At 42.6% G+C, this 70,759-nt stretch overlaps 5 protein-coding genes and 1 pseudogene across 6 annotated transcripts; 1 reads left to right on the top strand and 5 right to left on the bottom strand.

Moving 5' to 3' along the window:
* Positions 1–73: 73 nt before the first annotated feature.
* On the bottom strand, positions 74–3,130 carry LOC106598410 (L-rhamnose-binding lectin CSL3-like). Its single transcript, XM_045705685.2, has 9 exons — positions 3,063–3,130; positions 2,716–2,751; positions 2,588–2,632; positions 2,334–2,469; positions 2,088–2,206; positions 746–790; positions 500–635; positions 315–422; positions 74–243 (listed from the first exon to the last, which is right to left on the bottom strand). The coding sequence occupies exons 1-8, from the start codon at positions 3,091–3,093 to the stop codon at positions 317–319; spliced, it is 654 nt and encodes a 217-aa protein (XP_045561641.1). The 5' UTR covers positions 3,094–3,130; the 3' UTR covers positions 74–243; positions 315–316.
* Positions 3,131–14,357: 11,227 nt separating this feature from the next.
* On the top strand, positions 14,358–20,289 carry LOC123729699 (L-rhamnose-binding lectin CSL3-like; annotated as a pseudogene).
* A 5,225-nt stretch (positions 20,290–25,514) lies between these two features.
* On the bottom strand, positions 25,515–28,543 carry LOC145862652 (L-rhamnose-binding lectin CSL3-like). The gene is made up of 9 exons (XM_082967708.1): positions 28,476–28,543; positions 28,129–28,164; positions 28,001–28,045; positions 27,747–27,882; positions 27,501–27,619; positions 26,159–26,203; positions 25,914–26,048; positions 25,756–25,864; positions 25,515–25,684 (listed from the first exon to the last, which is right to left on the bottom strand). The coding sequence occupies exons 1-8, from the start codon at positions 28,504–28,506 to the stop codon at positions 25,758–25,760; spliced, it is 654 nt and encodes a 217-aa protein (XP_082823834.1). The 5' UTR covers positions 28,507–28,543; the 3' UTR covers positions 25,515–25,684; positions 25,756–25,757.
* Positions 28,544–39,563: 11,020 nt separating this feature from the next.
* Positions 39,564–42,595, bottom strand: LOC123729682 (L-rhamnose-binding lectin CSL3-like). Its single transcript, XM_082967707.1, has 9 exons — positions 42,530–42,595; positions 42,196–42,231; positions 42,071–42,115; positions 41,795–41,930; positions 41,534–41,652; positions 40,233–40,277; positions 39,987–40,122; positions 39,802–39,909; positions 39,564–39,730 (listed from the first exon to the last, which is right to left on the bottom strand). Exons 1-8 carry the CDS (start codon positions 42,558–42,560, stop codon positions 39,804–39,806), a joined length of 654 nt encoding a protein of 217 aa, XP_082823833.1. The 5' UTR covers positions 42,561–42,595; the 3' UTR covers positions 39,564–39,730; positions 39,802–39,803.
* Positions 42,596–51,169: 8,574 nt separating this feature from the next.
* LOC106597995 (L-rhamnose-binding lectin CSL3-like) lies at positions 51,170–54,196 on the bottom strand. The gene is made up of 9 exons (XM_045705322.2): positions 54,131–54,196; positions 53,797–53,832; positions 53,672–53,716; positions 53,396–53,531; positions 53,135–53,253; positions 51,834–51,878; positions 51,588–51,723; positions 51,403–51,510; positions 51,170–51,331 (listed from the first exon to the last, which is right to left on the bottom strand). Exons 1-8 carry the CDS (start codon positions 54,159–54,161, stop codon positions 51,405–51,407), a joined length of 654 nt encoding a protein of 217 aa, XP_045561278.2. The 5' UTR covers positions 54,162–54,196; the 3' UTR covers positions 51,170–51,331; positions 51,403–51,404.
* Positions 54,197–66,862: 12,666 nt separating this feature from the next.
* LOC106583761 (L-rhamnose-binding lectin CSL3) lies at positions 66,863–69,924 on the bottom strand. 2 transcript variants are annotated; one of them, XM_045705497.2, is made up of 9 exons: positions 69,859–69,920; positions 69,514–69,549; positions 69,377–69,421; positions 69,123–69,258; positions 68,877–68,995; positions 67,535–67,579; positions 67,289–67,424; positions 67,104–67,211; positions 66,863–67,032 (listed from the first exon to the last, which is right to left on the bottom strand). In XM_045705497.2, the coding sequence occupies exons 1-8, from the start codon at positions 69,887–69,889 to the stop codon at positions 67,106–67,108; spliced, it is 654 nt and encodes a 217-aa protein (XP_045561453.2). In that variant the 5' UTR covers positions 69,890–69,920; the 3' UTR covers positions 66,863–67,032; positions 67,104–67,105. The 2 variants fall into 2 exon arrangements, with proteins under 2 accessions (XP_045561453.2, XP_082823932.1); XM_082967806.1 differs by lacking the exon at positions 69,514–69,549 and having other exon boundaries at positions 69,859–69,924.
* Positions 69,925–70,759: the final 835 nt, after the last annotated feature.

Here is a 70,759-nt window from a genome sequence, read left to right as displayed (position 1 = left end):
TGAAAGGCAAGAATAAAGGACACATGTTCAGAAATATTGGTGTGACATTTAGTAACATACAAGAGGCAACCAGTCTCGTCTTTGACACTTCGTTTAATTCAGACCAACCACAGTTCAGAAATGCTTCCACACAAAATACACAGGTTCACAATGGTCATTGAAGTTGATTTGGCAGAAAACAGCACAACCTGATGAAGATATCCCAGAAGCCTTGTACATCTTCAGGTTCCACAGGAAGATATTCTGCAAGACAAAACGTCAGCACCAGCATTCTAGTTCCCAGTCAGGCGTGCATGCACATATATAAAACTCACATTTAGTCACAGGTGTAAGCCACATCCAAGTACTTATAAGTTCCAACACAGGGGTCGCCGAACACGTAGTTGGATACCTTGACGATACACTGGCGCTCTCCGTCACACCTGTGTGTCAACAGGTAGAGGTTAACACCACAGCCAATGAGTGCCTACAGGTAAATGCACACTGAAGGTTTCAGTACCTTTCTGCCATTGTGCTGGTGGTGGATTGGTTGATGCAGTTGGTGTTTTTGAGTTGTTTGCGTGGGCGCCCAATGGAACACACATCGTGTTGACGACGACCATAGTTGGCACGCAGAATATGGATCTCACCCCGATCTGAGGAAGAGAAAGAAGAAAAGGATGGCCAAATCTGGGTGTTTGTGTGGGCTAGTGACTAATATATATCACCACATGATTATACCGTACGGGAGTGCTAACCAGCTTACCACATAGTAGTTGGGAATCAGAGCCTTCACATATGATGCTGCTTACTGCAAGGACAACACAGGAGTTACACCACACTGGCCAGACAAATTAAGACATACGTTAGCCTGGTGAAGTGTTAGGGATGGGAACTAACAGGGAATGTTGATTTCAGGCTCATTTGTTTAAAGTCATTATAAAATGTGTTGGCGTGAACTAAAGTATAAACAGTTTGACACGTCATCTTCCACCGTTCCCTTGTAGTTCCACTTCCTTATGAGCAGTCCTCAAAATGCTAACATTTTAAGTAAACTGGCTGGCTAGATCTAAGCTGGTGAAAAATTAGGTCGACCCACTACACCACATCTGTATTTCTATGCCGTATACACTACAAATCTGTGGGAGTAGCGCTAGGTAGTTACCATTCAGTCTTAAAACCAGATTAAGTACGCACAAGCAAGCTTCAGCCACTTTCCTGCAATGTTCTTGCTTGCTAATTGAGCTAGATATGTACATATAACAAGGAACAGCATATGTCAAAAAAGTATTTGCAAAAAAAAAAAGCTATGCAGATAGTCAGGGGTAGTCATTCAGCAGTTATGGCTTGGGGGAAGTAGAAGCCGTTCAGGGTCCTGTTGGTTACTGACTTGGTGCAGCCGTACCATTTGTCATGGAGTAACAGGACAGTATGACTTGGGTGGCTTGAGGCATTGACAATGTAGGGCCTTCCGACACACGTGGTGTCGAGGTCCTGATGGCAGGGAGCGCGGCCTCAGTAATGTACTGGGCCGTACGCACTACTCTCTAGCACCTTGCGGACAGATGCCATACCTAGTGGTGATGCAGCCAGTCAAAAAGCGCTCAATAGTGCAGCTGTAGAATTGAGGATCGGAGGGCTGATAAATATTTTTAGCCTCCTGGTAGGGAGGGGCTTGGCCCTCCAATACCTGTAGTCCACAGTCAGTTCCTTTGTCCATCTTGGCACCACACTGCCAGGTCTCCGACCTCCCTACAGGCTACGCTAACTAAAGTTGTTGCCGGATACATTGCTCCATAAGCACAGCTTGTGTTAGTTAGCAGGTGAGGGTGGTTTACACTTGGAGAAACAAATGCATGTATGAAACACGTTGTGGCCATAAGGCAGCATTTAATAAAACAAAATTAACAAGCTGGTACCATAGGGGAACCAACCCATTCTATTCCTTTTCTAGCTATCAGCAGAGTGCACGCTTTTACAAAAGAGTCAAATGGGTAGGAGTATTAAACAATATCCCAACATGCCACAGTCATACCGATAGTACATTGAATTAAATTATGGCTATTGGTGCCCACCACTAACTATTACTAGCACACATTGAGACTTACTTGTTTCGGGCTGTTGGACACAGGAGTATTTGGTGTCCAGGTACTTGTAAGTCCCAACACAGGGGTCCCCAAAAACCAAATTGGATGCCGGGACAACACACTGGCTCTTTCCATCGCACCTGGGTGTTTCAAAGACAGGTAGAGGTCATGAGTTCCCACAGGTAAACACTACAGGTTCTTGCTGCTGGTGGTTGTTAACACCACAGCCAAGGAGTTCCTACAGGTAAACACCACAGGTTCTAGTACCTTTCTGCCATCTTGCTGGTGGTGGATTGGCTGAGGCAGTTGGTGTCGGTGAGTTGGTTATCGGGGCGCCCAATGGAACACACATCGTGTTTACAACGACCATAGTTGGCACGCTTGATTTGAATCTTACCTCCATCTGAGGGAAGAGAGACAAAGAAAAGGAGAAAGGTGAGGGACGAAGGAGAGCAAAGACTGTGGGCCAGTGACGCTAATCTACAGTAGAAAATATCATAGGTGGTCGGTGACTAGCTTACCACATTGCAGTAAAGCATCAGAGCCTTCACACGTGATGCTGATTGCTGCCAGGACAAATAAACAGGAATTACACACCACTCACATTAGCTTGGTTAAGTAGTATCATCATCATTACTACATACAGTACCTCCATCTGTTAGTGTACAGCAAGCTGCAGCCAGCACTGAAACAACACACAGCTAATTCAGCAACATTCCACATCATATGCACTTGGACCATGAAGCTAGAATTTAGCATTTGACTCTATACTCCAGCATTTGAGTTATACTAAGTGTACTGTAGTCATCAAGTTCAGAATTGTCTCTTATTCCATGCATGCAATGTGACAGTTTGTTAGACAACTTTGTTTTGAACAATAGAAATGTAATGTCCCGCAAGTCATATGATATGTACTTCCATTACTCTCAAATACAAACATTTGGTCATATATATTTATATTCTAATCTGCATCAGATACAGATTTTATATACTCACATGTGACCACCGTCAGTCTGACCATGTGCATGATGCCGGGTACAGGAGTGGTAGTAATAGAGAAAATGCAACTGATGCTAATTAGACCCAATACACCTGGTATTTATGTTATGTGACATGTCTTAATTAACCCAGGTGTATCTATTTGTCTCCAGGTGCACCTCATTGCAATTAGGGGCCGGCGTTTGCTGGTCTATACCTCGCTATTGGTTCAGTCTCATGGAGTTAGATAGAGGACTCTAGATGGATAAAATCAATTTTGACATTAACATTGCCATTGAGGGCTTCCAACATTTTAAAGTAGCCATCTAGGTGGGGCTTCTTCGTTAAGGAAGAATCACACGGGCCACGTTCAGTCGCAAAACCTTCGAGCGTTGCAGGTTTCCATTTCATGAATAGAGACAACGTATTTCCTTATTCTACATGTCGGAGAGACATATTTGTTCAACATAGCATATTTTTATCTGAACCTTTCCAAAACGTTGCATCCTGCTGATCGCACCCTATTATTCAATCTACTTTAATAAAATGAATATTGCCTCTGTTGTCTCAAATGTAATTACATTTGTTATTTGATTTGCATGTCCGTGCGCTCACGGACACCATAATGGAACACATATAAAGATGATATCCTGTGTCCATCATTCTCTATGGTCAGATCCCCATGATGTGTTGTTCTGGTGGCTGAATATGTGTCCTCTTCCTCTCACCTTTCCATTCTCAGGGCTGCTGAACAGGTGCCTTGTCCTTCAACTTGCGAGCCCTTTGGGTGTTGCACTTATCAGGCTTCACCGCCGCGGTACGGAAAGGCTGGTCCGAGTGATTTTGTGCATTTATATGTTCCCAGTTGCCACTCCTGTGAAGGGAGACCACTGAGCTTGAAGGCAGTTTGGTGACCACAGAACCCACAATACAGGTACTCTACTGTAAATATTATTAAAGTGAACCGTGTTGAATGACTATGTACAGTCGTGGCCAAAGGTTTTGTATGATGGTAATTTGCATATACTCTAGAATGTTATGAAGAGTGATCAGATGAATTGCAATTAATTGCAAAGACCCTCTTTGCCATGCAAATGAACTGAATCCCCCCAAAAAATGTCCACTGCATTTCAGCCCTGCCACAAAAGGACCAGCTGATATCATGTCAGTGATTCTCTTGTTAACACAGGTGTGAGTGTTGACGAGGATAAGGCTGGAGATCACTCTTTCATGCTGATTGAGTTCGAATAACAGACTGGAAGCTTCAAAAGGAGGGTGGTGCTTGGAATCATTGTTCTTCCTCTGTCAACCATGCTTACCTGTAAAGGAAACATGTATTGTCATCATAGCTTTGCACAAAAAGGGCTTCATAGCCAAGGATATTGCTGCCAGTAAGATTGAACCTAAATCAACCATTTATCAAATCATCAAGAACTTCAAGGAGAGCGGTTCAATTGTTGTGAAGAAGGCTTCAGGGCGCCCAAGAAAGTTCAGCAAGCACCAGGACCGTCTCCTAAAGTTGATTCAGCTGCTGGATCGGGGCACCATCAGTACAGAGCTTGCTCAGGAATGGCAGCAGGCAGGTGTGAGTGCATCTGGGGTAAAGTCATTTTCTCTGATGAATCCCGTTTCCGATTGTTTGGGGCATATGGAAAAAAGCTTGTCCAGAGAAGACAAGGTGAGCGCCACCATCAGTCCTGTGTCATGCCAACAGTAAAGCATCCTGAGACCATCCATGTGTGGGGTTGCTTCTCAGCCAAAGGAGTGGGCTCACTCACAATTTTGCATAAGAACGCAGCCATGAATAAAGAATGGAACCAACACATCTTCCGAGAGCAACTTCTCCCAACCATCCAGGAACAGTTTGGTGAAGAACAATGCCTTTTCCAGCATGATGGAGCACCTTACCATAAGGCAAAAGTGATAACTAAGTGGCTCGGCGAACAAATCATCGATATTTTGGAGATAGAAAACTTCTATCTCCAGTTTCTCAGTCTCTTGGTCACAGCTTTGATGCTCCTGTACTTTCACCTCCTTCTAGATGGTAGCGGGGAGAACAGGCCATGGCTCCGAGTAAGTTAAAGATTTTCATCCTTTCCAATGCGGCCCCATAGACGTGGATGGGGACTAGCTCTCTGCTGTCTACTGTAGTCCACGATCATCTCATTTGTTTTGTTGACATTGAGGGAGAGGTTATTTTCCTGGCATCATTCCGTCAGGGCCCTCAACTCCTCACTGTAGGCCGTCTCGACATTGTTGGTAATCAGGCATACCACTGTTGTCAGCAAACTTGATGATTGAGTTGCCACACAGTCATGGGTGAACAGGGAGTACAGGAGGAGGCTGAGCACACACCGTTGTGGGGCCCCAGTCTTGAGGATCAGCGTGGCGGAGGTGTTGTTGCCTACCTTCACACCTGAGGTCGGCCCGTCGGCCCAGCTGCACCGGGCGGGGTTGAGACCAAGGGCCCAAGCTTAGTGATGTGGCATGATTGCTATTTTCTTTCGTTTTTGAACCAGAACCCCCAACAGAAGCTAGCCAGCTAACTAGCTACAAGCTAGCAGTCAGCTAGCCACTGCTAGCGGTCACCAGCTACCTTTAGCCCAGAATACTCTTGCCAGTTTGCACAGCACGAATCAAACCAGAGCAAATCTGACTTATTTTTCTCCATATCTCCCAATTCCCACTTCAAGCTCTAAACCTTTACAACTGGATCATCGCAGCTAGCTGCTATCCGATTGGCTTCTCCTGGCTAACGTCTCTGTCCCGAAGCAAGCACCTATTAGCCTGGACCTATTTCATGCTAGGCCCATCTGTGTGTCCAGCTCGCCAAGCTACTCACTGCAGCCAATGATGATCACTCTGTTTCGCATGCCTCTCCCTAATGTCAATGTGCCTCGTCCATTGCTGTTTTGGGCCACGTTCAGTCGCAAAACCTTCGAGCATTGCAGATTTCCATGTCATGAATAGAGACAACGTATTTCCTTATTCTAAATGTCGGAGACATATTTGTTCAACATAGCATATTTTTATCTGAACCTTCCAAAACGTTGCATCCTGCTGAACGCACCCTATTATTCAATCCGGGTCATCAGGAGGGATCAGCCAATTAATTATACTCTTGAGCAACCATTGCATAACTGTAGGTGGCAGTAAATTGCCAGCTTTGCCTTCAAATAGTACCTTTTCAAACAACACACTCTGTGGTGGTGTGCAGCCTTTTAGATTGTTTGCCAACTCATAGAAATTATAGAAGAAAATTGACTACTTTAATAAAATGAATATTGCCTCTATTGTCTCAAATGTAATTGTTCTGGTGGCTATGTGTCCTCCTCCTCTCAACTTTCGATTCTCAGGGCTGCTGGACAGGTGCCTTGCTCTTCAACGTGCGAGCCCTTTGGGTGTTAAACTTATCAGGCTTCACCGCCGCGGTCCGGAAATGCTGGTCCCAGTGATTTTGTGCATTTATATGTTCCCAGTTGCCACTCCTGTGAAGGGAGACCACTGAGCTTGAAGGCAGTTTGGTGACCACAGAACCCACAGTACAGGTACTCTACTGTGAACATTATTAAAGTGAACCGTGTTGAATGACTATGTACAGTCGTGGCCAAAAGTTTTGTATGATTGCAATTTGCATATACTCCAGATCAGATGAATTGCAATTAATTGCAAAGTCCCTCTTTGCCATGCAAATGAACTGAATCCCCCCAAAACATTTTCACTGCATTTCAGCCCTGCCACAAAAGGACCAGCTGATATCATGTCAGTGATTATCTCGTTAACACACGTGTGAGTGTTGACGAGGATAAGGCTGGAGATCACTCTTTCATGCTGATTGAGTTCGCATAACAGACTGGAAGCTTCAAAAGGAGGGTGGTGCTTGGAATCATTGTTCTTCCTCTGTCAACCATGCTTACCTGCAAGGAAACATGTGCCGTCATCAGTGCTTTGCACAAAAAGGGCTTCACAGGCAAGGATATTGCTGCCAGTAAGATTGCACCTAAATCAACCATTTATCGGATCATCAAGAACTTCAAGGAGAGCGCTTCAATTGTTGTGAAGAAGGCTTCAGGGCGCCCAAGAGAGTTCCTCAAGCACCAGGACCGTCTCCTAAAGTTGATTCAGCTCCTGACTCAGGGCACCATCAGTACAGAGCTTGCTCATGAATGGCAGCAGGCAGGTGTGAGTGCATCTGCACGCACAATGAGGCGAAGACTTTTGGAGGATGGCCTGGTGTCAAGAAGGGCAGCAAAGAAGCCGCTTCTCACCAGGAAAAACATCAGGGACAGACTGATATTCTGAAAAAGGTACAGGGATTGGACTGTCATTTTCCTCAGCAGCCCGCTACCTGTCTGAATCGTCGTGTCTCCAGCTCGACAGGCTACTCACTGGACCCAATGATGATCACTCGGTTACGCATGCCTCTCCATAATGTCAATGTGCCTCGTCCATTGCTGTTTTGGTTAGTAATTATTGCCTTATTTCATTGTAGAGTCTCTAGCCCTGCTCAATACGCCTTAGCTAACCCTTTAGTTCCACCTTCCAAACATGCGGTGACCTCACCTGCTTGAAATGATGTTTCTAGAGACAATATCTCTGTCATCGTCACTCAATGCATAGGTTTACCTCCACTGTATTCACATCCTACCATACCTTTGTCTGTACATTATGCCTTGAATCTATTCTACCGTGCCCAGAAACCTGCTCCTTTTACTCTCTGTTCCGAACGTACTAGATGACCAGTTGTTATAGCCTTTAGCAGTACACATATCCTACTTCTAATCTGTTCCTCTGTTGATGTAGAGGCTACACCAGGCCCTGCAGTGCCTAGCTCCACTCCCATTCCCCAGGCGCTCTCATTTGTTGACTTCTCTAACCGTAAAAGCCTTGGTTTCATGCATGTTAACATTAGAAGCCCCCTCCCTAAGTTTATTTTATTCACTGCTTTAGCACACTCTGCCAACCCGGTTGTCCTAGCCGTGTCTGAATCCTGGTTTAGGAGGACCACCAAAACCCCTGAAATGTCCATTCCTAACTATAACATTTTCCGACAAGATAGAACTGCCAAAGGAGGCGGAGTTGCAATCTACTGCAGCGTTAGCCTGCAGAGTTCTGTCTTACTATCCAGGTCAAAGAATTTGACCTTGTACTTTTAAAAATCAACCTTTCCAGAAACAAATCTCTGGCCGTTGCCACTTGCTATAGACCACCTTCTGTGCCCTGGACACCATATGTGAACTGATTGCCCCCCATCTATCTTCAGAGCTCGTGCTGTTAGGTGACCTATACTGGGATATGCTTAACACCCCAGCCATCATACAATCTAAGATTGATGCCCTCAATCTCACACAAATTATCAATGAACCTACCAGGTACAACCCCAAATCCGTAAACACGGGCACCTCATATATATCATCCTAACCAACGTGCCCTCCAAATACACCTCTGCAGTCTTCAACCAGGATGTCAGCGATCACTGCCAAATTGCCTGCGTCCGTAATGGGTCTGCGGTCAAACAACCACCTCTCATCATGTTCAAATGCTTCCTAAAACACTTCAGCGAGCAAACCGTTCTAATCGACCAGGCCCGGGTATCCTGGAAGGATTTTGACCTCATTCCGACAATAGAGGATGCCTGGTTATTCATTAAAAGTGCTTTCCTCACCATCTTAAATAAGCATGCCCCATTCAAAAAATGTAGAACCAGGAACAGATATGGACCTTGGTTCACTCCAGACCTGACTGCTCTTGACCAGCACAAAAACATCCTGTGGCGCACTGCATTAGCATTGAATAGCCCCCGTGATACGCAACTTTTCAGGGAAGTTAGGAAAGCAAAGGCTAGCTTTTTCAAACGGAAATTTTCATCCTGCAACACGAACTCCAAAAAGTTCTGGGACACTGTCACCACCGATAAATCCATGATAACTGAGAATTTCAATAAGCATTTTTCTATGGCTGGCTGTGCTTTCCACCTGGCTACCCCTACCCAGGTCAACAGCCCTGCACCCCCCACATCAACATGCCAAAGCCTCCCCATCCTTCACCCAAATACAGATTGCTGATGTTCTAATAGTGCTGCAAAACCTGGACCCCTACAACTCAGCCTGGCTAGACAATCTGGACCGTCTCTTTCTAAAATTATCAGCCGAAATTGTTGAAACCCCTATTATTAGCCTGTTCAACCCCTCTTTCGCATTGTCTGAGATCCCCAAAGATTGGAAAGCTGTCATCCCCCTCTTCAAGGTCATCACCCTCTTCAAAGGGGGAGACACTCTAGACCCAAATTGCTACAGATCTATATCTATCCTACCCTGCCTTTCTAAGGTCTTTGAAAGCCAAGTTAACAAACAGATCACTGACCGTTTCGAATCCCACCGTAATTTCTCCGCTATGCAATCTGGTTTCCTAGTTGGTCGTGGGTGTACCTCAGCCACGCTCAAGTTCCTAAAATATATCATAACCGCCATCGATTAGAGACAATACTGTGCAGCTGTATTCATCGACCTGGCCAAGGCTTTCGACTCTGTCAATCACCACATTCTTATCGGCAGACTCAACAACCTTGGTTTCTCAAATGACTGCCTAGCCTGGTTCACCAACTTCTTCTCAGACAGAGTTCAGTGGGTCAAATCGGAGGGCCTGTTGTCCGGACCTCTGGCAGTCTCTATGGGGGTGCCACAGGGTTCAATTCTCGGGCCGACTCTTTTCTCTGTATACATCAATGATGTTGCTCTTGCTGCTGGTGATTCTCTGATCCACCTCTACGCAGATGACACCATTTTGTTTACTTCTGGCCCTTCTTTGGACACTGTGTTAACTAACCTCCAGACGAGCTTCAATGCCATACAACTCTCCTTCCGTGGCCTCCAACTGCTCTTAAATGCAAGTAAAACTAAGTTTATGCTCTTCAACCGATCGCTGCCCACACCTGTACAGCATCACTAGTATGGACGGTTCTGAATTAGAATATGTGGACAACTACAAATACCTAGGTGTCTGGTTAGACTGTAAACTCTCCTTCCAGACTCACATTAAGCCTCTCCAATGCAAAATTAAACCTAGAATCGGCTTCCTATTTCGCAACAAAGCATCCTTCACTCATGCTGCCAAACATACCCACGTAAAACTGACAATCCTACCTATCCTTGAAATCGACGATGTCATTTACAAAATAGCCTCCAACACTCTACTCAACAAATTTATTGCAGTCTATCGCAGTGCCATCCGTTTTGTCACCAAAGCCCCATATACTACCCCCACTGCGACCTGCATGCTCTCGTTGGCTGGCCCTCGCTTCATATTCGTCGCCAAACCAGGTCATCTATAAGTCTTTGCTAGGTAAAGTGCCAGTAATTTATTTTATTTATTTTGCTCCTTTGCACCCCAGTATCTCTACTTGCACACTCATCATATGCACATCTATTACTCTAGTGTTTATTTGCTGTACTGTAATTATTTAGCCACTATGGCCTATTTATTGCCTTACCTCCCTTATTCTACCTCGTTTGAACATGCAGTATATTGTATTATTGACTGCATGTTTGTTTATTCCATGTTTAACTCTGTGTTGTTGTTTGTGTCGCACTGCTTTGCTTTATCTTGGCCAGGTCGCAGTTGTAAATGAGAACTTGTTCTCAACTGGCCTACCTGGTTAAGTAACGGTGAAATAAAAAATGTAAAAAATGTAAAAAGTGATGAGATTGGAGGGCACTATGGTGTTGAAGGCTAAACCAATCACTGTTACATTGAACTGGTGTTATGAGAATTTTGTTCCCGATGTACATAAACTGAACTTCAATTAAACAACTCAGCCTGCACTCAGAGCACTCAGAGTTTGTAAGATTCTGGTTCAATGACACAGACGGAGGCCCAGCCTACAATAGTCAACAATGTTTATTCATGAGGGCTCTGAATATCATACAATGTACACAGCCTTTTATACCTAACCTTTGGTCATACCATATGTCATACCCCTTACAAATGCCCCTCCTCTTCTTTAACCTGTTGGGTCTAGGGGGCAGCATTTGCACGTCTGGATAAAAAAAATGTACCCGATTTAATCTGGTTACTAATCCTACCCAGTAACTAGAATATGCATATACTTATTATATATGGATAGAAAACACTCTAAAGTTTCCAAAACTGTTTGAATGGTGTCTGTGAGTATAACAGAACTCATTTGGCAGGCAAAACCCTGAGACATTTTCTGACAGGAAGTGGATACCTGATGTGTTGTATTGACTTTAAACCTATCCCATTGAAAAACACAGGGGTTTAGGAATATTTTGGCACTTCCTATTGCTTCCACTAGATGTCACCAGCCTTTACAAAGTGTTTTGAGTCTTCTGGAGGGAGATCTGACCGAACAAGAGCCATGGAACGATGATGTCCCATTAGACACCTGGCGCGCTAGTTCATGTTGGGTACCCTCGTTCCAATACGTTATAAAAGAGTATGCATTCGTCCACCTTGAATATTATTCATGTTCTGGTTAAAAAAGGCCCTAATGATTTATGCTATACAACGTTTGACATGTTTGAACGAACGGAAATATATTTTTTCCCCTCGTTCATGACGAGAAGTCCGGCTGGCTTACATCATGTGCTAACGAGACGGAGATTTTTGGACATAAATGATGAGCTTTTTTGAACAAAACTACATTCGTTATGGACCTGTGATACCTGGAAGTGACATCTGATGAAGAGAATCAAAGGTAATGGATTATTTGCATAGTATTTTCGATTTTAGATCTCCCCAACATGACGTCTAGTCTGTATCGCAACGCGTATTTTTCTGGGCGCAGTGCTCAGATTATTGCAAAGTGTGATTTCCCAGTAAGGTTATTTTTAAATCTGGCAAGTTGATTGCGTTCAAGAGATGTAAATCTATAATTCTTTAAATGACAATATAATATTTTACCAATGTTTTCTAATTTTAATTATTTAATTTGTGACGCTGACTTGACTGCCGGTTATTGGAGGGAAACGATTTCCTCAACATCAATGCCATAGTAAAACGCTGTTTTTGGATATAAATATGAACTTGATAGAACTAAAAATGCATGCATTGTCTAACATAATGTCCTAGGAGTGTCATCTGATGGAGATTGTAAAAGGTTAGTGCATCATTTTAGCTGGTTTTATGGTTTTGGTGACCCTGTCTTTGAATTGACAAAACATTACACACAACTCTTGTAAATGTACTGTCCTAACATACTCTAAATTTATGCTTTCGCCGTAAAACCTTTTTGAAATCGTAAAACGTGGTTAGATTAAGGAGATGTTTATCTTTCAAAGGGTGTAAAATAGTTGTATGTTTGAAAAATTTGAATTTTGACATTTATTTGGATTCAAATTTGCCGCTCTTGAAATGCACCTGCTGTTGATGGAGTGCACCACGGGTGGCACGCTAGCGTCCCACCTAGCCCCAAGACTGTCAATGCTTATTTACAAGTCTTCTCCATCACATACATTGCTTATCATATCCTGCCCCATGTTACATAATCTACTGCAAGCCTAAAGGTTGGGAGACCTTCTTCCTGTTATCAGTTTCACAGTGGTCACAAGTTGTCTGCTGTCTGTTAACCTGTTCAGGTATAGGGGGCAGTATTTTCCCTTTTGGATGAAAAGCGTGCCCAGAGTAAACTGCCTAATACTCGGGCCCAGAGTCAAATATTTGCATATCATTAGTAGATTTGAATAGAAAACACTTTAAAGTTTCAAAAACTTTTTGAATGATGTCTGTGAATATAACAGAACTCATATGGCAGGCAAAAACCTAAGAGGTATCCAACCAGGAAGTGGGAACTCTGAGGCTTGTAGTCTTTTGAAATGATTGTCTATCCAAACTAGTGTCTGTGATGTCATATTGCACTTCCTAAGGCTTCCACTAGATGTCAACAGTCATTAGAACCTTGTTTGAGGCTTCTACTATGCAATTTGATTGAATAACAACCGGAACAATAAGTGGTCTGGCTGGGGTCGCTTAGTTACCTCATGCGCGGTCACGCAGGGCTAGCCATTTTTATTTTTCTTCTGTAATGAATACGCTAATGTCCGGTTGGAATATTATCAAAGTTTTATGTTAAAAACACCATAAAGATTGATTGTGAACATGGTTTGACATGTTTCTACAAACGCTAAGGGAACTTTATAACTTTTCGTCTATGATGGATGTACGCGCATCATGCCTTTTGGAATAGTGATCTGGACGCCCGAACAAAATTGATTTATTTGGACATAAATGATGGACTTTATCGAACAAATGAACATTTCTTGTGGAAGTGGGAGTCCTTCCGGGTGCATTCCGGCAAAGATCAGCAAAAGTAAGAAAATATTTATAACAGTATTTTAGAGTTTTGACGACGCCGTGGCTTGACGGCTAACTGTATAGCTTGCATTGATGGCCGAGCTCTGTACTCAGAATATTGACCAATGTGCTTTCTCCGTAAAGCCTTTTTGAAATCGGACAATGTGGTTGGATTAAGGAGAGGGTTATCTTTCAAATGGTGTAAAATAGTTGTTTTGAATTTGGCGCCCTGATATTTCACTGGCTGTTGAATAGTGTGAACTGTGGGTGGGACGGTAGCGTACCACGCAGCCCCGAGAAGTTAACAGTTCCCCTTTTCCTTGAATGTCTTACTTCCATTGCCAAATAGTAAAGTCTTAGCTTGTCCTATGCACACACATTTATAGAATTAGTCTTCTAATCATTCAGTTATACATTTTAGGAGTGAATCATTTAGTCAAAACCTTAATCATATAAATTCTATTAACCTGTCTGGGCTAGGGGGCAGTATTGTCACGGCCGGATAAAAAACGTACCCGATTTAAACTGGTTACTACTCTTTCCCAGAAACGATAATATGCATATTATTAGTAGATTGGATAGAAAACACTCTGAAGTTTATAAAACTGTTGAATGGTGTCTGTGAGTATAACAGAACTCATATGGCAAATCTGCAACACTCAAAGGTTTTAAGACTGATCGTGGCCGTGTGATTCTTCCTTAACGAAGAAGCCCCACCTAGATGGCTACTTTAAAATGTTGAAAGCCCTCAATGCTAATGTTAATGTCAAAATTGATTTTATCCATCTAGAGTCCTCTATCTAACTCCATGAGATGAGACTGAACCAATAGCCAGGAATAGACCAGCAAACGCTGGCCCCTAATTGCAATGAGGTGTACCTGGAGACAAATAGATACACCTGGGTTAATTAAGACATGTCACATAACATAAATACCAGGTGTATTGGTCTACTTAGCATCAGTTGCATTTTCTCTGTTACTGCCACTCCTGTACCCGGCATCATGCGCATGTTCAGACTGACGGTGGTCACATGTGCGTATACAAAATCTGTATCTGATGCAGATTAGAATTTAAATATATATGACCAAATGTTTGTATTGAGAGTAATGGAATTATGTGTCATGTATGACTTGCGGACATTACATTTATATTGTTCAAAACAAAGTTGTCTAACAAACTGCCACATTGCATGCATGGAATAAGAGACCAAATTCTGAACTTGATGACTACAGTACACTTAGTATAACTCAAATGCTGGAGTATAGAGTCAAATGCTAAATTCTAGCTTCATGGTCCAAGTGCATATGATGTGGAATGTTGCTGAATTAGCTGTGTGATCGTTTCAGTGCTGGCTGCAGCTTGCTGTACACTAACAGATGGAGGTACTGTATGTAATAATGATGATACTACTTAACCAAGCTAATGTGAGTGGTGTGTAATTCCTGTTATTTGTCCTGGCAGCAATCAGCATCACGTGTTAACCTGTTAGGGCTAAGGGGCAGTATTTGCACGGCTGGATAAAAAGATTTACCCGATTTAATCTGGTTACCAATCCTACCCAGTAACTAGAATATGCATATACTTATTATATATGGATAGAAAACACCCTAAAGTTTCTAAAACTGTTTGAATGGTGTCTGTGAGTATAACAGAACTCATTTGGCAGGCAAAACCCTGAGACAGATTCTGACAGGAAGTGGATATCTGATGTGTTGTATTACCTTTAAACCTATGCCATTGAAAAACACAGGGGCTGAGGAATATTTTGGCACTTCCTATTGCTTCCACTAGATGTCACCAGCCTTTACAAAGTGTTTTGAGTCTTCTGGAGGAAGATCTGACCGAACAAGAGCCATGGAACGATGATGGCCCATTAGACACCTGGCGCGCGAGTTCATGTTGGGTACCCTCGTTCCAATACGTTATAAAAGAGAATGCATTCGTCACCTTGAATATTATTCATGTTCTGGTTAAAAAAGGCCCTAATGATTTATGCTATACAACGTTTGACATGTTTGAACGAAGGTAAATATATTTTTTCCCCTCGTTCATGACGAGAAGTCCGGCTTGGCTTAGATCATGTGCTAACAAGACGGAGATTTTTGGGACATAAATGATGAGCTTTTTTGAAACAAAACTACATTCGTTATGGACCTGTGATACCTGGAAGTGACATCTGATGAAGAGAATCAAGGTAATGGATTATTTACATAGTATTTTCGATTTTAGATCTCCCCAACATGACGTCTAGTCTGTATCGCAACGCGTATTTTTCTGGCGCAGTGCTCAGATTATTGCAAAGTGTGATTTCCCAGTAAGGTTATTTTTAAATCTGGCAAGTTGATTGCGTTCAAGAGATGTAAATCTATAATTCTTTAAATGACAATATAATATTTTACAATGTTTTCTAATTTTAATTATTTAATTTGTGACGCTGACTTGACTTGCCGGTTATTGGAGGGAAACGATTTCCTCAACATCAATGCCATAGTAAAACGCTGTTTTTGGATATAAATATGAACTTGATAGAACTAAAAATGCATGCATTGTCTAACATAATGTCCTAGGAGTGTCATCTGATGGAGATTGTAAAAGGTTAGTGCATCATTTTAGCTGGTTTATGGTTTTGGTGACCCTGTCTTTGAATTGACAAAACATTACACACAACTCTTGTAAATGTCTGTCCTAACATACTCTAAATTTATGCTTTCGCCGTAAAACCTGTTTGAAATCGTAAAACGTGGTTAGATTAAGGAGATGTTTTATCTTTCAAGGGTGTAAAATAGTTGTATGTTTAAAAAATTGAATTTTGACATTTATTTGGATTCAAATTGCCGCTCTTGAAATGCACCTGCTGTTGCTGGAGTGCACCACGGGTGGACGCTTGCGTCCCACCTAGCCCATAGAGGTTAAGGCTCTGATGCTTTACTGCAATGTGGTAGCTAGTCACCGACCACCTATGATATTTTCTACTGTAGATTAGCGTCACTGGCCCACACCAGTCTTCGCTCTCCTTCGTCCCTCACCTTCTCCTTTTCTTGATCTTTTCCCCCCATCTACCTCAGATGGAGGTCAGATTCAAATCAAAGCGTGCCAACTATGGTCGTCGTAAACACGATGTGTGTTCCATTGGGCGCCCTTATAACCAACTCACCGACACCAACTACTCAGCACCAACCTCCACCAGCAAGATGGCAGTGAAGGTACTAGAACCTGTGGTGTTTACCTGTAGGAACTCCTGGCTGTAGTGGTAACAACCACCAGCAAGATGGTAAAAAGATACTAGAACCTGAAGTGTTTACCTGTGGGAACTCATGACCTCTACCTGTCTTTGACACAAACAGGTGCGGTGGGAAGAGCCAGTGTGTTGTCCCGGCATCCAATTTTGTTTTTGGAGACCCCTGTGTTGGGACTTACAAGTACCTGGACACCAAATACTCCTGTGTCCAACAGCACGAAACAAGTCAGTCTCTGAATGTGTGCTAATAATAGTTAGTGGTGGGCACCAATAGCCATAATTTAATTCAATGTAATATCGGTATGACTGTGGCATGTTGGGATATTGTTTAATACTCCTAGCCATTTTACTCTTTTGTAAAAGAGTGCACTCTGCTGATTGCTAGAAAAGGAATAGAATGGGTTGGTTCCCCTAGGGTACCAGCTTGCTAACTTTGTTTTAATAAATGCTGCCTTATGGCCACAACATGTTTCATACATGCATTTGTTTCTCCAAGTGTATACCACCCTCACCTGCTAACGAACACTAGCTGGCACACAAGCTGTGGTTACGGAACAATGTAGCCGGCAACAACTTTAGTTATCGTAGCCTGTAGGGAGGTCGGAGACCAGGCAGGTGTGGTGCCAAGACGGACAAAGGAACTGATCGTGGACTACAGGAAACGGAGGGCCAAGCCCCTCCCTACCAGGAGGCTAAAAATATTTATCAGCCCTCCGATCCTCAATTCTACAGCTGCACCATTGAGAACTTTTTGACTGGCTGCATCACCACTAGGTATGGCATCTGTCCGCAAGGTGCTACAGAGTAGTGCGTACATCACTGAGGCCGCGCTCCCTGCCATCAGGACCTCGACACGACGTGTGTCAGAAGGCCCTACATTGTCAATGCCTCAAGCCACCCAAGTCATACTGTCCTGTTGCTCCATGACAAATTGTACGGCTGCACCAAGTCTGGAACCAACAGGACCCTGAACGGCTTCTACTTCCCCCCCAAGCCATAAAACTGCTGAGTGACAACCCCTGACTATCTGCATTGACTTTTTTTTTTTTTTGCAATTACTTTTTTGACATCTGCTGCTGCTGTTCCTTGTTATATGTACATATCGAGCTCAAGTAGCCAGCAAGATCATTGAAGGAAAGTGGCTGAAGCTTACTTGATGCTTGTGCACACTTAATCTGGATTAACCTCTTGGGGCTAGGTGGGACGCTAGCGTGCCACCCGTGGTGCACTCCATCAACAGCAGGTGCATTTCAAGAGCGGCAAATTTGAATCCAAATAAATGTCAAAATTCAAATTTTTCAAAATACAACTATGTTACACCATTTGAAAGATAAACATCTCCTTAATCTAACCACGTTTTACGATTTCAAAAAGGTTTTACGGCGAAAGCATAAATTTAGAGTATGTTAGGACAAGAGTTGTGTGTAATGTTTTGTCAAGTCAAAGACAGGGTCACCAAAACCATAAAACCAGCTAAAATGATGCACTAACCTTTTACAATCTCCATCAGATGACACTCCTAGGACATTATGTTAGACAATGCATGCATTTTTAGTTCTATCAAGTTCATATTTATATCCAAAAACAGCGTTTTACTATGGCATTGATGTTGAGGAAATCGTTTCCCTCCAATAACCGGCAGTCAAGTCAGCGTCAGAAATTAAATAATTAAAATTAGAAAACATTGGTAAAATATTATATTGTCATTTAAAGAATTATAGATTTACATCTCTTGAACGCAATCAACTTGCCAGATTTAAAAATAACCTTACTGGGAAATCACACTTTGCAATAATCTGAGCACTGCGCCCAGAAAAATACGCGTTGCGATACAGACTAGACGTCATGTTGGGGAGATCTAAAATCGAAAATACTATGTAAATAATCCATTACCTTTGATTCTCTTCATCAGATGTCACTTCCAGGTATCACAGGTCCATAACGAATGTAGTTTTGTTCAAAAAAGCTCATCATTTATGTCCAAAAATCTCCGTCTCGTTAGCACATGATGTAAGCCAGCCGGACTTCTCGTCATGAACGAGGGGAAAAAATATATTTCCGTTCGTTCAAACATGTCAAACGTTGTATAGCATAAATCATTAGGGCCTTTTTTAACCAGAACATGAATAATATTCAAGGTGGACGAATGCATACTCTTTTATAACGTATTGGAACGAGGGTACCCAACATGAACTAGCGCGCCAGGTGTCTAATGGGACATCACCGTTCCATGGCTCTTGTTCGGTCAGATCTCCCTCCAGAAGACTCAAAACACTTTGTAAAGGCTGGTGACATCTAGTGGAAGCAATAGGAAGTGCCAAAATATTCCTAAACCCCTGTGTTTTTCAATGGGATAGGTTTAAAGTCAATACAACACATCAGGTATCCACTTCCTGTCAGAAAATGTCTCAGGGTTTTGCCTGCCAAATGAGTTCTGTTATACTCACAGACACCATTCAAACAGTTTTGGAAACTTTAGAGTGTTTTCTATCCATATATAATAAGTATATGCATATTCTAGTTACTGGGTAGGATTAGTAACCAGATTAAATCGGGTACATTTTATCCAGACGTGCAAATGCTGCCCCCTAGACCCAACAGGTTAAGACTGAATATGTATCAGTGAACGGTAACTAGCTAGCGCTACTCTCACAGATTTGTAGGGTATACAGCTAATATGGCACAGCATAGAAATACAGATTTGGTGTAGCGGGTCGACTTTATTTTTCACCAGTCTAGGTCTAGCCTGTTTGCTTAATGTTAGCCATTTGAGTCCTGCTCATAAGGAAGTGGAACTACAAGGTAACGGTGGAAGATGACGCGCTTAACTTTTTATACTTTAGTACATGCCAACAAGTTTAAGATGACTTAAAAAATTCACCTGAAATCAACATTCCCTGTTAGTGCCCATCCCTAACACTTCACCAGGCTAATGTGTCTTAATTTGTCTGGCCAGTGTGGTGTAACTCCTGTGTTGTCCTTGCAGCATCATATGTGAAGGCTCTGATTCCCAACTACTATGTGGTAAGCTGGTTAGCACTATCGTACGGTATAATCATGTGGTGACGTATATTAGTCACTAGCCCACACACCAAGATTTGGCCATCCTTTTCTTCTTTCTCTTAGATCGGGGTGAGATCCATATTCAGCGTGCCAACTATGGTCGTTGTCAACACGATGTGTGTTCCATTAGGCACCCACAGGAACAACTCAAAAACACCAACTGCCTCAGCCAATCTAGCACCAGCACAATGGCAGAAAGGTAGTGAAACCTTTAGTGTGCATTTACCTGTAGGCACTCATTGGCTGTGGTGTTAACCTCTACCTGTTGACACACAGGTGTGACGGAGAGCGCCAGTGTATCGTCAAGGTATCCAACTCTGTGTTCGGCGACCCCTGTGTTGGAACTTATAAGTACTTGGATGTGGCTTACACCTGTGACTGAATGTGAGTTTTATATATGTGCATGCACACATGACTGGGAACTAGAATGCTGACGGTTTGTCTTGCAGAATATCTTCCTGTGGAACCTGAAGATGTACAAGGCTTCTGGGATATCTTCATCAGGTTGTGCTGTTTTCCTCCAACTGCCAAATCAACTTCAATGACCATTGTAAACCTGTCTATTTTGTGTGGAAGTGTTTCTGAACTGTGGTTGGTCTGAATTAAATGAAGTGTCAGAAAGACAAGACTGGTTGCCTCTTGTATATTACTAAATGTCACACCAATATTTCTGAACATGTGTCCTTTATTCTCGCCATTCACCGGACTCATTTGTACCTGGCGCTAATGTGCCTTTGTCTTACTGTCTGTATTCTGTGCCCACCGTTAGGCAGTTGTTAAATGCTCTGGATGGTCAAACTATATTTAAATCAATTGTACCTGCCTCTCAAATCACTGACAAGTAGTACTTATGACATCAGCAGGCTTACTTGACCTAATCTGTATGCATCAACAGCTAATCTGGTGACAAAGCAGACCTGGACAGGTTATACAATGTGTAGACCCTACAAATGTACATCAGTAAGTGATTGGCTCAGATCATGAACCAAATGTTACCGTAACGTGTAAATTGATCTAGAGGCTGTTTCTTCTCTTAAACATACTTGCAGGGAAGCTGCCCAACTACATCACATTAGTCATCTAACAGCCTCTGATCCAGAGACACACACACACGCAAACAGGGTCAACGCCCTGCTAAAGCGCACATCGACAGATCTCCACAATGTCAAAAACGTAGTCCAACACAGTTCCAAGAGCAGCCCTTCAACCATCAGATTCCAGCCAGAGAATAAATAGAATTCCATTCCCTGCACCACAAACAAAACAACCATAAAAACATCCAGGACAATACAACAGCAAGGCCAATGTTTGAGTGCATGTATGGCACCATGTCCATCTTGGTGCATTTGAATGAGTGTATGCATTTGTACAAACACCTGCATGGCATCAGCCTCAACTATATCAACACAGCCCCTCAGTGTCAATGTATTTACCTTTTATATATAATTTAGATCTGTCATTCTATCCTTTGCCCAGCAACTCCTCCCACTTTGTCTCCAATTCCACATCACAGTCCTCAGCTTCCCTTAGCCCATCCCGCCTGTCTCTGCTGGCAACCCTTCGGATTTCTATGCAGCATATCTTTCAACGATACAGTTTATCTAATTGAATAGACTCTAGACTGAGTTAAACTTTTACTATGAGCGTTGGTAATTGACTGACAAGATCTCAAGTATTTCTAGGGTCCATTTTAGATCTATGCTATGCATTTTCAGCCATTCCTGACAGGCTGCTTGAAGACAATACCAAAATAAAAGGTCAATTCTGTATCCTCACAAAATCTGCAGAACTTTGATGATTGTATGCCCCAAATATTTAGCATTTTGTTGGCAAGAAATCTATAAAATTTTTGCTGAAAAGCACAAGTCTTGAATCAACTCGTACACCCCGTACCATTGAATCGGTAAATCAAAAATTTCTTCCCAACAATTTTGCAGTCTGTATGGCATAGATGTCAACATCCTGGTCCTCAAATGAAACTGGTATACATTCCTATTTATGCTATTTTTTTTCCTCTGCAAGTTTTGGTCCTTTATATTGGACAGACAGACCAGTTCCCTACCTCCTCCTGCTGCCACCTGTCTCCGTTGTTGGGGTAATGTAATCAACTGGTTATAATCTTGGATTGAGCAGACCTTTCCATGTAATTCTGATAACTCCATGAAAGACAATTCTACCATTCCAATTGACAATATCATTTAAAAACAAATAGCCTTCTCAAACTTTTTTCCCATAAATATTGGTCTTTTATAAACCGTCACATTTGAGTAGTGCCATAATATTTGTAATATTTGTTCTATCCTTTCAGGGGGATGAAATTGAAATTGTAGCCAGTTCTGCAATGCTTGTTTGAAAAAGAGAAATACTTTGAAAAAAGTATCATTTGAAATTAATCAAAATGAGACATGGAAATCTGTACACAGGCCAAAAAGTCTATTTTAGACAATGGATTAGCTTTTTTTAGTAATCTACTTGAGAAACATTTAGGGTTCAAGTAGAACTTTTGAATAAGTGAAGCTTTTAGAGAGAAGTTTAGTGCTTTTATATTTAATAATCTCAACACACCCAATTCATATTCATTATATAGCGAGCTAGGCCTGCATACCACCCTGCATCTTACTGCTGCTTTGCTTCTTAAGCTAAGCAGGATTGGTCCTGGTCAGTCCTTGGATGGGAGAACAGATGCTTCTCAAAGTGGTGTTGGAGGGCCAGTAGGAGGCACCCTTCTGTCTTGTCTAAAAAATATCCCATTGACCCAGGGCAGTAGGGTGCCGTCTTTTGGATGGGACGTTAAATGGGTGTCCTGACTCTCTGTGATCACTAACGATCCCATGGCACTGATCGCAAGAGTAGGGGTGTTAACCCCAGTGTCCTGGCTAAATTCCCAAATTGTCCTTCTTACCATCATGGCCACCTAATCATCGCTGGTGTACAATTAGCTACTTCATCTCCCCTCCTCTCCCCTGTAACTATTCCCCAGGTTGTTGCTGTAAATGAGAATGTGTTCTCAGTCAACTTACCTGGTTAAATAAAATAAACACATTCATAAATATAGATAGGCACACTGTATCTTGTCTGGTTTAGCGTCCCAAATTAAGATAAATATTTTTTGCTCATATGAATTGAAAAACAAATCATCAGGAGTATGCAGCGCCATATGAAAGTAAGTAAACTGTGATATGACTAAGGAGTTAATCAGGGCAAATTTTCTATAAATAGACAGGAATTGACCTCTCCATGGTTGCAGGATCTTGTCTGTTTTCTATTGAAATTAATTTTGTAGGGCTCATGTAATATTTTTTTATATGAATACCAAGTATGTCTACTTCACCATCAGACAATTTTAAAGATAAACTGCATATTAATGTAAAAGTTGTATTTTTTAAAGATCCAATACCTAACATTGTACACAGGTTTTAGTCCAGAGAGTCCAGAAAACGTATCTAGATCTTCAATGAGACATTGCAGGGATCTAGCTTGCGGACTTAATAAAAAACTTGAGTCATCGGCATACATGGACACCTTTGTTTTTAAACCTTGGATTTCTAATCCTCTAATGTTGTTATTTGATCTGATTTTAGTAGCTAGCATTTCGATGGCCATAATGAATAGATATGGTGACAGCGGACACCCTTGTTTAAGTCCTCTTGACGATTCAAAACTCTCTGAAAAGTAGCCGCTATTTACTATTTTACACCTATACAGTACTTTTACCCATTTTAAAAGAGAATCACCAAAATTGTAAAAATCCAGGCATTTTATGAACAAATTTGTAGTCCGTAATTTCCTGTAGACCCTGCCACATACGTCTCGTGTCTTGGCCGTTGAATTGCAACTCCATTTTCTCCCTATACCGACATTCTGCTTGTTTGATTGCCTTGCGGAGGGAATAACTACACTGTTTATATTCAGCTATATTCCCCGACCTCTTTCCATGGTTGAATGCGGTGGTTCACGCATTCAGTTTTGCACGAGTTTTGCGATATATAAGTCAGGTGAACAAAAGGACTTGAGTTACTGTATGTTGATATTGTTACACCATGAGTCATTATTCATGAGGCATAAACCCCTACCCTTCCACTTACCAGAGAGATGTTTGATTCTGTCGGCGCGACGCATGAAGAAACCCGATGGTTGTATGGACTTTGATAACATATCCCGAGTGAGCCATGTTTCCGTGAATCAGAGAATGTTACAATCTCTGATGTCTCTCTGGAAGGCAACTCGTGCCCTAATGTTGTCCACAAATAACTGCATAATTTCCTAATGACTTGAAGCGAGGCGACCATCTCTGTCTGCGCCATCTTGAGATCATTTAGCTTCCTCACAGATGACTTTCATTTTGTAATATATTATATTAGTTGTTTTTTGAATAAGTTCCTCTAAATCTTGTTTTTCCTCTTATTTTGTATCTCTATAGTTTCGTTTTTATTGCTATCTACCTGTACTATTAGTGAATGTATTTCCCTTGTTAGTCTTCTCTTTAGCCAGAAACTGCTTTTTCATTGTTGTTGAAAATTGAATTGAATGACCTCTGAAGGTACATGTAAAGGTATCCCAAACAATAAAGGGATTTACTGAACCTCTATTGTACTGGAAAAATTCAGTTAAATTATTGTCTTAGTTAAAAATAAATTGTCCTCCAGTGGACTTTGATTAAATACACAATATCCCCATCCACGTGGAAATTCTACAAGAGTTGTGAAAGCCAATTTAGATGATCCGATCGCATTCTGTCTCTTATTGCCCATTGGTTTTATTTGGGATGAGTACAGCAGTACCACAACGACAGTCCCACAGGACATATTGATGGTATAATAGAAATAAAAATGCACTATGCGGATCACGCTGCCATTTCCTGGTTGCTGAAATTCTGGTTCACCATTTCGACAAAAGTAGTGTTGAATCATTATACCATCTAAACTGCAAAATATTTTTTCACACCAAAAGTACTATTTTCAGCTGTTGGACACTGGTGTACAAAAATGTACCTCAGACTAGAAATAGCGCTCTACAGATCTACCACTTAGACTTGATTTCAATGAGGGACAGATCAATGTTGGTGCATCGCCGAAATGTGTGGGACAGTGCCAGAGATACCTTTGAGATGGTGAAACTCCACTGGCATCATATTAACGCCCATACGTTGTTAATGGGCTGCGCAGTGCATTCTGGGACCAATTAGGCACTAGCTCAAAAAAAACGAAAAAAACTTTAGCATGAATTCCGTGAAGTACAAAATTACAACTAATCCGAGATGTTTGATATTATCGTATTGCTTGGGAATAGTGGCATTATGTATGCGAGGAAAATAGGCAGGTTTCTCGACTTTGAGAAGGCATTGCATGATGATTAGCTTAGCAACCGTGTGACGCATTATGACTCATCAAAATTCTGTGGGGCGTTATACATTTCTCCATTCAAGCTCTATTGTTCTCTAAAAATCTGACAAGCAAAAGCAGCCTTAGAAATAGCCTCAAGCTTAATTTCCACATCAGGGTATTGTTTGGCTCATGATCTGAGCCAATCACTTAATGATCAGGGTTTGTAGGGTCTACACATTGTAATGTCTTAACGGTCCAGGTCTGCTTTGTGTACACATTAGGTCAAGTAAGCCTGCTGATGTCATAAGTACTACTGGTCAGTGATTTGAGAGGCAAGTACAATTGATTTAATAGTTTGCCCGTCCAGAGAACAATGAATATTTTACAACTGCCTAAAGGTGGGCACAGAACATAGACAGCAAGACAAAGGCACGTTAGCGCCAGGTACAAATGAGTCCGGTGAAAGGCAAGAATAAAGGACACATGTTCAGAAATATTGGTGTGACATTTAGTAACATACAAGAGGCAACCAGTCTCGTCTTTGACACTTCGTTTAATTCAGACCAACCACAGTTCAGAAATGCTTCCACACAAAATACACAGGTTCACAATGGTCATTGAAGTTGATTTGGCAGAAAACAGCACAACCTGATGAAGATATCCCAGAAGCCTTGTACATCTTCAGGTTCCACAGGAAGATATTCTGCAAGACAAAACGTCAGCACCAGCATTCTAGTTCCCAGTCAGGCGTGCATGCACATATATAAAACTCACATTTAGTCACAGGTGTAAGCCACATCCAAGTACTTATAAGTTCCAACACAGGGGTCGCCGAACACGTAGTTGGATACCTTGACGATACACTGGCGCTCTCCGTCACACCACAGCCAATGAGTGCCTACAGGTAAATGCACACTGAAGGTTTCAGTACCTTTCTGCCATTGTGCTGGTGGTGGATTGGTTGATGCAGTTGGTGTTTTTGAGTTGTTTGCGTGGGCGCCCAATGGAACACACATCGTGTTGACGACGACCATAGTTGGCACGCAGAATATGGATCTCACCCCGATCTGAGGAAGAGAAAGAAGAAAAGGATGGCCAAATCTGGGTGTTTGTGTGGGCTAGTGACTAATATATATCACCACATGATTATACCGTACGGGAGTGCTAACCAGCTTACCACATAGTAGTTGGGAATCAGAGCCTTCACATATGATGCTGCTTACTGCAAGGACAACACAGGAGTTACACCACACTGGCCAGACAAATTAAGACATACGTTAGCCTGGTGAAGTGTTAGGGATGGGAACTAACAGGGAATGTTGATTTCAGGCTCATTTGTTTAAAGTCATTATAAAATGTGTTGGCGTGAACTAAAGTATAAACAGTTTGACACGTCATCTTCCACCGTTCCCTTGTAGTTCCACTTCCTTATGAGCAGTCCTCAAAATGCTAACATTTTAAGTAAACTGGCTGGCTAGATCTAAGCTGGTGAAAAATTAGGTCGACCCACTACACCACATCTGTATTTCTATGCCGTATACACTACAAATCTGTGGGAGTAGCGCTAGGTAGTTACCATTCAGTCTTAAAACCAGATTAAGTACGCACAAGCAAGCTTCAGCCACTTTCCTGCAATGTTCTTGCTTGCTAATTGAGCTAGATATGTACATATAACAAGGAACAGCATATGTCAAAAAAGTATTTGCAAAAAAAAAAAGCTATGCAGATAGTCAGGGGTAGTCATTCAGCAGTTATGGCTTGGGGGAAGTAGAAGCCGTTCAGGGTCCTGTTGGTTACTGACTTGGTGCAGCCGTACCATTTGTCATGGAGTAACAGGACAGTATGACTTGGGTGGCTTGAGGCATTGACAATGTAGGGCCTTCCGACACACGTGGTGTCGAGGTCCTGATGGCAGGGAGCGCGGCCTCAGTAATGTACTGGGCCGTACGCACTACTCTCTAGCACCTTGCGGACAGATGCCATACCTAGTGGTGATGCAGCCAGTCAAAAAGCGCTCAATAGTGCAGCTGTAGAATTGAGGATCGGAGGGCTGATAAATATTTTTAGCCTCCTGGTAGGGAGGGGCTTGGCCCTCCAATACCTGTAGTCCACAGTCAGTTCCTTTGTCCATCTTGGCACCACACTGCCAGGTCTCCGACCTCCCTACAGGCTACGCTAACTAAAGTTGTTGCCGGATACATTGCTCCATAAGCACAGCTTGTGTTAGTTAGCAGGTGAGGGTGGTTTACACTTGGAGAAACAAATGCATGTATGAAACACGTTGTGGCCATAAGGCAGCATTTAATAAAACAAAATTAACAAGCTGGTACCATAGGGGAACCAACCCATTCTATTCCTTTTCTAGCTATCAGCAGAGTGCACGCTTTTACAAAAGAGTCAAATGGGTAGGAGTATTAAACAATATCCCAACATGCCACAGTCATACCGATAGTACATTGAATTAAATTATGGCTATTGGTGCCCACCACTAACTATTACTAGCACACATTGAGACTTACTTGTTTCGGGCTGTTGGACACAGGAGTATTTGGTGTCCAGGTACTTGTAAGTCCCAACACAGGGGTCCCCAAAAACCAAATTGGATGCCGGGACAACACACTGGCTCTTTCCATCGCACCTGGGTGTTTCAAAGACAGGTAGAGGTCATGAGTTCCCACAGGTAAACACTACAGGTTCTTGCTGCTGGTGGTTGTTAACACCACAGCCAAGGAGTTCCTACAGGTAAACACCACAGGTTCTAGTACCTTTCTGCCATCTTGCTGGTGGTGGATTGGCTGAGGCAGTTGGTGTCGGTGAGTTGGTTATCGGGGCGCCCAATGGAACACACATCGTGTTTACAACGACCATAGTTGGCACGCTTGATTTGAATCTTACCTCCATCTGAGGGAAGAGAGACAAAGAAAAGGAGAAAGGTGAGGGACGAAGGAGAGCAAAGACTGTGGGCCAGTGACGCTAATCTACAGTAGAAAATATCATAGGTGGTCGGTGACTAGCTTACCACATTGCAGTAAAGCATCAGAGCCTTCACACGTGATGCTGATTGCTGCCAGGACAAATAAACAGGAATTACACACCACTCACATTAGCTTGGTTAAGTAGTATCATCATCATTACTACATACAGTACCTCCATCTGTTAGTGTACAGCAAGCTGCAGCCAGCACTGAAACAACACACAGCTAATTCAGCAACATTCCACATCATATGCACTTGGACCATGAAGCTAGAATTTAGCATTTGACTCTATACTCCAGCATTTGAGTTATACTAAGTGTACTGTAGTCATCAAGTTCAGAATTGTCTCTTATTCCATGCATGCAATGTGACAGTTTGTTAGACAACTTTGTTTTGAACAATAGAAATGTAATGTCCCGCAAGTCATATGATATGTACTTCCATTACTCTCAAATACAAACATTTGGTCATATATATTTATATTCTAATCTGCATCAGATACAGATTTTATATACTCACATGTGACCACCGTCAGTCTGACCATGTGCATGATGCCGGGTACAGGAGTGGTAGTAATAGAGAAAATGCAACTGATGCTAATTAGACCCAATACACCTGGTATTTATGTTATGTGACATGTCTTAATTAACCCAGGTGTATCTATTTGTCTCCAGGTGCACCTCATTGCAATTAGGGGCCGGCGTTTGCTGGTCTATACCTCGCTATTGGTTCAGTCTCATGGAGTTAGATAGAGGACTCTAGATGGATAAAATCAATTTTGACATTAACATTGCCATTGAGGGCTTCCAACATTTTAAAGTAGCCATCTAGGTGGGGCTTCTTCGTTAAGGAAGAATCACACGGGCCACGTTCAGTCGCAAAACCTTCGAGCGTTGCAGGTTTCCATTTCATGAATAGAGACAACGTATTTCCTTATTCTACATGTCGGAGAGACATATTTGTTCAACATAGCATATTTTTATCTGAACCTTTCCAAAACGTTGCATCCTGCTGATCGCACCCTATTATTCAATCTACTTTAATAAAATGAATATTGCCTCTGTTGTCTCAAATGTAATTACATTTGTTATTTGATTTGCATGTCCGTGCGCTCACGGACACCATAATGGAACACATATAAAGATGATATCCTGTGTCCATCATTCTCTATGGTCAGATCCCCATGATGTGTTGTTCTGGTGGCTGAATATGTGTCCTCTTCCTCTCACCTTTCCATTCTCAGGGCTGCTGAACAGGTGCCTTGTCCTTCAACTTGCGAGCCCTTTGGGTGTTGCACTTATCAGGCTTCACCGCCGCGGTACGGAAAGGCTGGTCCGAGTGATTTTGTGCATTTATATGTTCCCAGTTGCCACTCCTGTGAAGGGAGACCACTGAGCTTGAAGGCAGTTTGGTGACCACAGAACCCACAATACAGGTACTCTACTGTAAATATTATTAAAGTGAACCGTGTTGAATGACTATGTACAGTCGTGGCCAAAGGTTTTGTATGATGGTAATTTGCATATACTCTAGAATGTTATGAAGAGTGATCAGATGAATTGCAATTAATTGCAAAGACCCTCTTTGCCATGCAAATGAACTGAATCCCCCCAAAAAATGTCCACTGCATTTCAGCCCTGCCACAAAAGGACCAGCTGATATCATGTCAGTGATTCTCTTGTTAACACAGGTGTGAGTGTTGACGAGGATAAGGCTGGAGATCACTCTTTCATGCTGATTGAGTTCGAATAACAGACTGGAAGCTTCAAAAGGAGGGTGGTGCTTGGAATCATTGTTCTTCCTCTGTCAACCATGCTTACCTGTAAAGGAAACATGTATTGTCATCATAGCTTTGCACAAAAAGGGCTTCATAGCCAAGGATATTGCTGCCAGTAAGATTGAACCTAAATCAACCATTTATCAAATCATCAAGAACTTCAAGGAGAGCGGTTCAATTGTTGTGAAGAAGGCTTCAGGGCGCCCAAGAAAGTTCAGCAAGCACCAGGACCGTCTCCTAAAGTTGATTCAGCTGCTGGATCGGGGCACCATCAGTACAGAGCTTGCTCAGGAATGGCAGCAGGCAGGTGTGAGTGCATCTGGGGTAAAGTCATTTTCTCTGATGAATCCCGTTTCCGATTGTTTGGGGCATATGGAAAAAAGCTTGTCCAGAGAAGACAAGGTGAGCGCCACCATCAGTCCTGTGTCATGCCAACAGTAAAGCATCCTGAGACCATCCATGTGTGGGGTTGCTTCTCAGCCAAAGGAGTGGGCTCACTCACAATTTTGCATAAGAACGCAGCCATGAATAAAGAATGGAACCAACACATCTTCCGAGAGCAACTTCTCCCAACCATCCAGGAACAGTTTGGTGAAGAACAATGCCTTTTCCAGCATGATGGAGCACCTTACCATAAGGCAAAAGTGATAACTAAGTGGCTCGGCGAACAAATCATCGATATTTTGGAGATAGAAAACTTCTATCTCCAGTTTCTCAGTCTCTTGGTCACAGCTTTGATGCTCCTGTACTTTCACCTCCTTCTAGATGGTAGCGGGAAGAACAGGCCATGGCTCCGAGTAAGTTAAAGATTTTCATCCTTTCCAATGCGGCCCCATAGACGTGGATGGGGACTAGCTCTCTGCTGTCTACTGTAGTCCACGATCATCTCATTTGTTTTGTTGACATTGAGGGAGAGGTTATTTTCCTGGCATCATTCCGTCAGGGCCCTCAACTCCTCACTGTAGGCCGTCTCGACATTGTTGGTAATCAGGCATACCACTGTTGTCAGCAAACTTGATGATTGAGTTGCCACACAGTCATGGGTGAACAGGGAGTACAGGAGGAGGCTGAGCACACACCCTTGTGGGGCCCCAGTCTTGAGGATCAGCGTGGCGGAGGTGTTGTTGCCTACCTTCACACCTGAGGTCGGCCCGTCGGCCCAGCTGCACCGGGCGGGGTTGAGACCAAGGGCCCAAGCTTAGTGATGTGGCATGATTGCTATTTTCTTTCGTTTTTGAACCAGAACCCCCAACAGAAGCTAGCCAGCTAACTAGCTACAAGCTAGCAGTCAGCTAGCCACTGCTAGCGGTCACCAGCTACCTTTAGCCCAGAATACTCTTGCCAGTTTGCACAGCACGAATCAAACCAGAGCAAATCTGACTTATTTTTCTCCATATCTCCTAATTCCCACTTCAAGCTCTAAACCTTTACAACTGGATCATCGCAGCTAGCTGCTATCCGATTGGCTTCTCCTGGCTAACGTCTCTGTCCCGAAGCAAGCACCTATTAGCCTGGACCTATTTCATGCTAGGCCCATCTGTGTGTCCAGCTCGCCAAGCTACTCACTGCAGCCAATGATGATCACTCGGCTACGCATGCCTCTCCCTAATGTCAATGTGCCTCGTCCATTGCTGTTTTGGTTAGTAATTATTGCCTTATTTCATTGTAGAGTCTCTAGCCCTGCTCAATACGCCTTAGCTAACCCTTTAGTTCCACCTTCCAAACATGCGGTGACCTCACCTGGTTGAAATGATGTTTCTAGAGACAATATCTCTGTCATCGTCACTCAATGCATAGGTTTACCTCCACTGTATTTACATCCTACCATACCTTTGTCTGTACATTATGCCTTAAATCTATTCTACCGTGCCCAGAAACCTGCTCCTTTTACTCTCTGTTCCGAACGTACTAGACGACCAGTTGTTATAGCCTTTAGCCGTACACATATCCTACTTCTAATCTGTTCCTCTGTTGATGTAGAGGTTACACCAGGCCCTGCAGTGCCTAGCTCCACTCCCATTCCCCAGGCGCTCTCATTTGTTGACTTCTCTAACCGTAAAAGCCTTGGTTTCATGCATGTTAACATTAGAAGCCCCCTCCCTAAGTTTATTTTATTCACTGCTTTAGCACACTCTGCCAACCCGGTTGTCCTAGCCGTGTCTGAATCCTGGTTTAGGAGGACCACCAAAACCCCTGAAATGTCCATTCCTAACTATAACATTTTCCGACAAGATAGAACTGCCAAAGGAGGCGGAGTTGCAATCTACTGCAGCGTTAGCCTGCAGTGATCTGTCTTACTATCCAGGTCAAAGAATTTGACCTTGTACTTTTAAAAATCAACCTTTCCAGAAACAAATCTCTGGCCGTTGCCACTTGCTATAGACCACCTTCTGTGCCCTGGACACCATATGTGAACTGATTGCCCCCCATCTATCTTCAGAGCTCGTGCTGTTAGGTGACCTATACTGGGATATGCTTAACACCCCAGCCATCCTACAATCTAAGATTGATGCCCTCAATCTCACACAAATTATCAATGAACCTACCAGGTACAACCCCAAATCCGTAAACACGGGCACCTCATATATATCATCCTAACCAACGTGCCCTCCAAATACACCTCTGCAGTCTTCAACCAGGATGTCAGCGATCACTGCCAAATTGCCTGCGTCCGTAATGGGTCTGCGGTCAAACAACCACCTCTCATCATGTTCAAATGCTTCCTAAAACACTTCAGCGAGCAAACCGTTCTAATCGACCAGGCCCGGGTATCCTGGAAGGATTTTGACCTCATTCCGACAATAGAGGATGCCTGGTTATTCATTAACCTCTATGGGCTAGGCGGGACGAATTCGTCCCACCTACGTAACAGCCACTTGAAGCCTGTGGCGCGATTTTCAAAACCTTAAAAATCCTATTACTTCAATTTCTCAAACATATGACTATTTTACAGCTATTTAAAGACAAGACTCTCGTTAATCTAACCACACTGTCCGATTTCAAAAAGGCTTTACAGCGAAAGCAAAACATTAGATTATGTCAGCAGAGTACCCAGCCAGAAATAATCAGACACCCATTTTTCAAGCTAGCATATAATGTCACAAAAAACAAAACCACAGCTAAATGCAGCACTAACCTTTGATGATCTTCATCAGATTACAACCCTAGGACATTATGTTATACAATGCACGCATGTTTTGTTCAATCAAGTTCATATTTATATCAAAAACCAGCTTTTTTACATTAGCATGTGACGTTCAGAACTAGCATACCCCCCGCAAACATCCGTTGAATTTACTAAATTACTCACGATAAACGTTCACAAAAAACATAACAATTATTTTAAGAATTATAGATACAGAACTCCTCTATGCACTCGATATGTCCGATTTTAAAATAGCTTTTCGGTGAAAGCACATTTTGCAATATTCTCAGTAGATAGCCCAGCCATCACGGCTAGCCATTTAGACACCGACCAAGTTTAGCCCTGACCAAACTCCGATTTACTATTACAAAAGTTTCATTACCTTTGTTGTCTTTGTCAGAATGCACTCCCAGGACTGCTACTTCAATAACAAATGTTGGTTTGGTCCAAAATAATCCATCGTTATATCCAAATAGCGGCGTTTTGTTCGTGCGTTCAAGACACTATCCGAAATGTAAATAAGGGTCACGAGCATGGCGCAATTCATGACAAAAGATTTCTAAATATTCCATTACCGTACTTCGAAGCATGTCAACCGCTGTTTAAAATAAATTTTTATGCCATTTTTCTCGTAAAAAAGCGATAATATTCCGACCAGGAATCTGCGTTTAGGTAAACAGACGAAAGAAAACATAGCAGGGGTTCGACGTCGGCACGCGCCTGAGTCTCACAGTACTGTAACCAGCCACTATCCAAACGCACTACTTTTTTTCAGCCAGAGCCTGCAAAGCCACGATTCAGCTTTTTGCCGCCTTCTGAGAGCCCATGGGAGCCGTAGGAAGTGTCACGTAACAGCAGAGATCCTCTGTAATGGATAGAGATAATCAAGAAGGGCAAGAAATTGTCAGACAGGGCGTTTCCTGTTTGGAATCTTCTCAGGTTTTGGCCTGCCAAATGAGTTCTGTTATACTCACAGACAACATTCAAACAGTTTTAGAACCTTTGGGGTGTTTTCTATCCAAAGCTAATAATTATATGCATATTCTAGTTTCTGGGCAGGAGTAATAATCAGATTAAATCGGGTACGTTTTTTATCCTTCTGTGAAAATACTGCCCCCTAGCCATAACAGGTTAAACTGGTTACTACTCTTTCCCAGAAACGAGAATATGCATATTATTAGTAGATTTGGATAGAAAACACTGAAGTTTCTAAAACTGTTTGAATGGTGTCTGTGAGTATAACAGAACTCATATGGCAGGCAAAAACCTGAGAAAATTAAAAGCAGGAAGTGGTCTGTCTGCAATTTTGTAGTTCTCCCTTTCCTTCTCTATCGAAACCCCACGGGCACTTTAGTTATGTTGCACTTTCTAAGGCTTCCATTGGCTCTCTAAAGCATTCAGAAAGAGGATTGACGCGTCTCCTGTCTCCGGGCAGATAACAGGAGCACAGTTTGTCAGTGGTGGCTGGTGGCTAAGAGATGGGAATGCATGTTCACGAAACCTCGCTATTTTTTCTCTTCCTTTTTGAATGAATACAGCATTGTCTGGTTGGAACATTATTGCTATTTTTCAAGAAAAACACCATAAAAATGTATTTTAAACAGCGTTTGACATGCTTCTAAGTACGGTAAAGGAACATTTTGAAATTTTGGTTCTCGAAATGAGCTCGCGCGTTACCCTTTGGATAGTGACCTGAACGCACGAACAAAACGGGGATATTTACACATAACTATGGATTATTTGGAACAAAAACAACATTTGTTGTGGAAGTAGCAGTCCTGGGAGTGCATTCTGACGAAGAACAGAAAAGGTAATCCAATTTTTCTAATAGTAATTCTGAGTTTAGGTTGCCCCAAACTTGGCGGGTGTCAAATTAGCTAGCCGTGATGGCTGAGCTATGTACTCAGAATATTGCAAAATGTGCTTTCGCCGAAAAGCTATTTTAAAATCTGACATAACGATTGCATAAAGGAGTTCTGTATCTATAATTCTTAAAAGAATTGTTATGTATTTTGTCAACGTTAATGATGAGTAATTTAGTAAATTCACCGGAAGTTTTTGATGGGTATGCTAGTTCTGAACATCAACAGCGATTCCACTGGCTGTTGAATAGAGTGGGAGTCCTACCTAGCCCATAGAAGTTAACAACTGGGTGAAAGGAATATGAATATGTGTTAATAGAAAAAAGGCATGCTCATGAAAATAAAACGTGTCCTCCCTCATCTTAAATGGCAGGAACTGCCTCTGGTACAAAGTCATTGAACACTGGTCACTTTAATAATGTTAAGATACTTTTTCTTGCCACTGTAATTAAAACACTATATGAACCCTTTGGAATTATCTGGATTTCTGCATAAATTGGTCATAAAATTAGATCTGAACTTCATGTAAGTCACTGTGGAACGCTGTGGAACATCCAGATGCTCTTTGTCAACAGACAAACATAGTGTGCTTCATCTAATAACACACAAATTGTATTTTTCTTGTCTATATTGAATACATCGTTGTAGGTTGGAAAAAGTATGTCAACACCTAGGCTAATGACTTCTCCAAAAGCTAATTGGAGTCAGGAGTCAGCTAACTTGGATTACAATCATTGAGACGAGATTGGAGATGAAGAACTGATGACTTGCACAAGCTGGAAAGGGTTACACAAGTATGTCTTAAAGGCTTGATGTTCATCAGTCCACGGTAAGACAAATTGTCTATAAATAGAGAAAGTTCAGCACTGTTGCTACTCTCCCTAGGAGTGGCCGTCCTGCAAAGATGACTGCAAGAGCACAGCGCAGAATGCTCAATGAGGTTAACTTCTTACATCTAGGCGTTCCGCTAGCGGAACCCGGTTCCGCCAGCGGGACCCCTAACAAACAGCCAATGGGATCGCATGGAGCGAAATACAAAAACAACAAAAATACCACAATTCAATTTTCTCAAACAATCAACTATTTTACACCATTTTAAAGATACACTTCTCCTTGATGTAACCACATTGTCTGAATTTTCAAAAAAACATTAGATTATGTTAGGAGAGTATATAGACACAAATAGTCACACAGCCATTTTCCAAGCAGGGAACTATGTCACAGAAACCGAAAACACAGCTAAATTATGCACTAACCTTTGACGATCTTCATCAGATGACACTCCTAGGACATTATGTTACACAATACATGTATGTTTTGTTCGATAAAGTTCATATTTATATCCAAAAACCCCTTTTTACATTGGCGTTTGATGTTCAGAAAATGTATTTCCAACCAAAACCTCCGGTGAATTTACAAAAATACTCATCATAAACGTTGACAAAATACATAACAAGTATTTTAAGAATTATAGATAGACTACTCCTAAAATAGCTTTACGGAGAAAGCACATTTTTCAATATTCTGAGTACATAGCTCAGCCATCACAGCCAGCTATTCAGACACCCGCCAAGTTCGGGGCCACCTAAACTCAAAATTAGTATTAGAAATATTGTATTACCTTTGCTGATCTTCGTCATAATGCACTCCCAGGACTGCTACTTCCACAAGAAATGTTGTTTTTGTTCGAAATAATACATTTTTATGTCCAAATACCTCCGTTTTGTTCGTGCGTTCAGGTCACTATCCAAAGGCTAACGCGCGGGCGCAGTTCGAGACACAAAAAGTCAAAATGTTCCATTACCGCACTTAGAAGCATGTCAAGCACTGTTTAAAATCAATCTTTATGGTATTTTTCTTGTATAAATGCAATAATATTCCAACTGGACAATAGCGTATTCATTTTAGAAGAAAAAGAAGGAACAGCGTTCTCGCGTGACTGCACATATCCAATCTCTTTGTCCCCAGGCAGGCCACTCAGTAACTGAGCTCCTATACTCTGCCAAGTGACAGGAGAAGGCTCAATCCACTTTCTGAAGGCTTTAGAGAGCCAATGGAAGCCTTAGAAAGTGCAACGTAACCCCACAGATACTGTAGATTCGAAAGGGACTAGAAAGAAGAACTACATTTCTCAGATCCTTCACTTCCTGGTTGACTTTCTCTCAGGTTTTTGCCTGCCATATGAGTTCTGTTACACACAGAAGCATCCAGGGTCTCTCATACAGCATCTCCACTCCCACTTGTCTCCAATTCCACATACCAACCCTCAGCTTCCCTCAGCCCATCCCATCTATCTCTGCAGGCCACTTCGGGTTTCTACTTTAACACATATCTTTCAACTACGCTGTGATGTTTAACGAACAATTTCAATCTAATCGAATAGAATCCACAGATTGCGAGTTGAAGATAAATACTTTTACTAAGAGTATTAGTATATTAGTAATTGACTGACCCGGTCTCTCCAGATCTCCTAAGGGTCTCCAGATCTCCTGGGGTCAATATTAGATCAATGCTATGCATTTTCAGCCATTCCTGAACCTGAGACCAGAAAGAGGCTACCGGAGGGCAATACCAAAATAGATGGTCTATTCATTCTGTGTCCTCACAACAAAATCTGCAGAGGTTCGATGATTTTATGCCCCAAATATTCAGTATTTTGTTGGTGGCAAGAATTCTATATTTTAATCTTAACTGAAAAGCACGAAGTCTTGAATTTTGCGTTGTTTTATATATCAACTCATACACCCTGTACAATGGAATCGGTACATCAAAAATCTCTTCCCAACTATTTTGCCATCTGTATGGCAGAGTTGTCAACATCCTGGTCCTCAAATGAAACTGGTAAACTTTCCCATTTATGCTATTTTTATTCCTCTGCCAGTTTTGATCCTTTATATTGGGCAGACAGACCAGTTCCCTACCTCCTCCCGCTGCCACTCGCCTCCTACGTTTTTGGGGCAATGCTGTAATCAATTGGTTGTACTCTTGGATTGAGCAGACCTTTCCATATAATTCTGATAACACCATGAAGGACATAACTCTACCATTCCAATTGACAATATCATTTAAGAACAAAATACCCTTATCAAAAATCTTGTGCACAAATACTGGTCTTTTATCAACCAGCACATTAGAGTTCAGCCATAGTATTTTTTGTAATATTTGTTTTATCTTTTCAGGTGGATTAAATTGTATCCAGCTCTGCAATGCTTGTTTGAAAGAGAGATACTTTGAAAGTATCATTTGCAATTCATCGAAAATGAGACATGGCATCTCTGCACAAAGGCAAAAAGGCCATTTTTAAACAATGGATGAGCTTTTCTTAGTAATCTACTTGAACCATTTAGGGTTCAAGTAAAACTCTTGAATTAGTCTTCCCTGTGGCTCAGTTGGTAGAGCATGGTGTTTGCAACGCCAGCATGGTGGGTTCGATTCCCACGGGGGGGCCTGTATGAAAAAAAAAAAATGCATGAAATGTATGCATTCACTACTGTAAGTCGCTCTGGATTTAAGCTTCTGCTAAATGACTAAAATGTAAATGTAAAATGAATAAGTGAAGATTTGAGAGGTTTAGTGCTTTATATTTAATAATCTCAACCCACCCAATTCATATTCATAATATATTACATTAGATCGTTCTTGAATAAGTTCAAGTTCTTGTTTTGTATCTCTGTAGTATTGTTTTTATTGCTATTTACCTTTACTATTAGTTCATGGGTTTTCTTTTAGCTAATGCTGACTATGGGGCATGCAACCATTGAAGCTCTGCTGATTTGAGGATCCAGAATCAATTGTCCATTTATTTTGGTATCGATCTAAAACTGACCCTAGAAATAGTACTGTTGGAGAGCTGGAGAGACCGGGTCAGTCAATGTATTGCAACTCAGTCTGTAGATTCTATTTGACAGAAATTGTATGTTAATCACAACATCGTATGCTGCGTAGAAATCCCAAAAGGGTGGCCAGCAGAGACAGGTGGGATGGGCTAAGGGTTGGGATGTGGAATTGGAGACAAGTGGGAGCGGAGTTGCTGGGCAAAGGATAGAATGACAGATGTAAAATAAATTCCATATAAAAGGTAAATACATTGACGGGCTGTGTTGATACAGTTGAGGTTGATGCCATGCAGGTGTTTGTACAAATGCACCAAGATGGACATGGTGCCATACATGCACTCAAACATTGTTGGCCTTGCTGTTATATTGTCCATGATGGTTTTCATTCATTGGTGGTTCATGTGGCAGGGCATGGATTGATTTTCTTTCTCAGGGTGGAATCTGATGGTTGAGGGGCAGCATCGGTGGGAGATCTGTCTACGTGCCCTTCAGCAGGGCGTTGACCCCGTTTGCCTCTGGATAAGAGGCTGTTAGATGACTGTGGTGTAGTTGGGCAGCATCACTGCATGTATATGTTTAAGAAATAGCCTCTAGCTTAATTTCCACATCACGGTAACATTTGGCTTATGATCTGATCAATAAGAGCCAATCACTTAATGATCAGGGTTTGTAGGGTCTACACATCGTATGTAATGTCTTAACCGTCCAGGTCTGCTTTGAGAACAGATTACCTGGTGACTTGGACAAGTAAGCCTGCTGATGTCATAAGTACTACCCGTCAGTGATTTGAGGGGCAGGTACAATTGATTTAAATTGTTTGACCATCCAGAGCACAATGAGTATTTTACAACTGCCTAAAGGTGGGCACAGAATACAGACAAAGGCACGTTAGCGCCAGGTACAAATTAGTCCGGTGAAAGGCGAGAATAAAGGACACACGTTCAGAAATATTCGTGTGACATTTAGTAACATACAAGAGGCAACCATTCTTGTCTTTCTGACACTTCATTTAATTCAGACCAACCACAGTTCAGAAATGCTTCAACACAAAATACACAGGTTTACAATGGTCATTGAAGTTGGAGGAAAACAGCACGACCTGATGAAGATATCCCAGAAGCCTTGTACATCTTCATGTTCCACAGGAAGATATCCTGCAAGGCATACTGTCAGCACCAGCATTCTAGTTCCCAGTCATGTGTGCATGCACATATGTAAAACTCACATTCAGTCACAGGTGTAAGCCACATCCAAGTACTTATAAGTTCCAACACAGGGGTCGCCGAACACGGAGTTGGATACCTCGACAATACACTGGCGCTCTCCGTCACACCTGCGTGTCAACAGGTACAGGTTAACACCACACCCAATGAGTGCCTACAGGTAAATGCACACTGAAGGTTTCACTACCTTTCTGCCATTGTGCTGGTGCTGGATTGGCTGAGGCAGTTGGTGTTTTTGAGTTGTTCCTGTGGGCGCCCAATGGAACACACATCGTGTTGACGACGACCATAGTTGGCACGCTGAATATGGATCTCACCCCGATCTGAGGAAGAGAAAGAAGAAAAGGATGGCCAAATCTGGGTGTTTGTGTGGGCTAGTGACTAATATACGTCACCACATGATTATACCGTACGATAGTGCTAACCAGCTTACCACATAGTAGTTGGGAATCAGAGCCTTCACATACGATGCTGCTTACTGCAAGGACAACACAGGAGTTACACCACACTGGCCAGACAAATTAAGACATACATTAGCCTGGTGAAGTGTTAGGGATGGGCACTAACAGGGAATGTTGATTTCAGGTGCATTTTTTAAGTCATTTTAAACTTGTCGGCATGTACTAAAGTATAAAGGGCTATGCGCGTCATCTTTCACCGTTACCTTGTAGTTCCACTTCCTTATGAGCAGGTCTCAAAAGGCTAATATGTTAAGCAAACGGGCTGGCTAGACTGAAACTGGTGAAAAATAAAGTCAAACTGCTACACCAAATCTGCATTTCTATGCCATGCTATGTGTCAGATTAGCTGTATACCCTACAAATCTGTGGGAGTAGCGCTAGCTAGTTACCGTTCACTGAAACATAGTCAGTCTTAAACCAGATTAAGTGCGCACAAGCATCAAATAAGCTTAAGCCACTTCCCGTCCGTGTTCTTGCTGGCTAATTGAGCTTGATATGTACATCTAAAAAGGAACAGCATATGAGACAAGTCAAAAAGGGTCAATGCAGATAGTCGGGGGTAGTCATTCAGGAGTTTTATGGCTTGGGGGAAGTAGAAGCTGTTCAGGTTCCAGACTTGGTGCATCCGTACCATTTGTCAGTGGCCAGTGTCATTGACAATGTAGGGCTTTCCGACATGTGTGGTGTCGAGATGCTGATGGCAGGGAGCGCGGCCTCAGTGTTTTACTGGGCCGTACGCACTACCCTCTGGCATATGACCGCAACGTGCTACATACCTAGTGGTAATGCAGCCAGTCAAAAAGCTCTCAATGGTGCAGCTGTAGAATTGAGCAGCGGAAGGCTGATAGCAAATCCTTTTAGCCTCCTGGCAGGGAGGGGCTCGGCCCTCCGTTTCCTGTAGTCCACAATCAGTTCCTTTGTCGTCTTGGCACCACACTGCCAGGTCTCCGACCTCCCTATAGGCTACGCTAACTAAAGTTGTTGCCGGCTACATTGTTCCATAACCACAGCTTGTGTGCTAGGGTTAGTTAGCAGGTGAGGGTGGCTTAAACATGGAGAAATAAATGCATGTATTTAACACGTTGTGGCCATAAAACAGAATTTAATAACAAAGCTGGTACCATAGGGGAACCAACCCATTCTATTCATCAGCAGAGTGCACGCTTTTACAAAAGAGTAAAATGGGTAGGAGTCATACCGATAGTACGTTGAATTAAATTATGGCTATTGGTGCCCACCACTAACTATTACTAGCACACATTCAGAGACTTACTTGTTTTGTGCTGTTGGACACAGGAGTATTTGGTGTCCAGGTACTTGTAAGTCCCAACACAGGGGTCCCCAAAAACCAAATTGGATGCCGGGACAACACACTGGCTCTTTCCATCGCACCTGGGTGTTTCAGAGACAGGTAGAGGTCATGAGTTCCCACAGGTAAACACTTCAGGTTCTAGTATCTTTTTACCATCTTGCTGGTGGTTGTTACCACTACGGCCAAGGAGTTCCTACAGGTAAACACCACTGGTTCTAGTACCTTTCTGCCATCTTGCTGGTGGAGGATTGGCTGAGGCAGTTGGTGTCGGTGAGTTGGTTATCGGGGCGCCCAATGGAACACACATCGTGTTTACGACGACCATAGTTGGCACGCTTGATTTGAATCTTACCTCCATCTGAGGGAGATGGGGGAAGAGAGACAAAGAAAAGGAGAAAGGTGAGGGATGAAGGAGAGCTAAGACTGGTGTGGGCCAGTGACGCTAATCTACAGTAGAAAATATCATAGGTGACTATACAGTAGTGTTGAGTAGCTTACCACATTGCAAGAAAGCATCATGGCCTTCACACGTGATGCTGATTGCTGCCAGGACAAATAAACAGGAATTACACACCACTCACAGTAGCTTGGTTGAGTAGTATCATCATTATTACATACAGTACCTCCATCTGTTATTGTACAGCAAGCTGCAGCCAGCACTGAAACAACATCACACAGCTAGTTCAGCAACATTCCACATCATATGCACTTGGGCCATGAAGGTATACTCCAACATTTGAGTTATACTTATTGTACTGTAGTCATCAAGTTCAGAATTTAGTCTCTTATACCATGCATGCAATGTCACAATTTGTTAGACAAATTTGTTTATAACAATAGAAATTGAATGTCCCTCAGGTCATATATGACACGTACTTCCATTACTCTCAAATACAAACATTTGGTCATTTATATTTAAATTCTAATCTGCATCAGATACAGATTTTGTATACTCACATGCAACCACTGTCAGTCTGACCATTTGCATGATGCCAGGTACAGGAGTGGTAGTAACAGAGAAAATGCAACTGATGCTAATTAGACACAATACACCTGGTATTTATGTTATGGCACATGTCTTAATTAACCCAGGTGTATCTATTTGTCTCCAGGTGCACCTCATTGCAATTAGGGGCCGGTGTTTGCTGGTCTATACCTGGCTATTTGTTCAGTCTCATGGAGTTAGATAGAGGACTCTGGATGGATAAAAAGACATTTTGGCATTAACATTGCCATTGAGGGCGGAACATTTTAAAGTAGCCATCTAGGTGGAGCTTCTTCGTTAAGGAAGAATCACACGGGCCACGTTCAGTCGCAAAACCTTCGAGCATTGCAGATTTCCATGTCATGAATAGAGACAACGTATTTCCTTATTCTAAATGTCGGAGACATATTTGTTCAACATAGCATATTTTTATCTGAACCTTCCAAAACGTTGCATCCTGCTGAACGCACCCTATTATTCAATCCGGGTCATCAGGAGGGATCAGCCAATTAATTATACTCTTGAGCAAACATTGCATAACTGTAGGTGGCAGTAAATTGCCAGCTTTGCCTTCAAATAGTACCTTTTCAAACAACACACTCTGTGGTGGTGTGCAGCCTTTTTTTTAGATTGTTTGCCAACTCATAGAAATTATAGAAGAAAATTGACTACTTTAATAAAATGAATATTGCCTCTATTGTCTCAAATGTAATTACATTTGTTATTTGATTGATGTCCGAGCGCTCACGAACTTCATAATATGACACAAATAAAGATGATATCCTGTGTCCATCATTCTCTATGGTCAATTTCTCCATGATGTGTTGTTCTAGTGGCTATGTGTCCTCCTCCTCTCAACTTTCGATTCTCAGGGCTGCTGGACAGGTGCCTTGCCCTTCAACGTGCGAGCCCTTTGGGTGTTAAACTTATCAGGCTTCACCGCCGCGGTCCGGAAATGCTGGTCCCAGTGATTTTGTGCATTTATATGTTCCCAGTTGCCACTCCTGTGAAGGGAGACCACTGAGCTTGAAGGCAGTTTGGTGACCACAGAACCCACAGTACAGGTACTCTACTGTGAACATTATTAAAGTGAACCGTGTTGAATGACTATGTACAGTCGTGGCCAAAAGTTTTGTATGATTGCAATTTGCATATACTCCAGATCAGATGAATTGCAATTAATTGCAAAGTCCCTCTTTGCCATGCAAATGAACTGAATCCCCCCAAAACATTTTCACTGCATTTCAGCCCTGCCACAAAAGGACCAGCTGATATCATGTCAGTGATTATCTCGTTAACACACGTGTGAGTGTTGACGAGGATAAGGCTGGAGATCACTCTTTCATGCTGATTGAGTTCGCATAACAGACTGGAAGCTTCAAAAGGAGGGTGGTGCTTGGAATCATTGTTCTTCCTCTGTCAACCATGCTTACCTGCAAGGAAACATGTGCCGTCATCAGTGCTTTGCACAAAAAGGGCTTCACAGGCAAGGATATTGCTGCCAGTAAGATTGCACCTAAATCAACCATTTATCGGATCATCAAGAACTTCAAGGAGAGCGGTTCAAATGTTGTGAAGAAGGCTTCCGGGCGCCCAAGAAAGTTCAGCAAGCACCAGGACCGTCTCCTAAAGTTGATTCAGCTGCTGGATCGGGGCACCATCAGTACAAAGCTTGCTCAGGAATGGCAGCAGGCAGGTGTGAGTGCATCTGGGGTAAAGTCATTTTCTCTGATGAATCCCGTTTCCGATTGTTTGGGGCATATGGAAAAAAGCTTGTCCAGAGAAGACAAGGTGAGCGCCACCATCAGTCCTGTGCCATGCCAACAGTAAAGCATCCTGAGACCATCCATGTGTGGGGTTGCTTCTCAGCCAAAGGAGTGGGCTCACACACAATTTTGCCTAAGAACACAGCCATGAATAAAGAATGGAACCAACACATCTTCCGAGAGCAACTTCTCCCAACCATCCAGGAACAGTTTGGTGAAGAACAATGCCTTTTCCAGCATGATGGAGCACCTTACCATAAGGCAAAAGTGATAACTAAGTGGCTCGGCGAACAAAACATCGATATTTTGGAGATAGAAAACTTCTATCTCCAGTTTCTCAGTCTCTTGGTCACAGCTTTGATGCACCTGTACTTTCACCTCCTTCTAGATGGTAGCGGGGTGAACAGGCCATGGCTCCGAGTAACTTAAAGCTTTTCATCCTCTCCAGTGCGGCCCCGTAGACGTGGATGGGGACTAGCTCTCTGCTGTCTACTGTTGTCCACGATCATCTCATTTGTTTTGTTGACATTGAGGGAGAGGTTATTTTCCTGGCATCATTCCGTCAGGGCCCTCAACTCCTCACTGTAGGCCGTCTCGACATTGTTGGTAATCAAGCCTACCACTGTTGTCAGCAAACTTGATGATTGAGTTGCCACACAGTCATGGGTGAACAGGGAGTACAGGAGGAGGCTGAGCACACACCTTTGTGGGGCCCCAGTCTTGAGGATCAGCCTGGCGGAGGTGTTGTTGCCTACCTTCACACCTGAGGTCGGCCCGTCGGCCCAGCTGCACAGGGCGGGGTTGAGACCAAGGGCCTAAGCTTAGTGATGTGGTATGATTGCTATTTTCTTTCGTTTTTGAACCAGAAACCCCAACAGAAGCTAGCCAGCTAACTAGCTACTAGCTAGCAGTCAGCTAGCCACTGCTAGCGGTCACCAGCTACCTTTAGCCCAGAATACTCTTGCCAGTTTGCACAGCACGAATCAAACCAGAGCAAATCTGACTTATTTTTCTCCATATCTCCTAATTCCCACTTCAAGCTCTAAACCCTTTCAACTGGATCATCGCAGCTAGCTGCTATCCGATTGGCTTCTCCTGGCTAACATCTCTGTCCCGAAGCAAGCACCTATTAGCCTGGAGCTATTTCATGCTAGGCCCATCTCCCAGCTAGCTAAAGAAGTCCATCAGCCACTCCTTAGGCTTCAATACCTATTTTGCCAATTGGCCTAGACCCCTTTTATTGCCGATATGGAGCCCCGACGATCCTTCCCGACTGGACTACCGATGTAATCCGCCCGAGGGGCTTTTCAACTGGCTCCCCCGTAACGACATCACTCGAATGCCCATCTACTAGCCTTCTAGATTCAGCCCGCTAGCTGTCTAGAGCACACCGGACTGTTGGCTGAAGAAGTCCATCAGCCAATTCTTTTGGGGCTACTATACCTATTTTGCAAATTGGCCTGGACCCTTTTACTACACGGAGCCCAAATAATCCATCACGACTGATCTGCCGACGTAACAGCACGAAGGGGCTACAACTGACTTCTTCCGTTGCGACATCCCTCGAATGCACATCTGCTAGCCTGCTAGCCCCGGCCCGCTAGCTGTCTGAATCGTCGTGTCTCCAGCTCGCCAGGCTACTCACTGGACCCAATGATGATCACTCGGCTACGCATGCCTCTCCATAATGTCAATGTGCCTCGTCCATTGCTGTTTTGGTTAGTAATTATTGCCTTATTTCATTCATCTAACTATAACATTTTCCGACAAGATAGAACTGCCAAAGGAGGCGGAGTTGCAATCAACTGCAGCATTAGCCTGCAGAGGTCTGTCTTACTATCCAGGTCAAAGAATTTGACCTTGTACTTTTAAAAGTCAACCTTTCCAGAAACAAATCTCTCGCCATTGCCACTTGCTATAGACCACCTTCTGTGCCCTGGACACCATATGTGAACTGATTGCCCCCCATCTATCTTCAGAGCTCGTGCTGTTAGGTGACCTATACTGGGATATGCTTAACCTGTTATGGCTAGGGGGCAGTATTTTCACGGCTGGATAAAAAACGTGCCCGATTTAATCTGGTTACCACTCCTACCCAGTAACTAGAATATGCATATACGTATTACATATGGATAGAAAACACCCTAAAGTTTCTAAAACTGTTTGAATGGTGTCTGTGAGTATAACAGAACTCATTTGGCAGGCAAAAACCTGACAAGGTTTCAGGCAGGAAGTGGGCTGTCTGACAAGGTGTCGTTCTTCTTGTCTCTGTTTATTGAAGAGTGAGGATCTTAGCTGTCCCGTGACACTTCCTACGGCTGCCATAGGGTCTCAGAAGGCGGTAAAAAGCTGAATCGTGGCTTTGCAGGCTCTGGCTGAAACAAAGTAGCGTGTTTGGGTAGTGGCTGGTTACAGTACTGTGAGACTCAGGCGCGTGCCCGCGTCGACCGAATGCTTTGTTTTCTTTCCTCTGTTTAGCTAAAAGGAGATTCCCGGTCGGAATATTATCGCATTATTATGGCATAAAAATGGATTTTAAACAGCGGTTGACATGCTTCGAAGTACGGTAATGGAATATTTCGATTTTTTTTGTCACGAATTGCGCCACGTGCACGACCCTGATTTACCATTTCAGATAGTGTCTGGGACGCACGAATAAAACGCCGCTATTCGGATATAACGATGGATTATTTTGGACCAAACCAACATTTGTTATTGAAGTAGCAGTCCTGGGAGTGCATTCTGACGAAGACAACAAAAGGTAATGAAACTTTTATAATAGTAAAGCTGATATTGGTGAGTGCTAAACTTGCCGGGTGTCTAAATAGCTAGCCCGTGATGCCTGGGCTATGTACTTAGAATATTGCAAAATGTGCTTTCACCAAAAAGCTATTTTAAAATCGGACATATCGAGTGCATAGAGGAGGTCTGTATCTATAATTCTTAAAATAATTGTTATGCTTTTTGTGAACGTTTATCGTGAGTAATTTAGTAAAATGTTAGCGAATTCCCCGGAAGTTTGCGGGGGGTATGCTAGTTCTGAATGTCACATGCTAATGTAAAAAGCTGGTTTTTGATATAAATATGAACTTGATTGAACAAAACATGCATGTATTGTATAACATAATGTCCTAGGGTTGTCATCTGATGAAGATCATCAAAAGTTAGTGTTGCATTTAGCTGTCTTCTAGGTTTTTGTGACATTATATGCTAGCATTTTAAAGACAAGACTCTCGTTAATCTAACCACACTGTCCGATTTCAAAAAGGCTTTACAACGAAAGCAAAACATTAGATTATGTCAGCAGAGTACCCAGCCAGAAATAATCAGACACCCATTTTTCAAGCTAGCATATAATGTCACAAAAACCCAGAAGACAGCTAAATGCAGCACTAACCTTTGATGACCTTCATCAGATGACAACCCTAGTACATTATGTTATACAATACATGCATGTTTTGTTCAATCAAGTTCATATTTATATCAAAAACCAGCTTTTTACATTAGCATGTGACGTTCAGAACAAGCATACCCCCGCAAACTTCCGGTGAATTTACAAACAATTTACTAAATTACTTTAGCGTCCCACTCTATTCAACAGCCAGTGGAATCGCTGTGTATGCTCCGAACTAGCATACCCACCGAAAACTTCTGATGAATTTACTAAATTACTAATCATAAACGTTGACAAAATGCATAACAATTATTTTAAGAATTATAGATACAGAACTCCTCTATGCACTCGATATGTCCGATTTTAAAATAGCTTTTCGGTGAAAGCACATTTTGCAATATTCTAAGTAGATAGCCCGGCATCACAGGGCTAGCTATTTAGACACCCTGCAAGTTTAGCCTTCACCAACCTCCGATTTACTATTAGAAAAGTTTGATTACTTTTGGTGTTCTTCGTCAGAATGCACTCCCAGGACTTCTACTTCAATAACAAATGTTGGTTTGGTCCCAAATAATCCATAGTTATATCCAAACAGTGGCGTTTTGTTCGTGCGTTCAAGACACTATCCGAAAAGAAGGGTGACGAGCACGACGCATTTCGTGACCAGAAAATTCTAAATATTCCATTACCGTACTTCGAAGCATGTCAACCACTGTTTACAATCAATTTTTATGCCATTTTTATCGTAAAAAAGCGATAATATTCCGACCGGGAATCTGCATTTAGCTAAAAAGACGAATGAAAATAAAGCACGGGGTCGACTCGTGCACGCGCCTAAGCCCATTGTCCTCTGATCGGCCACTTGCCAAAAGCGCAAATGTGTTTCAGCCTGGGGCTGCCTCGATATCATTCAGCTTTTTCCCGGGCTCTGAGAGCCTATGGGAGCCGTAGGAAGTGTCACGTTACAGAAAAGATCCTCAGTCTTCAATAAACAGAGACAAGAAGAACAAGATCTTGTCAGAGAGGGCACTTCCTGTAAAGATTCTTCTCAGGTTTTTGCCTGCCATATGAGTTCTGTTATACTCACAGAGTTTCTGGGCAGGAGTAATAATCAGATTAAATCGGGTACGTTTTTTATCCGGCTGTGAAAATACTTAAAAGTTTGATTACCTTTTGTTGTCTTCGTCAGAATGCACACCCAGGACTGCTACTTCAATAACAAATGTTGGTTTGGTCCAAAATAATCCATCGTTATGTCCGAATAGCGGCGTTTTGTTCGTGCGTTCCAGACACTATCCGAAATAGTAAAGAAGTGTCGCGCGCATGGCGCAATTCGTGACAATAAAATTCTAAATATTCCATTACCGTACTTCGAAGCATGTCAACCGCTGTTTAAAATCAATTTTTACGACATTTTTCTCGTAGAAAAGCGATAATATTCCGACAGGGAATCTCCTTTTCGGCAAACAGAGGAAAAAATCCCAAAGGCGGGGGCGGTCGGGGTCATGCGCCTAAGCCCAGTGTCCCTTGATCGGCCACTTGAGAAAGGCGATAATGTGTTTCAGCCTGGGGCTGGAATGACGACATTCTGTTTTTTCCCGGGCTCTGAGCGCCTATGGACGACGTGGGAAGTGTCACGTTAGAGCAGAGATCCTTAGTAAATGATAGAGATGGAAAAGAAGTTCAAGAAATGGTCAGACAGGCCACTTCCTGTAAAGGAATCTCCCAGGTTTTGACCTGCCATTTGAGTTCTGTTATACTCACAGACACCATTCAAACAGTTTTAGAAAATTTAGGGTGTTTTCTATCCATATGTAATAAGTATATGCATATTCTAGTTACTGGGTAGGAGTGGTAACCAGATTAAATCGGGTATGTTTTTTATCCAGCCGTGTCAATACTGCCCCCTAGCCCTAACAGGTTAAACAATGGATGAGCTTTTCTTAGTAATCTACTTGAACCATTTAGGGTTCAAGTAAAACTCTTGAATTAGTCTTCCCTGTGGCTCAGTTGGTAGAGCATGGTGTTTGCAACGCCAGCATGGTGGGTTCGATTCCCACGGGGGGGCCTGTATGAAAAAAAAAAAATGCATGAAATGTATGCTTTCACTACTGTAAGTCGCTCTGGATTTAAGCTTCTGCTAAATGACTAAAATGTAAATGTGAAATGAATAAGTGAAGATTTGAGAGGTTTAGTGCTTTATATTTAATAATCTCAACCCACCCAATTCATATTCATAATATATTACATTAGATCGTTCTTGAATAAGTTCCTCAAGTTCTTGTTTTGTATCTCTGTAGTATTGTTTTTATTGCTATTTACCTTTACTATTAGTTCATGGGTTTTCATTTAGCTAATGCTGACTATGGGGCATACAACCATTGAAGCTCTGCAGATTTGAGGATCCAGAATCAATTGTCCATTTATTTTGGTATCGATCTAAAACTGACCCTAGAAATAGTACTGTTGGAGAGCTGGAGAGACCGGGTCAGTCAATGTATTGCAACTCAGTCTGTAGATTCTATTTGACAGAAATTGTATGTTAATCACAACATCGTATGCTGCGTAGAAATCCCAAAAGGGTGGCCAGCAGAGACAGGTGGGATGGGCTAAGGGTTGGGATGTGGAATTGGAGACAAGTGGGAGCGGAGTTGCTGGGCAAAGGATAGAATGACAGATGTAAAATAAATTCCATATAAAAGGTAAATACATTGACGGGCTGTGTTGATACAGTTGAGGTTGATGCCATGCAGGTGTTTGTACAAATGCACCAAGATGGACATGGTGCCATACATGCACTCAAACATTGTTGGCCTTGCTGTTATATTGTCCATGATGGTTTTCATTCATTGGTGGTTCATGTGGCAGGGCATGGATTGATTTTCTTTCTCAGGGTGGAATCTGATGGTTGAGGGGCAGCATCGGTGGGAGATCTGTCTACGTGCCCTTCAGCAGGGCGTTGACCCCGTTTGCCTCTGGATAAGAGGCTGTTAGATGACTGTGGTGTAGTTGGGCAGCATCACTGCATGTATATGTTTAAGAAATAGCCTCTAGCTTAATTTCCACATCACGGTAACATTTGGCTTATGATCTGATCAATAAGAGCCAATCACTTAATGATCAGGGTTTGTAGGGTCTACACATCGTATGTAATGTCTTAACCGTCCAGGTCTGCTTTGAGAACAGATTACCTGGTGACTTGGACAAGTAAGCCTGCTGATGTCATAAGTACTACCCGTCAGTGATTTGAGGGGCAGGTACAATTGATTTAAATTGTTTGACCATCCAGAGCACAATGAGTATTTTACAACTGCCTAAAGGTGGGCACAGAATACAGACAAAGGCACGTTAGCGCCAGGTACAAATTAGTCCGGTGAAAGGCGAGAATAAAGGACACACGTTCAGAAATATTCGTGTGACATTTAGTAACATACAAGAGGCAACCATTCTTGTCTTTCTGACACTTCATTTAATTCAGACCAACCACAGTTCAGAAATGCTTCAACACAAAATACACAGGTTTACAATGGTCATTGAAGTTGGAGGAAAACAGCACGACCTGATGAAGATATCCCAGAAGCCTTGTACATCTTCATGTTCCACAGGAAGATATCCTGCAAGGCATACTGTCAGCACCAGCATTCTAGTTCCCAGTCATGTGTGCATGCACATATGTAAAACTCACATTCAGTCACAGGTGTAAGCCACATCCAAGTACTTATAAGTTCCAACACAGGGGTCGCCGAACACGGAGTTGGATACCTCGACAATACACTGGCGCTCTCCGTCACACCTGCGTGTCAACAGGTACAGGTTAACACCACACCCAATGAGTGCCTACAGGTAAATGCACACTGAAGGTTTCACTACCTTTCTGCCATTGTGCTGGTGCTGGATTGGCTGAGGCAGTTGGTGTTTTTGAGTTGTTCCTGTGGGCGCCCAATGGAACACACATCGTGTTGACGACGACCATAGTTGGCACGCTGAATATGGATCTCACCCCGATCTGAGGAAGAGAAAGAAGAAAAGGATGGCCAAATCTGGGTGTTTGTGTGGGCTAGTGACTAATATACGTCACCACATGATTATACCGTACGATAGTGCTAACCAGCTTACCACATAGTAGTTGGGAATCAGAGCCTTCACATACGATGCTGCTTACTGCAAGGACAACACAGGAGTTACACCACACTGGCCAGACAAATTAAGACATACATTAGCCTGGTGAAGTGTTAGGGATGGGCACTAACAGGGAATGTTGATTTCAGGTGCATTTTTTAAGTCATTTTAAACTTGTCGGCATGTACTAAAGTATAAAGGGCTATGCGCGTCATCTTTCACCGTTACCTTGTAGTTCCACTTCCTTATGAGCAGGTCTCAAAAGGCTAATATGTTAAGCAAACGGGCTGGCTAGACTGAAACTGGTGAAAAATAAAGTCAAACTGCTACACCAAATCTGCATTTCTATGCCATGCTATGTGTCAGATTAGCTGTATACCCTACAAATCTGTGGGAGTAGCGCTAGCTAGTTACCGTTCACTGAAACATAGTCAGTCTTAAACCAGATTAAGTGCGCACAAGCATCAAATAAGCTTAAGCCACTTCCCGTCCGTGTTCTTGCTGGCTAATTGAGCTTGATATGTACATCTAAAAAGGAACAGCATATGAGACAAGTCAAAAAGGGTCAATGCAGATAGTCGGGGGTAGTCATTCAGGAGTTTTATGGCTTGGGGGAAGTAGAAGCTGTTCAGGTTCCAGACTTGGTGCATCCGTACCATTTGTCAGTGGCCAGTGTCATTGACAATGTAGGGCTTTCCGACATGTGTGGTGTCGAGATGCTGATGGCAGGGAGCGCGGCCTCAGTGATTTACTGGGCCGTACGCACTACCCTCTGGCATATGACCGCAACGTGCTACATACCTAGTGGTAATGCAGCCAGTCAAAAAGCTCTCAATGGTGCAGCTGTAGAATTGAGCAGCGGAAGGCTGATAGCAAATCCTTTTAGCCTCCTGGCAGGGAGGGGCTCGGCCCTCCGTTTCCTGTAGTCCACAATCAGTTCCTTTGTCGTCTTGGCACCACACTGCCAGGTCTCCGACCTCCCTATAGGCTACGCTAACTAAAGTTGTTGCCGGCTACATTGTTCCATAACCACAGCTTGTGTGCTAGGGTTAGTTAGCAGGTGAGGGTGGCTTAAACATGGAGAAATAAATGCATGTATTTAACACGTTGTGGCCATAAAACAGAATTTAATAACAAAGCTGGTACCATAGGGGAACCAACCCATTCTATTCATCAGCAGAGTGCACGCTTTTACAAAAGAGTAAAATGGGTAGGAGTCATACTGATAGTACGTTGAATTAAATTATGGCTATTGGTGCCCACCACTAACTATTACTAGCACACATTCAGAGACTTACTTGTTTTGTGCTGTTGGACACAGGAGTATTTGGTGTCCAGGTACTTGTAAGTCCCAACACAGGGGTCCCCAAAAACCAAATTGGATGCCGGGACAACACACTGGCTCTTTCCATCGCACCTGGGTGTTTCAGAGACAGGTAGAGGTCATGAGTTCCCACAGGTAAACACTTCAGGTTCTAGTATCTTTTTACCATCTTGCTGGTGGTTGTTACCACTACGGCCAAGGAGTTCCTACAGGTAAACACCACTGGTTCTAGTACCTTTCTGCCATCTTGCTGGTGGAGGATTGGCTGAGGCAGTTGGTGTCGGTGAGTTGGTTATCGGGGCGCCCAATGGAACACACATCGTGTTTACGACGACCATAGTTGGCACGCTTGATTTGAATCTTACCTCCATCTGAGGGAGATGGGGGAAGAGAGACAAAGAAAAGGAGAAAGGTGAGGGATGAAGGAGAGCTAAGACTGGTGTGGGCCAGTGACGCTAATCTACAGTAGAAAATATCATAGGTGACTATACAGTAGTGTTGAGTAGCTTACCACATTGCAAGAAAGCATCATGGCCTTCACACGTGATGCTGATTGCTGCCAGGACAAATAAACAGGAATTACACACCACTCACAGTAGCTTGGTTGAGTAGTATCATCATTATTACATACAGTACCTCCATCTGTTATTGTACAGCAAGCTGCAGCCAGCACTGAAACAACATCACACAGCTAGTTCAGCAACATTCCACATCATATGCACTTGGGCCATGAAGGTATACTCCAACATTTGAGTTATACTTATTGTACTGTAGTCATCAAGTTCAGAATTTAGTCTCTTATACCATGCATGCAATGTCACAATTTGTTAGACAAATTTGTTTATAACAATAGAAATTGAATGTCCCTCAGGTCATATATGACACGTACTTCCATTACTCTCAAATACAAACATTTGGTCATTTATATTTAAATTCTAATCTGCATCAGATACAGATTTTGTATACTCACATGCAACCACTGTCAGTCTGACCATTTGCATGATGCCAGGTACAGGAGTGGTAGTAACAGAGAAAATGCAACTGATGCTAATTAGACACAATACACCTGGTATTTATGTTATGGCACATGTCTTAATTAACCCAGGTGTATCTATTTGTCTCCAGGTGCACCTCATTGCAATTAGGGGCCGGTGTTTGCTGGTCTATACCTGGCTATTTGTTCAGTCTCATGGAGTTAGATAGAGGACTCTGGATGGATAAAAAGACATTTTGGCATTAACATTGCCATTGAGGGCGGAACATTTTAAAGTAGCCATCTAGGTGGAGCTTCTTCGTTAAGGAAGAATCACACGGGCCACGTTCAGTCGCAAAACCTTCGAGCATTGCAGATTTCCATGTCATGAATAGAGACAACGTATTTCCTTATTCTAAATGTCGGAGACATATTTGTTCAACATAGCATATTTTTATCTGAACCTTCCAAAACGTTGCATCCTGCTGAACGCACCCTATTATTCAATCCGGGTCATCAGGAGGGATCAGCCAATTAATTATACTCTTGAGCAAACATTGCATAACTGTAGGTGGCAGTAAATTGCCAGCTTTGCCTTCAAATAGTACCTTTTCAAACAACACACTCTGTGGTGGTGTGCAGCCTTTTTTTTAGATTGTTTGCCAACTCATAGAAATTATAGAAGAAAATTGACTACTTTAATAAAATGAATATTGCCTCTATTGTCTCAAATGTAATTACATTTGTTATTTGATTGATGTCCGAGCGCTCACGAACTTCATAATATGACACAAATAAAGATGATATCCTGTGTCCATCATTCTCTATGGTCAATTTCTCCATGATGTGTTGTTCTAGTGGCTATGTGTCCTCCTCCTCTCAACTTTCGATTCTCAGGGCTGCTGGACAGGTGCCTTGCCCTTCAACGTGCGAGCCCTTTGGGTGTTAAACTTATCAGGCTTCACCGCCGCGGTCCGGAAATGCTGGTCCCAGTGATTTTGTGCATTTATATGTTCCCAGTTGCCACTCCTGTGAAGGGAGACCACTGAGCTTGAAGGCAGTTTGGTGACCACAGAACCCACAGTACAGGTACTCTACTGTGAACATTATTAAAGTGAACCGTGTTGAATGACTATGTACAGTCGTGGCCAAAAGTTTTGTATGATTGCAATTTGCATATACTCCAGATCAGATGAATTGCAATTAATTGCAAAGTCCCTCTTTGCCATGCAAATGAACTGAATCCCCCCAAAACATTTTCACTGCATTTCAGCCCTGCCACAAAAGGACCAGCTGATATCATGTCAGTGATTATCTCGTTAACACACGTGTGAGTGTTGACGAGGATAAGGCTGGAGATCACTCTTTCATGCTGATTGAGTTCGCATAACAGACTGGAAGCTTCAAAAGGAGGGTGGTGCTTGGAATCATTGTTCTTCCTCTGTCAACCATGCTTACCTGCAAGGAAACATGTGCCGTCATCAGTGCTTTGCACAAAAAGGGCTTCACAGGCAAGGATATTGCTGCCAGTAAGATTGCACCTAAATCAACCATTTATCGGATCATCAAGAACTTCAAGGAGAGCGGTTCAAATGTTGTGAAGAAGGCTTCCGGGCGCCCAAGAAAGTTCAGCAAGCACCAGGACCGTCTCCTAAAGTTGATTCAGCTGCTGGATCGGGGCACCATCAGTACAAAGCTTGCTCAGGAATGGCAGCAGGCAGGTGTGAGTGCATCTGGGGTAAAGTCATTTTCTCTGATGAATCCCGTTTCCGATTGTTTGGGGCATATGGAAAAAAGCTTGTCCAGAGAAGACAAGGTGAGCGCCACCATCAGTCCTGTGCCATGCCAACAGTAAAGCATCCTGAGACCATCCATGTGTGGGGTTGCTTCTCAGCCAAAGGAGTGGGCTCACACACAATTTTGCCTAAGAACACAGCCATGAATAAAGAATGGAACCAACACATCTTCCGAGAGCAACTTCTCCCAACCATCCAGGAACAGTTTGGTGAAGAACAATGCCTTTTCCAGCATGATGGAGCACCTTACCATAAGGCAAAAGTGATAACTAAGTGGCTCGGCGAACAAATCATCGATATTTTGGAGATAGAAAACTTCTATCTCCAGTTTCTCAGTCTCTTGGTCACAGCTTTGATGCTCCTGTACTTTCACCTCCTTCTAGATGGTAGCGGGAAGAACAGGCCATGGCTCCGAGTAAGTTAAAGATTTTCATCCTTTCCAATGCGGCCCCATAGACGTGGATGGGGACTAGCTCTCTGCTGTCTACTGTAGTCCACGATCATCTCATTTGTTTTGTTGACATTGAGGGAGAGGTTATTTTCCTGGCATCATTCCGTCAGGGCCCTCAACTCCTCACTGTAGGCCGTCTCGACATTGTTGGTAATCAGGCATACCACTGTTGTCAGCAAACTTGATGATTGAGTTGCCACACAGTCATGGGTGAACAGGGAGTACAGGAGGAGGCTGAGCACACACCCTTGTGGGGCCCCAGTCTTGAGGATCAGCGTGGCGGAGGTGTTGTTGCCTACCTTCACACCTGAGGTCGGCCCGTCGGCCCAGCTGCACCGGGCGGGGTTGAGACCAAGGGCCCAAGCTTAGTGATGTGGCATGATTGCTATTTTCTTTCGTTTTTGAACCAGAACCCCCAACAGAAGCTAGCCAGCTAACTAGCTACAAGCTAGCAGTCAGCTAGCCACTGCTAGCGGTCACCAGCTACCTTTAGCCCAGAATACTCTTGCCAGTTTGCACAGCACGAATCAAACCAGAGCAAATCTGACTTATTTTTCTCCATATCTCCTAATTCCCACTTCAAGCTCTAAACCTTTACAACTGGATCATCGCAGCTAGCTGCTATCCGATTGGCTTGTCCTGGCTAACGTCTCTGTCCCGAAGCAAGCACCTATTAGCCTGGACCTATTTCATGCTAGGCCCATCTGTGTGTCCAGCTCGCCAAGCTACTCACTGCAGCCAATGATGATCACTCTGTTTCGCATGCCTCTCCCTAATGTCAATGTGCCTCGTCCATTGCTGTTTTGGTTAGTAATTATTGCCTTATTTCATTGTAGAGTCTCTAGCCCTGCTCAATACGCCTTAGCTAACCCTTTAGTTCCACCTTCCAAACATGCGGTGACCTCACCTGGTTGAAATGATGTTTCTAGAGACAATATCTCTGTCATCGTCACTCAATGCATAGGTTTACCTCCACTGTATTCACATCCTACCATACCTTTGTCTGTACATTATGCCTTGAATCTATTCTACCGTGCCCAGAAACCTGCTCCTTTTACTCTCTGTTCCGAACGTACTAGACGACCAGTTGTTATAGCCTTTAGCCGTACACATATCCTACTTCTAATCTGTTCCTCTGTTGATGTAGAGGTTACACCAGGCCCTGCAGTGCCTAGCTCCACTCCCATTCCCCAGGCGCTCTCATTTGTTGACTTCTCTAACCGTAAAAGCCTTGGTTTCATGCATGTTAACATTAGAAGCCCCCTCCCTAAGTTTATTTTATTCACTGCTTTAGCACACTCTGCCAACCCGGTTGTCCTAGCCGTGTCTGAATCCTGGTTTAGGAGGACCACCAAAACCCCTGAAATGTCCATTCCTAACTATAACATTTTCCGACAAGATAGAACTGCCAAAGGAGGCGGAGTTACAATCTACTGCAGCGTTAGCCTGCAGAGTTCTGTCTTACTATCCAGGTCAAAGAATTTGACCTTGTACTTTTAAAAATCAACCTTTCCAGAAACAAATCTCTCACCGTTGCCACTTGCTATAGACCACCTTCTGTGCCCTGGACACCATATGTGAACTGATTGCCCCCCATCTATCTTCAGAGCTCGTGCTGTTAGGTGACCTATACTGGGATATGCTTAACACCCCAGCCATCATACAATCTAAGATTGATGCCCTCAATCTCACACAAATTATCAATGAACCTACCAGGTACAACCCCAAATCCGTAAACACGGGCACCTCATATATATCATCCTAACCAACGTGCCCTCCAAATACACCTCTGCAGTCTTCAACCAGGATGTCAGCGATCACTGCCAAATTGCCTGCGTCCGTAATGGGTCTGCGGTCAAACAACCACCTCTCATCATGTTCAAATGCTTCCTAAAACACTTCAGCGAGCAAACCGTTCTAATCGACCAGGCCCGGGTATCCTGGAAGGATTTTGACCTCATTCCGACAATAGAGGATGCCTGGTTATTCATTAAAAGTGCTTTCCTCACCATCTTAAATAAGCATGCCCCATTCAAAAAATGTAGAACCAGGAACAGATATGGACCTTGGTTCACTCCAGACCTGACTGCTCTTGACCAGCACAAAAACATCCTGTGGCGCACTGCATTAGCATTGAATAGCCCCCGTGATACGCAACTTTTCAGGGAAGTTAGGAAAGCAAAGGCTAGCTTTTTCAAACGGAAATTTTCATCCTGCAACACGAACTCCAAAAAGTTCTGGGACACTGTCACCACCGATAAATCCATGATAACTGAGAATTTCAATAAGCATTTTTCTATGGCTGGCTGTGCTTTCCACCTGGCTACCCCTACCCAGGTCAACAGCCCTGCACCCCCCACATCAACATGCCAAAGCCTCCCCATCCTTCACCCAAATACAGATTGCTGATGTTCTAATAGTGCTGCAAAACCTGGACCCCTACAACTCAGCCTGGCTAGACAATCTGGACCGTCTCTTTCTAAAATTATCAGCCGAAATTGTTGAAACCCCTATTATTAGCCTGTTCAACCCTTCTTTCGCATTGTCTGAGATCCCCAAAGATTGGAAAGCTGTCATCCCCCTCTTCAAGGTCATCACCCTCTTCAAAGGGGGAGACACTCTAGACCCAAATTGCTACAGATCTATATCTATCCTACCCTGCCTTTCTAAGGTCTTTGAAAGCCAAGTTAACAAACAGATCACTGACCGTTTCGAATCCCACCGTAATTTCTCCGCTATGCAATCTGGTTTCCTAGTTGGTCGTGGGTGTACCTCAGCCACGCTCAAGTTCCTAAAATATATCATAACCGCCATCGATTAGAGACAATACTGTGCAGCTGTATTCATCGACCTGGCCAAGGCTTTCGACTCTGTCAATCACCACATTCTTATCGGCAGACTCAACAACCTTGGTTTCTCAAATGACTGCCTAGCCTGGTTCACCAACTTCTTCTCAGACAGAGTTCAGTGGGTCAAATCGGAGGGCCTGTTGTCCGGACCTCTGGCAGTCTCTATGGGGGTGCCACAGGGTTCAATTCTCGGGCCGACTCTTTTCTCTGTATACATCAATGATGTTGCTCTTGCTGCTGGTGATTCTCTGATCCACCTCTACGCAGATGACACCATTTTGTTTACTTCTGGCCCTTCTTTGGACACTGTGTTAATAACCTCTATGGGACCGGCGGGACGAATTCGTCCCACCTACGTAACATCCACTGCCAGCCTGTGGCGCGATTTTCAAAATCTTCAAAATCCTATTACTTCAATTTCTCAAACATATGACTATTTTACAGCCATTTAAAGATAAGACTCTCGTTAATCTAACCACACTGTCCGATTTCAAAAAGGCTTTACAACGAAAGCAAAACATTAGATTATGTCAGCAGAGTACCAAGCCAGAAATAATCAGACACCCATTTTTCAAGCCAGCATATAATGTCACCAAAACCCAGAAGACAGCTAAATGCAGCACTCACCTTTGATGATCTTCATCAGATGACAACCCTAGGACATTATGTTATACAATACATGCATGTTTTGTTCAATCAAGTTCATATTTATATCAAAAACCAGCTTTTTACATTAGCATGTGACGTTCAGAACTAGCATACCCCCGCAAACTTACGGGGAATTCGCTAACATTTTACTAAATTACTCACGATAAACGTTCACAAAAAGCATAACAATTATTTTAAGAATTATAGATACAGACCTCCTCTATGCACTCGATATGTCCGATTTTAAAATAGCTTTTTGGTGAAAGCACATTTTGCAATATTCTAAGTATATAGCCCAGGCATCACGGGCTCGCTATTTAGACACCCGGCAAGTTTAGCACTCACCATAATCATATTTACTATTATAAAAATGTCATTACCTTTTGTTGTCTTCGTCAGAATGCACACCCAGGACGTCTACTTCAATAACAAATGTTGGTTTGGTCCAAAATAATCCATCGTTATATCCGAATAGCGGCGTTTTGTTCGTGCGTTCCAGACACTATCCGAAATAGTAAAGAAGTGTCGCGCGCTTGGCGCAATTCCTGACAATAAAATTCAAAGTATTCAATTGCCGTACGTCGAAGCATGTCAACCGCTGTTTAAAATCAATTTTTACGTCATTTTTCTCGTAGAAAAGCGGTAAAATTCCGACAGGGAATCTCCTTTTCGGCAAACAGAGGAAAAAATCCCAAAGGCGGGGGCGGTCGGGGTCACGCGCATAAGCTAGTGTCTCTTGATGGGCCACTTGAGAAAGGCGATAATGTGTTTCAGCCTGGGGCTGGAATGACGACATTCTCTTTTTTCCCGGGCTATGAGAGCCTATGGACGACGTGGGAAGTGTCACGTTAGAGCAGAGATCCTTAGTAAATGATAGAGATGGCAAAGAAGTTCCAGAAATGGTCAGACAGGCCACTTCCTGTAAAGGAATCTCTCAGGTTTTGACCTGCCATTTGAGTTCTGTTATACTCACAGACACCATTCAAACAGTTTTAGAAAATTTAGGGTGTTTTCTATCCATATGTAATAAGTATATGCATATTCTAGTTACTGAGTAGGAGTGGTAACCAGATTAAATCGGGTATGTTTTTTATCCAGCCGTGTCAATGCTGCCCCCTAGCCCTAACAGGTTAACTAACCTCCAGACGAGCTTCAATGCCATACAACTCTCCTTCCGTGGCCTCCAACTGCTCTTAAATGCAAGTAAAACTAAGTTTATGCTCTTCAACCGATCGCTGCCCACACCTGTACAGCATCACTAGTATGGACGGTTCTGAATTAGAATATGTGGACAACTACAAATACCTAGGTGTCTGGTTAGACTGTAAACTCTCCTTCCAGACTCACATTAAGCCTCTCCAATGCAAAATTAAACCTAGAATCGGCTTCCTATTTCGCAACAAAGCATCCTTCACTCATGCTGCCAAACATACCCACGTAAAACTGACAATCCTACCTATCCTTGAAATCGGCGATGTCATTTACAAAATAGCCTCCAACACTCTACTCAACAAATTTATTGCAGTCTATCGCAGTGCCATCCGTTTTGTCACCAAAGCCCCATATACTACCCCCACTGCGACCTGCATGCTCTCGTTGGCTGGCCCTCGCTTCATATTCGTCGCCAAACCAGGTCATCTATAAGTCTTTGCTAGGTAAAGTGCCAGTAATTTATTTTATTTATTTTGCTCCTTTGCACCCCAGTATCTCTACTTGCACACTCATCATATGCACATCTATTACTCTAGTGTTTATTTGCTGTACTGTAATTATTTAGCCACTATGGCCTATTTATTGCCTTACCTCCCTTATTCTACCTCGTTTGAACATGCAGTATATTGTATTATTGACTGCATGTTTGTTTATTCCATGTTTAACTCTGTGTTGTTGTTTGTGTCGCACTGCTTTGCTTTATCTTGGCCAGGTCGCAGTTGTAAATGAGAACTTGTTCTCAACTGGCCTACCTGGTTAAGTAACGGTGAAATAAAAAATGTAAAAAATGTAAAAAGTGATGAGATTGGAGGGCACTATGGTGTTGAAGGCTAAACCAATCACTGTTACATTGAACTGGTGTTATGAGAATTTTGTTCCCGATGTACATAAACTGAACTTCAATTAAACAACTCAGCCTGCACTCAGAGCACTCAGAGTTTGTAAGATTCTGGTTCAATGACACAGACGGAGGCCCAGCCTACAATAGTCAACAATGTTTATTCATGAGGGCTCTGAATATCATACAATGTACACAGCCTTTTATACCTAACCTTTGGTCATACCATATGTCATACCCCTTACAAATGCCCCTCCTCTTCTTTAACCTGTTGGGTCTAGGGGGCAGCATTTGCACGTCTGGATAAAAAAAATGTACCCGATTTAATCTGGTTACTAATCCTACCCAGTAACTAGAATATGCATATACTTATTATATATGGATAGAAAACACTCTAAAGTTTCCAAAACTGTTTGAATGGTGTCTGTGAGTATAACAGAACTCATTTGGCAGGCAAAACCCTGAGACATTTTCTGACAGGAAGTGGATACCTGATGTGTTGTATTGACTTTAAACCTATCCCATTGAAAAACACAGGGGTTTAGGAATATTTTGGCACTTCCTATTGCTTCCACTAGATGTCACCAGCCTTTACAAAGTGTTTTGAGTCTTCTGGAGGGAGATCTGACCGAACAAGAGCCATGGAACGATGATGTCCCATTAGACACCTGGCGCGCTAGTTCATGTTGGGTACCCTCGTTCCAATACGTTATAAAAGAGTATGCATTCGTCCACCTTGAATATTATTCATGTTCTGGTTAAAAAAGGCCCTAATGATTTATGCTATACAACGTTTGACATGTTTGAACGAACGGAAATATATTTTTTCCCCTCGTTCATGACGAGAAGTCCGGCTGGCTTACATCATGTGCTAACGAGACGGAGATTTTTGGACATAAATGATGAGCTTTTTTGAACAAAACTACATTCGTTATGGACCTGTGATACCTGGAAGTGACATCTGATGAAGAGAATCAAAGGTAATGGATTATTTGCATAGTATTTTCGATTTTAGATCTCCCCAACATGACGTCTAGTCTGTATCGCAACGCGTATTTTTCTGGGCGCAGTGCTCAGATTATTGCAAAGTGTGATTTCCCAGTAAGGTTATTTTTAAATCTGGCAAGTTGATTGCGTTCAAGAGATGTAAATCTATAATTCTTTAAATGACAATATAATATTTTACCAATGTTTTCTAATTTTAATTATTTAATTTGTGACGCTGACTTGACTGCCGGTTATTGGAGGGAAACGATTTCCTCAACATCAATGCCATAGTAAAACGCTGTTTTTGGATATAAATATGAACTTGATAGAACTAAAAATGCATGCATTGTCTAACATAATGTCCTAGGAGTGTCATCTGATGGAGATTGTAAAAGGTTAGTGCATCATTTTAGCTGGTTTTATGGTTTTGGTGACCCTGTCTTTGAATTGACAAAACATTACACACAACTCTTGTAAATGTACTGTCCTAACATACTCTAAATTTATGCTTTCGCCGTAAAACCTTTTTGAAATCGTAAAACGTGGTTAGATTAAGGAGATGTTTATCTTTCAAAGGGTGTAAAATAGTTGTATGTTTGAAAAATTTGAATTTTGACATTTATTTGGATTCAAATTTGCCGCTCTTGAAATGCACCTGCTGTTGATGGAGTGCACCACGGGTGGCACGCTAGAGTCCCACCTAGCCCCAAGAGGTTAAGCTAAGCAGGATTGGTCCTGGTCAGTCCTTGGATGGGAGAACAGATGCTTCTCAAAGTGGTGTTGGAGGGCCAGTAGGAGGCACCCTTCTGTCTTGTCTAAAAAATATCCCATTGACCCAGGGCAGTAGGGTGCCGTCTTTTGGATGGGACGTTAAATGGGTGTCCTGACTCTCTGTGATCACTAACGATCCCATGGCACTGATCGCAAGAGTAGGGGTGTTAACCCCAGTGTCCTGGCTAAATTCCCAAATTGTCCTTCTTACCATCATGGCCACCTAATCATCGCTGGTGTACAATTAGCTACTTCATCTCCCCTCCTCTCCCCTGTAACTATTCCCCAGGTTGTTGCTGTAAATGAGAATGTGTTCTCAGTCAACTTACCTGGTTAAATAAAATAAACACATTCATAAATATAGATAGGCACACTGTATCTTGTCTGGTTTAGCGTCCCAAATTAAGATAAATATTTTTTGCTCATATGAATTGAAAAACAAATCATCAGGAGTATGCAGCGCCATATGAAAGTAAGTAAACTGTGATATGACTAAGGAGTTAATCAGGGCAAATTTTCTATAAATAGACAGGAATTGACCTCTCCATGGTTGCAGGATCTTGTCTGTTTTCTATTGAAATTAATTTTGTAGGGCTCATGTAATATTTTTTTATATGAATACCAAGTATATCTACTTCACCATCAGACAATTTTAAAGATAAACTGCATATTAATGTAAAAGTTGTATTTTTTAAAGATCCAATACCTAACATTGTACACAGGTTTTAGTCCAGAGAGTCCAGAAAACGTATCTAGATCTTCAATGAGACATTGCAGGGATCTAGCTTGCGGACTTAATAAAAAACTTGAGTCATCGTCATACATGGACACCTTTGTTTTTAAACCTTGGATTTCTAATCCTCTAATGTTGTTATTTGATCTGATTTTAGTAGCTAGCATTTCGATGGCCATAATGAATAGATATGGTGACAGCGGACACCCTTGTTTAAGTCCTCTTGACGATTCAAAACTCTCTGAAAAGTAGCCGCTATTTACTATTTTACACCTATACAGTACTTTTACCCATTTTAAAAGAGAATCACCAAAATTTTAAAAATCCAGGCATTTTATGAACAAATTTGTAGTCCGTAATTTCCTGTAGACCCTGCCACATTCGTCTCGTGTCTTGGCCGTTGAATTGCAACTCCATTTTCTCCCTATACCGACATTCTGCTTGTTTGATTGCCTTGCGGAGGGAATAACTACACTGTTTATATTCAGCTATATTCCCCGACCTCTTTCCATGGTTGAATGCGGTGGTTCGCGCATTCAGTTTTGCACGAGTTTTGCGATATATAAGTCAGGTGAACAAAAGGACTTGAGTTACTGTATGTTGATATTGTTACACCATGAGTCATTAATCATGAGGCATAAACCCCCACCCTTCCACTTACCAGAGAGATGTTTGATTCTGTCGGCGCGACGCATGAAGAAACCCGATGGTTGTATGGACTTTGATAACATATCCCGAGTGAGCCATGTTTCCGTGAATCAGAGAATGTTACAATCTCTGTCTCTCTGGAAGGCAACTCGTGCCCTAATGTTGTCCACAAATAACTGCATAATTTCCTAAGGACTTGAAGCGAGGCGACCATCTCTGTCTGCGTCATCTTGAGATCATTTAGCTTCCTCACAGATGACTTTCATTTTGTAATATATTATATTAGTTGGTTTTTGAATAAGTTCCTCTAAATCTTGTTTTTCCTCTAATTTATTTTGTATCTCTATAGTTTCGTTTTTATTGCTATCTACCTGTACTATTAGTGAATGTATTTCCCTTGTTAGTCTTCTCTTTAGCCAGAAACTGCTTTTTCATTGTTGTTGAAAATTGAATTGAATGACCTCTGAAGGTACATGTAAAGGTATCCCAAACAATAAAGGGATTTACTGAACCTCTATTGTACTGGAAAAATTCAGTTAAATTATTGTCTTAGTTAAAAATAAATTGTCCTCCAGTGGACTTTGATTAAATACACAATATCCCCATCCACGTGGAAATTCTACAAGAGTTGTGAAAGCCAATTTAGATGATCCGATCGCATTCTGTCTCTTATTGCCCATTGGTTTTATTTGGGATGAGTACAGCAGTACCACAACGACAGTCCCACAGGACATATTGATGGTATAATAGAAATAAAAATGCACTATGCGGATCACGCTGCCATTTCCTGGTTGCTGAAATTCTGGTTCACCATTTCGACAAAAGTAGTGTTGAATCATTATACCATCTAAACTGCAAAATATTTTTTCAGACCAAAAGTACTATTTTCAGCTGTTGGACACTGGTGTACAAAAATGTACCTCAGACTAGAAATAGCGCTCTACAGATCTACCACTTAGACTTGATTTCAATGAGGGACAGATCAATGTTGGTGCATCGCCGAAATGTGTGGGACGGTGCCAGAGATACCTTTGAGATGGTGAAACTCCACTGGCATCATATTAACGCCCATACGTTAATGGGCTGCGCAGTGCATTCTGGGACCAATTAGGCACTAGCTCAAAAAAAACTAAAAAAAACTTTAGCATGAATTCCGTGAAGTACAAAATTGCAACTAATCCGAGATGTTTGATATTATCGTATTGCTTGGGAATAGTGGCATTATGTATGCGAGGAAAATAGGCAGGTTTCTCGACTTTGAGAAGGCATTGCATGATGAGTAGCTTAGCAACCGTGTGACGCATTATGACTCATCAAAATTCTGTGGGGCGTTATACATTTCTCCATTCATTGGCCAATTGAAGCTCTATTGTTCTCTAAAAATCTGACAAGCAAAAGCAGCCTTAAAAATAGCCTCAAGCTTAATTTCCACATCACGGTATTGTTTGGCTCATGATCTGAGCCAATCACTTAATGATCAGGGTTTGTAGGGTCTACACATTGTAATGTCTTAACGGTCCAGGTCTGCTTTGTGTACACATTAGGTCAAGTAAGCCTGCTGATGTCATAAGTACTACTGGTCAGTGATTTGAGAGGCAAGTACAATTGATTTAATAGTTTGCCCGTCCAGAGCACAATGAATATTTTACAACTGCCTAAAGGTGGGCACAGAACATAGACAGCAAGACAAAGGCACGTTAGCGCCAGGTACAAATGAGTCCGGTGAAAGGCAAGAATAAAGGACACATGTTCAGAAATATTGGTGTGACATTTAGTAACATACAAGAGGCAACCAGTCTCGTCTTTGACACTTCGTTTAATTCAGACCAACCACAGTTCAGAAATGCTTCCACACAAAATACACAGGTTCACAATGGTCATTGAAGTTGATTTGGCAGAAAACAGCACAACCTGATGAAGATATCCCAGAAGCCTTGTACATCTTCAGGTTCCACAGGAAGATATTCTGCAAGACAAAACGTCAGCACCAGCATTCTAGTTCCCAGTCATGCGTGCATGCACATATATAAAACTCACATTTAGTCACAGGTGTAAGCCACATCCAAGTACTTATAAGTTCCAACACAGGGGTCGCCGAACACGTAGTTGGATACCTTGACGATACACTGGCGCTCTCCGTCACACCTGTGTGTCAACAGGTAGAGGTTAACACCACAGCCAATGAGTGCCTACAGGTAAATGCACACTGAAGGTTTCAGTACCTTTCTGCCATTGTGCTGGTGGTGGATTGGTTGATGCAGTTGGTGTTTTTGAGTTGTTTGCGTGGGCGCCCAATGGAACACACATCGTGTTGACGACGACCATAGTTGGCACGCAGAATATGGATCTCACCCCGATCTGAGGAAGAGAAAGAAGAAAAGGATGGCCAAATCTGGGTGTTTGTGTGGGCTAGTGACTAATATATATCACCACATGATTATACCGTACGGGAGTGCTAACCAGCTTACCACATAGTAGTTGGGAATCAGAGCCTTCACATATGATGCTGCTTACTGCAAGGACAACACAGGAGTTACACCACACTGGCCAGACAAATTAAGACATACATTAGCCTGGTGAAGTGTTAGGGATGGGAACTAACAGGGAATGTTGATTTCAGGCTCATTTGTTTAAAGTCATTATAAAATGTGTTGGCGTGAACTAAAGTATAAACAGTTTGACACGTCATCTTCCACCGTTCCCTTGTAGTTCCACTTCCTTATGAGCAGTCCTCAAAATGCTAACATTTTAAGTAAACTGGCTGGCTAGAGCTAAGCTGGTGAAAAATTAAGTCGACCCACTACACCACATCTGTATTTCTATGCCGTATACACTACAAATCTGTGGGAGTAGCGCTAGGTAGTTACCATTCAGTCTTAAAACCAGATTAAGTACGCACAAGCAAGCTTCAGCCACTTTCCTGCAATGTTCTTGCTTGCTAATTGAGCTAGATATGTACATATAACAAGGAACAGCATATGTCAAAAAAGTATTTGCAAAAAAAAAGCTATGCAGATAGTCAGGGGTAGTCATTCAGCAGTTATGGCTTGGGGGAAGTAGAAGCCGTTCAGGGTCCTGTTGGTTACTGACTTGGTGCAGCCGTACCATTTGTCATGGAGTAACAGGACAGTATGACTTGGGTGGCTTGAGGCATTGACAATGTAGGGCCTTCCGACACACGTGGTGTCGAGGTCCTGATGGCAGGGAGCGCGGCCTCAGTAATGTACTGGGCCGTACGCACTACTCTCTAGCACCTTGCGGACAGATGCCATACCTAGTGGTGATGCAGCCAGTCAAAAAGCGCTCAATGGTGCAGCTGTAGAATTGAGGATCGGAGGGCTGATAAATATTTTTAGCCTCCTGGTAGGGAGGGGCTTGGCCCTCCATTACCTGTAGTCCACAGTCAGTTCCTTTGTCCATCTTGGCACCACACTGCCAGGTCTCCGACCTCCCTACAGGCTACGCTAACTAAAGTTGTTGCCGGATACATTGCTCCATAAGCACAGCTTGTGTTAGTTAGCAGGTGAGGGTGGTTTACACTTGGAGAAACAAATGCATGTATGAAACACGTTGTGGCCATAAGGCAGCATTTAATAAAACAAAATTAACAAGCTGGTACCATAGGGGAACAAACCCATTCTATTCATTTTCTAGCTATCAGCAGAGTGCACGCTTTTACAAAAGAGTCAAATGGGTAGGAGTATTAAACAATACCCCAACATGCCACAGTCATACCGATAATACATTGAATTAAATTATGGCTATTGGTGCCCACCACTAACTATTACTAGCACACATTCAGAGACTTACTTGTTTCGGGCTGTTGGACACAGGAGTATTTGGTGTCCAGGTACTTGTAAGTCCCAACACAGGGGTCCCCAAAAACCAAATTGGATGCCGGGACAACACACTGGCTCTTTCCATCGCACCTGGGTGTTTCAAAGACAGGTAGAGGTCATGAGTTCCCACAGGTAAACACTACAGGTTCTTGCTGCTGGTGGTTGTTAACACCACAGCCAAGGAGTTCCTACAGGTAAACACCACAGGTTCTAGTACCTTTCTGCCATCTTGCTGGTGGTGGATTGGCTGAGGCAGTTGGTGTAGGTGAGTTGGTTATCGGGGCGCCCAATGGAACACACATCGTGTTTACGACGACCATAGTTGGCACGCTTGATTTGAATCTTACCTCCATCTGAGGGAAGAAAGACAAAGAAAAGGAGAAAGGTGAGGGACGAAGGAGAGCGAAGACTGTGGGCCAGTGACGCTAATCTACAGTAGAAAATATCATAGGTGGTCGGTGACTAGCTTACCACATTGCAGTAAAGCATCAGAGCCTTCACACGTGATGCTGATTGCTGCCAGGACAAATAAACAGGAATTACACACCACTCACATTAGCTTGGTTAAGTAGTATCATCATCACCATCATCATTACTACATACAGTACCTCCATCTGTTAGTGTACAGCAAGCTGCAGCCAGCACTGAAACAACACAGCTAATTCAGCAACATTCCACATCATATGCACTTGGACCATGAAGCTAGAATTTAGCATTTGACTATACTCCAGCATTTGAGTTATACTAAGTGTACTGTAGTCATCAAGTTCAGAATTGTCTCTTATTCCATGCATGCAATGTGACAGTTTGTTAGACAACTTTGTTTTGAACAATAGAAATGTAATGTCCCGCAAGTCATATATGATATGTACTTCCATTACTCTCAAATACAAACATTTGGTCATATATATTTATATTCTAATCTGCATCAGATACAGATTTTGTATACTCACATGTGACCACCGTCAGTCTGACCATGTGCATGATGTCGGGTACAGGAGTGGTAGTAATAGAGAAAATGCAACTGATGCTAATTAGACCCAATACACCTGGTATTTATGTTATGTGACATGTCTTAATTAACCCAGGTGTATCTATTTGTCTCCAGGTGCACCTCATTGCAATTAGGGGCCATCGTTTGCTGGTCTATAGATAGAGGACTCTAGATGGATAAAATACATTTTGCATTAACATTGCCATTGAGGTCTTCCAACATTTTAAAGTAGCCATCTAGGTGGGGCTTCTTCGTTAAGGAAGAATCACACGGGCCACGTTCAGTCGCAAAATCTTCAAGCATTGCAGATTTCCATTTAATGAATAGAGACAACGTATTTCCTTATTCTACTTGTCAAAGAGACATATTTGTTCAACATAGCATATGTTTCTTTCTGAAACTTCCAAAACGTTTCGTCCTGCTGAACGCTTCCATTATTCCTTCCGTGTCATCAAGATGGATCAGACAATTAATTATACTCTTGAGCAAACATTGCATAACTGTAGGTGGCAGTAAATTGCCAGCTTTGCCTTCAAATAGTACCTTTTCAAACAACACACTCTGTGGTGGTGTGCAGCCTTTTAGATTGTTTGCCAACTCATAGAAATTATAGAAGAAAATGGACTACTTTAATAAAATGAATATTGCCTCCAATTTGAATTCATTTTTTATTTTATTTGAATGGAGCTGTCCGTACACTCACAGACACCATAATGGGCACATATAAAGATGACATACTGTATCTATAATTCTCTATGGTCAGATCCCCATTATGTGTAGTTCCGGTGGCTGAGTGTGTGTCCTCTTCCTCTCTGGTGAAACCCAACTGTCGCTCCTCAGGGCTGCTGGACAGGTGCCTT

This window comes from Salmo salar, chromosome 22 (assembly GCF_965601325.2).
Source record: "Salmo salar chromosome 22, fSalSal1, whole genome shotgun sequence".
Lineage (NCBI taxonomy): Eukaryota > Metazoa > Chordata > Actinopteri > Salmoniformes > Salmonidae > Salmo > Salmo salar.
Note: the sequence above shows the minus strand (reverse complement) of the source record. Positions and strands in the feature narration are given on the sequence as shown.

Excerpts from the sequence above, each read along its gene's own strand:
- LOC106598410 (XM_045705685.2), bottom strand. The coding sequence starts at position 3,093 with ATGCACATGGTCAGACTGACGGTGGTCACAT. Across the intron at positions 2,752-3,062 it reads CAGACTGACGGTGGTCACAT|TGCTGGCTGCAGCTTGCTGT; the intron begins GTGAGTATATAA and ends GTGTTGTTTCAG. Across the intron at positions 2,207-2,333 it reads ACCAGCAAGATGGCAGAAAG|GTGCGATGGAAAGAGCCAGT; the intron begins GTACTAGAACCT and ends TGAAACACCCAG.
- LOC145862652 (XM_082967708.1), bottom strand. The coding sequence starts at position 28,506 with ATGCACATGGTCAGACTGACGGTGGTCACAT. Across the intron at positions 27,620-27,746 it reads ACCAGCAAGATGGCAGAAAG|GTGCGATGGAAAGAGCCAGT; the intron begins GTACTAGAACCT and ends TGAAACACCCAG. Across the intron at positions 26,204-27,500 it reads TGTCCAACAGCCCGAAACAA|TAAGCAGCATCATATGTGAA; the intron begins GTAAGTCTCAAT and ends TTGTCCTTGCAG.
- LOC123729682 (XM_082967707.1), bottom strand. The coding sequence starts at position 42,560 with ATGCAAATGGTCAGACTGACAGTGGTTGCAT. Across the intron at positions 40,278-41,533 it reads TGTCCAACAGCACAAAACAA|TAAGCAGCATCGTATGTGAA; the intron begins GTAAGTCTCTGA and ends TTGTCCTTGCAG. Across the intron at positions 39,910-39,986 it reads ACCAGCACAATGGCAGAAAG|GTGTGACGGAGAGCGCCAGT; the intron begins GTAGTGAAACCT and ends GTTGACACGCAG.
- LOC106597995 (XM_045705322.2), bottom strand. The coding sequence starts at position 54,161 with ATGCAAATGGTCAGACTGACAGTGGTTGCAT. Across the intron at positions 53,532-53,671 it reads TGATGCTTTCTTGCAATGTG|ATGGAGGTAAGATTCAAATC; the intron begins GTAAGCTACTCA and ends CATCTCCCTCAG. Across the intron at positions 51,724-51,833 it reads TGATTCCCAACTACTATGTG|ATCGGGGTGAGATCCATATT; the intron begins GTAAGCTGGTTA and ends TCTCTTCCTCAG.
- LOC106583761 (XM_045705497.2), bottom strand. The coding sequence starts at position 69,889 with ATGCACATGGTCAGACTGACGGTGGTCACAT. Across the intron at positions 67,580-68,876 it reads TGTCCAACAGCCCGAAACAA|TAAGCAGCATCATATGTGAA; the intron begins GTAAGTCTCTGA and ends TTGTCCTTGCAG. Across the intron at positions 67,212-67,288 it reads ACCAGCACAATGGCAGAAAG|GTGTGACGGAGAGCGCCAGT; the intron begins GTACTGAAACCT and ends GTTGACACACAG.